This window comes from Erinaceus europaeus, chromosome 18, assembly GCF_950295315.1.
Source record: "Erinaceus europaeus chromosome 18, mEriEur2.1, whole genome shotgun sequence".
In the NCBI taxonomy this organism is placed as follows: Eukaryota; Metazoa; Chordata; class Mammalia; order Eulipotyphla; family Erinaceidae; genus Erinaceus; species Erinaceus europaeus.
The window spans coordinates 46,636,620-46,708,708 of NC_080179.1; the positions used below are offsets into that span (position 1 = coordinate 46,636,620).

Below are 72,089 nucleotides of genomic sequence, written 5' to 3' on the forward strand. Positions count from 1 at the left end.
CCAGAAATCATTCTTAAAATTGGCTGATTTTTTTTAATGCATTATTTGTGTCAAGGGGCAATAAATTAGTACTTGAGACTTGAGCAGCATTTTTTATAGTAGCTGAGACTGGGTAAAGATGATGTATCACAGGTTGTCACAGACTGAACCAGCAGTTTTGAAAGTTAATGATTCATAGGAGAATAAAGGTAACCTAATGACAGCAGTCCCAGGTCAGAAGCCAATTTGGGTACTCAAGTTGTAAAGCTTTAAGCTGGGAGAATTGCATGTTCTTACGCAGGACTTGTTCTTGCAAGAACCTGAATTTGGAAGCAGAGAAACAATCACTTAGAAAAGGGAATACCCCTCACAGAATGGGAGAAGATCTTCACATGCCATACATCAGACAAGAAACTAATTACCAAAATATATAAAGAGCTCAGCAAACTTAGCACCAAAAAAGCAAATGACCCCATCCAAAAATGGGCAGAGGATGTGAACAAAACATTCACCACAGAGGAGATCCAAAAGGCTAACAAACATATGAAAAACTGCTCTAGGTCACTGATTGTCAGAGAAATGCAAATTAAGACAACGCTGAGATACCACCTCACTCCTGTAAGAATGGCATACATCAAAAAGGACAGCAGCAACAAATGCTGGAGAGGTTGTGGGGACAGAGGAACCCTTTTACATTGCTGGTGGGAATGAAAATTGGTACAGCCTCTGTGGAGAGCAGTCTGGAAAACTCTCAGAAGGCTAGACATGGACCTTCCATATGATCCAGTAATTCCTCTCCTGGGGTTATACCCCAAGAAGTCCATAACACCCAACCAAAAAGAGGTGTGTACTCCTATGTTCATAGCAGCACAATTCATAATAGCTAAAACCTGGAAGCAACCCAGGAGCCCAACAACAGATGAGTGGCTGAGAAAGCTGTGGTATATATACACAATGGAATACTATGCAGCTATCAAGAACAATGAACCCACCTTCTCGGACCCATCTTGGACAGAGCTAGAAGGAATTATGTTAAGTGAACTAAGTCAGAAAGATAAAGATGAGTATGGGATGATCCCACTCATCAACAGAAGTTGACTAAGAAGATCTGAAAGGGAAACTAAAAGCAGGACATGACCAAATTGTAAGTAGGGCACCAAAGTAAAAACCCTGTGGTGAGGGGTAGACATGCAGCTTCCTGGGCCAGTGGGGGGTGGGAGTGGGTGGGAGGAATGGGTCACAGTCCTTTGGTGGTGGGAATGGTGTTTATGTACACTCCTAGTAAAATGTAGTCATATAAATCACCAGTTAATTAATTTGAGAGGGGGAAATTAATTGTATGTCTCGAAGTTTTTCAAAACACAAACTGAATCTTTTTAATATATAGGCTGTGTAATTGATATGCAGACTCTCTCAAAAGCCTAGACCAAATAGATCAGAAGGAACCAATAGCACAGCTATATACTAGATACTGGGTACTATACAGCAAACCCTAACAAAAGGACTTTTCAAAGTTAACCCAATTACCAAATAATGTGATGATAACATTAACTATCGATTGTCTTACTGAACCCTAAGACAGCAGGAACTTCACATCTCCACTATAGAGCCTCTACTTACCCCAGTCCTGGAAACATTGGATAGGGCCCACTTTCCCGTATGCCTCTCCCAATCCATATCAAATAATATTGCATCTGCTGATCACAACCTAACCAACACAACGATTGCCACCTCAACATGCTTCACTTCAGACTGTGTCCAGAAACTTCACGTGTGGAATGACAACCCTTCAGCTTCATTACTCGGGTGAGACCTTTCCTTTCATAGTATACTCTAATTTCATCTCAGGTGGTTCACTTTCCCAAAACCTAGATATACACCAGTTTCTGTGAGAGAGAGCATATGTTCACACGTATCCATAAACTACTGCAAAATATATACCTGAAAGCAGAAGTACACTAGAGTTTGCAGTGAGTACCCCCCTAACACTTCCTCTCCACTACTCCAAGCTTTGGGTCCATGATTGCTCAACAATTTGTTTGGCTTTGTATGTTAACTCTCTTTTCAGTCACCAGGTTCCAGATGTCATCAGAATGCCGGCCAGGCTTCCCTGGACTGAAGACCCCACCAATGTGTCCTAGAGCTCCGCTTCCCCAGAGACCCATCCTAGTAGGGAAAGAGAGAGGCAGACTGGGAGTATGGACCGACCAGTCAATGCCCATGTTCAGCGGGGTAGCAATTACAGAAGCCAGACCTTCCACCTTCTGCAACCCACAATGACCCTGGGTCCATGCTCCCAGAGGGATAGAGAATGGGAAAGCTATGAGGGGAGGGGGTGGGATATGGAGATTGGGTGGTAGGAATTGTGTGGAATTGTATCCCTCCTACCCTATGGTTTTGTTAATTAATCCTTTCTTAAATAAAAAAGAAAAAGAAAAAAGAAAAAAAGAAAAGGGAATGAGGTATTTGGTCGGTAGCACAGTGGATTAAGTACACATGGTGCCAAGTGCAAGGACTGGCTAAGGATTCTGGTTCGAGCCCCCAGCTCCCCACCTGCAGAAGAGTCACTTCACAGGCAGTGAAGCAGGTCTGCAGGCATTTATCTTTCTCCCCCCCCCCCTTTGTCTTCCCCTCCTCTCTCCATTTCTCTCTCTCCTATCCAACAACAACAACACTAATAACTACAATAACAAACAACAAGGGCAACAAAAGGAAGAAAAGAAAAGAAAGAAAGATAGAAAGGAAGAAAAAAAGAGAAGGGAATGAATCCATAATCCAGCAATCTGTAAAGGTACAGATGGATTCTTATCCTCCCCAGCATTTGTGCCCACCCATAAGCTCAGCATGTGACCTTGCTTTCAAATAAGGCCTTTGCAAATGTCATTAGCTGTGCTCAGACTCGATTAGGATGGGCTCTGTACCCAGTGACTGGGGATCTTAAGAGAAGACTAAGTGAAGGCACAGGCACAGAGGCATTCACAGGGGAAAGACAAGCATGTGAAGACAGAGGTAGAAATTAGATTGATGGGTATTGGGGGTGGCAAACCTAATTGAGTGCACATGTTATGATGCACAAGGAGTCCCCAGTCTCCACCTGCAGGGAGACAGCTTTGCAAGTGATGAGGCTGGGCTGCAGGTGTCTTTCTGTCTCTCTCTCCCTCTCTGTCACCCACTTCCCTCTTGATTTCTGGCTGTCTCTATCCAATAAATAAATAAATAAAGATAGTAATAATTAGAAAGGAAGAAAGAAAGAGAAATCAGAATGATGGAGCTACAAATCAAGGGATGCCAAAGACATCTAGCAACCACCATAGGTTGGTTTTTAACAATTTTCCACCACAGGCTGGAAAGAGACAAAGAATTCATTATGCAAAGCAGTAACTTCCTTTGAGCTGTCTGTTCATAATTGAGTGCAATATGGTTGAATAGCTCATATCACAAAATGATTTGATGTTATAAAATGCTGTGACACTGGAAGCATCTAGCAATGCAGTAAAGTAAGTTACCAAAAGAACTATACAAAAACTCTTTTTCCCCTAAGCAATAGAGATTTTCCAATCATTACTTAATACAGGGCTGGTTTTATTCTTACATCAAGTTAAGGATCTCTGGGGCTGGGTGGTGGCGCACCTGGTTGAGTGTACATGTTACAAGTTAAGGGTCTCTATAGTTTCTTTTCTGGCCCATCTTGCACAGAGGAAAACTTTGACAATAGCACAATTTTGTCACAATTTCTTCTGTACATGATTGAGTGAAGTTATCAGAACCAGAAATTTAAAGCATGACTGACAGCTGTATTACTTTTTAATTTTTTAAATTATCTTTATTTGTATTTATTGAACAGAGACAGCCAGAAATCAAAAGGTAAGGGGGTAATAGAGAGGGAGAGAGACAGAAAGACACCACAATACTGCTTCACCACTTGTACAGATTTCCCCCTGCAGGTGGGGGCTAGGGGCTTGAACATAGATCCTTGCATGCTTTAACATGTGCATCCAACTCAGTGCACCACCACCCATCCCCTCTGACTATGCTGGATTCTCAACACTGATATTAAAGAATTGCATCTAGGGATCAGGGAGTGGGGTGGGAATGTAGAAATATCAATTTCTGGAGATCATCTGGGATCTCAACAAGACAGAACTAGAAAGACTTCAAGAACCCACCAAGCCACTAGTGAGTGAAAATAAATGTGGCTCGCAGAGAGGAGCCTAGGGAGAGATTAAGTGGCTGGTAACAGTCCGGCAGTTTATCAGTTGAGACACCACCTCCAGTCTGTTCCACCAACAAGGGGACGGCTGAAAGGAGGAGAGGACTCCCCTGAGACTCACCAAGTACAACTCTGAGTCTCCATTGCTACTGCCCTCAGAATCTGGAGCTGCAGCATGGAGGCTCAACATGAGACTTGTAGCAGCCTATTCAAAATATCAAGTTTTTCTTTCCTTCTACTTTAGCTTTGGCTGTTTTGGCTGTTTGTTTTGTTTTGTTTAATGGCTGAGTCCATTTGCCTTGAGAGCCATTCTTGGCTTCTACAGAGAAATTACCTCAGATTTTGAGGATCTTTCTTAACAATTTTTTAAATCTTTATTTACTAGATAAAGACAGCCAGAAATTGAGAGGGAAGGGGGAGATGGAAAGGGAGAGGGAAAAAAAAAAGACACCTGCAGTCCTACTTCACCACTCACAAGGCTTTCCCCCTGCAGGTGGGGACTGAGGGCTTGAACTCAGATCCTTGTGCATTATAACATGTGCACTCAACCAGGTGCACCACCATCAGGCCTAAAGACTTTGATGCCTGAGACAGAGGTCCCAGGTACTTTTTTATTATTATTATTGGATAGAGACAGAAAGAAATTGAGAGGGAAGGATGAAATACAGATGGAGAGAGAGACAGAGAGACACCTGCACCCCTGCTTCACCACTTGCAAAGTTTTCCCCTTGCAGGTGGGGACCAAGAGCTTTGAACCTGGGTCCTTGTGCACTGTAGTGTGAGTGCTAAACCAGGCGTGCCACAACTTGGCCCCAAAGTATTTTTCCTTTAACATAAAGATTATTAAGAAAGATGCTTGTAGAAAGGGGGTGGGCATTGGGGGCATGTTAGATGCCATTCTCAGTTCTCCAGCAGAGTTGTTGTGGCCTCCCAGATGAAAGTTGAAAAACCATGTCCTAGAACAAAGAAGGAGGAAAGAACCTTGACCTTCTGCCCACACTCTCACTTTCGGTGATGGTCTACACCACTCAACATCTGGAGCCACCTTGTGCTCGTGCACATAACACAAGGTGAGGAAACCAAGCTGTTGTTCCAGCAACTTCACCTGCTAGCTTCATGCTAAGCATGGGAGACATGGAGATGAGTCAGAAGCAGTCTTTGTCCCTGAAGAGCTCACATATAGAGAGGTGTAATGATTACCCCCTTGAATTTTAATAGTGCTTGCAAACCAATACAAAATAATCAATACATTACAATCAATACAAAATAAAATATTTTTTTCTACACTGCTATAGACAAAGGGGAGAAACAAAGAGAAAATGGAGACATCAGAAAAAGAGAGATGTTACTGAGTGGTGCAGAGGTAGGAGTCAGGATTTTTGCTGGGGGACATTCAGATCAGATGTATCTAAACCAGTACCTGAAAGACTGTTTCCAGTAAGCTCTCTGAATATCCTTCAAACATAGCTGGGTTAACAGAACACAGCCTGAGAGTGGCCAAAGCTACTGGGCATTTAATATCTTAACCTTTGATATGGAAGGAGGGTCCTCAGTAGCTACTGATAAGCACAAATCATTGGTACACTGAGTTAGCACACCCCATGTTTGAAGTATCTTTAATCACTTGCGCCATTGTGTATTAGTTCCCACCTAAACCTACCACTTTTGTAAAGCTAGTTTGTAAAAGGATCCCGTGCCTGAAGGGAGTGCCATTTGGCTGGCCCAGTTCTCTCTACAATGGTGCAGACCAGTGAAAGGACATCTCCAGACTCTCAGCAAAGACTGAGAACTCTCGAGTCTGTCTGAGTAATGTTTTGGGTATCCTGCATCTCTGACTCAAGCAAAGCAACTGATTTTGAACTTACTCTTATCATTGCTACTACTATAATTAATAGTCATGAATTCAGTGCTAGGAGCTCTGCTGGAAACAACATTCAGAAAGGACTCAAACAGAGCCATGCTTCAAGATGGTCAGAATCTAATAATTCACATTCCATTTATTAATTTTTTCTACTTTATTTATTTTTGATAGAGACAGAGAGAAATTGAAAGGGGAGGAGATAGAGAGGGAGACAGAGAGACACCTGCAACCCTGCTTTACAACTCCTGAAGCTTCCACCCTGTAGGTAGGGACCCCAGGCTTGAACCTGGGTCCTTATGCACTATAATGTGTGTACTCAACTGGATGCCCTACCACCTGGCCTCTAATAATTCACATTCCTATAGTGTTTCTTTCTTTCTTTATGTATTTATTTATTCATCTTCCCTTTTGTTGCCCTTATTTTTTATTGTTGTTATAATTATTGTTGTTACTGATGTCGTCATTGTTAGAAAGAACAGAGAGAAATGGAGAGAGGAGGGGAAGCCAGAGAAGGGGAGAGAAAGACAGACACCAGCAGACCTGCTTCACTTCTTGTGAAGTGACTCCCCTGCTGGTGGGGAGCTGGGGACTCAAACCAGGATTCTTAGCCGGTCCTTGCACTTCACGCCACCTGCTTAACCTGCTGCACTACCGCCCACCTCCCCCCTATAGTGTTTCTAATGTGCCACACCCTCCCCCTTACTCTTGCAACAACATAAGAAACAGGCGCAATAATTATTATTTTGTAGATGGGGAGGTTCAAAGGGGTTGCGTGAGGTACAAGGCCGCACAGCTGATAGGCAATGACTTCAGAGTACCCACTTTTCACCACAACCCTACATAAGGCAGAGACAGCCATCAGGTGCTGGCCAAGTTGTCAACCAAGGCTTCTTAGGGGAGAAGGTCCTTGTGTCAAGTTCTGGCTTGAAGTTGGGAAAGAAGCAATACAGCAAAGGGAGTGTTTGAACAAAGCCACTGAGAACGGAAACAGAGAGAACAAAGACAGAGAGTGAGAGCAGAGGTTCTGTTCTTCATTGTACAAGAGACAGAAAGAGAAATGGGAGAGAAAAGATAAATGTTAGAGGGGAAGACAGAGCCAAGTCCTGAAGGCACCATACTGAGGAAACTAGTTATTCTCAGAGGAAGTAAAGGCTGGTATTAGGCTCCTCTGACTGCAGTATGAGTCTGGAAACTGGGAGACAGAATGTGGCAGATAATTAATGTCAAAGAGATGGTTTTAGGGCCACCACAGCAGTCTGCCAATATGCTATGCCAGTGGGGATCAGAAATGTGAACATTTGCAAGGTACAGCGACTAACACAGAGCAGAGGAAAAGGCATCAAGACTGCAGGTTCTCAGTGTGATAGAGGGGGAGTTTCAGGGTGTTACACAGTGGGACCGGAAGGATGTACGGGGAAGAACTACTGTGTAAGGAAATACATACAAAACAGAGCCTGGGAAGAGGTAGCTGGATGGGAAGGATGAAACAAGGTAGCTGCTATCAACCCAAGAATCCAAGGAAAGATGAAATGTGAAAATTTTAGGTCAGCTGGGTGGTGGTACACCTGGTTGAGCATACATGTTACAATGCACAAGAGCCCAGGTTCAATCCCCGAGTCCCTACCTGCAAGGGGAAAGTTTTACAAGTGGTGAAGCAGGGTTGCAAGTGTCTCTTTGTCTTTCTCCCTCTCAATTTACCCCTCCCCTCTCAATTTCTGGTTGTCTATCCACTAAATAGAGATATAAAAATTAAAAGAAAAAAATTAGGTTAGACACCAAGAATTTACTTGCAATGCTAGTCTTAGTATTGATAGCCAGGCTTAGATTTCTTTTTAATTTTTTATTTATAAAAAGGAAGCATTAACAAAACCATAGGATAAGAGGGGTACAACTCCACACAGTTCCCACCACCAGATTTCCATTAGGCTTAGATTTTTTTTTTTTAAAGAAGGGGGAAAGTGTTTTTCCTTGTGATCCAAGATGCTGTTTTCAGTATTATTTTTCTGCTAGTATTCATTTTCCAAGATTTTGTATTTCCTTGCCCCACTTACTTCGTTCTGTTTAATTAATCTCTCAATATTCTCGTCTACTCATTACTGCTCTCTGCACACACAGACAGAACAGGATGAAGGAGGCGGTTCTGCTGCTTGGTATTTGCAATGTGCTGAGTCTGATGGATGAGCCCATAAACACGTCACCACCATCGCCAATAACAACACCGGCTGTATCAGCTCCTATTTATTGAGCATCTATGGAGTAACAGGTGTTCTGCTATGCATTTTACAAACATGGCCAATAAACAGAGTGTGAGTAACTCTTGTTTTCCAGAGGAGAAAGGGAGATGTGGAGCATAAGTGGATATCTGAAGATCAGACAGTGAATAATAAATTGTAATGGGAAATGTATGTGTATACTACCCATCAAAGGTAGTGCCTTAAATCAGTCATTTAGTCATTTAAAATGTGTTTCTGCTGAGGGCTGTGAAATGGTCTACCAGGGAGAGTGCACGCTTTATCATGCGCAAGTACTGTGGTTCAATTCCTGACCACCATACCATGCAATGGGGACAACTCATGTCCAGCAAGGCAGTGCTGTGATGTGTCTTCTGTGTGCCTGTCTTGCCCTCTCTGTTTCTTACACTCTATTAAAAACAAACAAAAAAAAAGCCCACTAGGAGTGGTGGAATCATGCAGGTGCAGAGATCTACTGACATCTCTGGTTGAAACAAACAAACAAACAAAGGCCAAAACGCATCTATACATAAATAACTTCCTAGGGCGAGTGGTGATACACCTGATTGAGTGCACATGTTACAATGAGTAAGGACCCAGGTTAGGGCCCCCTGTCCCCACCTACAGGGGGAAAGCCTTTGTGAGTGATAAAGCAGGGCTGCAGGTGTCTTTTTTCTCTCCTTTTCCATCTCCCCCTTCCCTCTTGCTTTCTGGATGTCTCTATCTAATAAATAGATAAAGATAATAGAAAAGGGAAGGGAAGGGAAGGGAAGAGGAAGGGAAGGGAGGGGCAGGGAGGGGAGGGGAGAAGAGAAGAGGAGAGGAGAGGAGAGGAGAGGAGAGGAGAGGAGAGGAGAGGAGAGGAGAGGAGAGAAGAAGAGAAGAAAAGGAGGGGTTGGGTGGTGGCGCACCTGGTTGAGCGCACATGTTGCAATGCACAAGGACCCAGGTTCGAGACCCCAGCCCCCACCTGCAGAGGGAAAGCTCTGCGAGTGGTGAAGCAGGGTTGCAGGTGTCTTCTGTCTCTTTCCCTGTCTCCCCCTTCCTCTAAATTTCTGACTGTCTCTATCCAATAAATAAAGATAATTTAAAAAAAAGAAAGGAGAGGAGAGGAGAGGAGAGGAGAGGAGAGGAGAGGAGAGGAGAGGAGAGGAGAGGAGAGGAGAGGAGAGGAGAGGAGAGGAGAGGAGAGGAGAGGGGAAGAAAGATAAACAACTTCCTTCCATTTTTGCTAAGATCTGCAGTGTGGGGAGAAGCTAAGTGTTGATAATAGAGAATGGGGAGTAGGCAGAGCAAGAGAAACTAGAGGTACTGGTTCTGGTTCTGGGAATTGGCCCCTAAGCCCAATATGCTAAGCTGTAGCCATTCAAACACCCAGTCCCACACACTTCTCTTTCAGAAATAAGAAAGGTCCTAAATGGCTACTCACACTCACTACGCCATAGAGATTTATCCAGAGACATAGTAAAAGTCCTGGACCCACTTTCCTTTAGGAACACAGCTTACAGCTAACTTAGTGCTTCATTAAACACCTCTTGACCAAACACTGACCACGTACCAGGCGCTGTCTGTCCTTCGCCCTTGAGACATTATAGTAAACACAAACACCAGCCCTGAGAGAAAACAGAGAAGGCCCTTCCAAAATGGCCTCTGTGCAGGGGATGCATTGAAAAGGAGTGTGGTAGTAGGGGAAGGAGGGCCAACAAGAGGGACTTTGGGGCCGTGGGGTCTCCAGCAAGGACCTTTTACTCTCATGCTGTGTCTCACCACTCCGTGTGGCCTGTGACTTGCAAATGAAGAATCATCCCCCACAAGACTCGGAAAGATGTGATGGGCCCGATCTTGACCGGGACATGGAGCTTCCCACAGTGTTTCTTCTGCACCCTCTGCACATGTCTGTGGGAGCAGGTGTTAGCAGACAGTGCAGCCTGGATCTCCTCTAGTCTGAGCTCCCTGCAGGACAAGGTGTCATTCAGTCCTGAGTCCCCAGCGCCGGCATAGTTTATGTCCTGGATAAAGGCAGTCACAAGGGCCTAGACTGCTGAGGACCTGGAGGCAGTCCTGACCAATACTAACCTCTGTGCACTTCACTTCTGAGTTTTTATTGTTGTTTGTTCATTTTTTTAGAAACAGAAAGAAGGGAGTCGGGCGGTAGCACAGTGGGTTAAGCGCACATGGCGCAAAGCCCAAGGACCGACGACATAAGAGTCCCAGTTCGAGCCCCCAGCTCCCTACATACAGGGGAGTTGCTTCACAAGAAGCAGGTCTGCAGGTGTCTTTCTCTCCCCCTCTATATCTTCTCCTCCTCTCTCCATTTCTCTCTGTTCTATCCATCAACAACAATAATAACTACAACAATAAAACAACAAGGGCAACAAAAGGGAATAAATAAATAAATACTAAAAATTTAAAAAGGAACAGAAAGAAATTGAGAGATGGGAGAGAGATAAGGAGAGAGAAAAAGTGGGGGAAGAGAAAGAGAGGAAGAGACACCTGCAGCACTGCTTTGCTCCTTGTGAAGATTCCCCCAGCAGGTAGGGGCCGGGGGCTTGAACTCAGGTTCTTGAATGTGGGAACTTCTGTGCTTGACCTGGTGCACCACTGTCCAGCCTGTAGATTCCTTTTTAAATAATAAGGCTGCAAGTAATAGAAAGATTGAAGCCCTGAGCTCTGCCAGAATAATCCAAACAACCAAAGTGTCCTAAAGTCTCACCTCTTCAGAGCCCTAACCCATAGAGAAAGACAGAAACAGGCTGGAAATACGGATCCACCTGCCAGTGTCCCTGTCCGACAGAGAAGCAGTTATAGAAGCCAGAACTCCCACTCTCTGCACCCCAAAAAGAAGTTGAGTCCATCCTCCCAGAGGGATAAAGAATAGGGAAGCTTCCAATGGAGGGGATGGGACATAGAACGCTGGTGGTGGGAACTGTGTGGGATTGTACCCTGGTTGTCCTACAATCTTGTTAATCCTTATTAAATCACTAATAAAATTTTAAAACAAACGGGGAATAAAGAAAATTTAACACTATGTCTTCGTCTCTTACCAAATAAGAAAGTTAGATCAGTCCAGAGCAGTGGAGATGATGTATAACTTATCAGAATACTAAAATAGGTGGCTTGTGTCAGAGCAAGCTCAAGATGCCTCCATCCTCTTGATACATTCAAGATAGAGAAAAAGATCTAGAAGGGAGTAACAAGTACATTTGATCTTGAACTAACTCCAGGTTAATATTCTGTGATACAGTATTGTCCTTGCCTGAGATTTATTTAAAATGTAACTAGAACCAGAACACACTGCGACTGCCTCGTATAGAATATAATGGAAGTTTCAAACAGCATAGTTAACATTCATGGAGAGTTTTTGTTTGCAATCAGGTGAAGTGATCGAATGACTCAAACACGAATATGATATTAAAAAGATGCACACTGAAAACTCTTCCCCGGCCCATCCCTCTGCCTCCCTCCTCTTCACACCCTGCTCTCAATTCCTCAAGCCATCAGGTTCAATAGTCTTGTATCAGCCCTTCCGTGGCTGCTTTATGCAAACACAGGCACGGATGGCAGGCAGTCAAGGGCGTCGTCAGACTCTGCAGAGAAACACATGATTTTTTTCTCCTAAGATTTATCTTGATGAGCTGTCTCTGCTGTGCATGGTCACAAAGTGTACATCAACACTCACGTATGAGATTCATTCTTTCTTTCCTTCCTTCTTCCTTTTCTTCCTTTCTTCTTTTCTTTCTCTCTCTTCCTCCCTCCCTTTCTTTCTTTCTTCCTTCCTTTTTTTTTCTCTCTCTCTCTTTCTCTCCTACAGACTTTTGTTATCAAATATTATCCTTGATGGATAAAAACAAATGTGTAGTACTAGGGAAGTGGCTGAGCTGTAGAGCACATGCCTTCAATGCATGAGGCCTGGATTTGAATCCCTACAACACACCAAGGACAACTCCACCTGCAAGGACAGGTAGGCCATCTTGAATATGTGACAGTGCTCCTCTGTCACAACTTCTCTCTCTCTCTCTCTCTCTCTCAAAAAACTTGGGCTCAACAGTATTGTGCATATAAACAGTCTGGGTTTAACCCCTGCCCCCACATTACAAAAGTCAATATGAATAACTGATTTTTAAAAGATTTTGGAACTTGGTGCTCTCTGTTTTAACTCTGGAACAGTTTAAATAATGTTGGTTAAATACTTCAAATTTTGGTTCAGTGTTCTCTCAGGTGCTATTTGAGAAATCAGTCTAACTTAATGTCATGCAGAGGACCTAGTGGGGGGTTATATTGTTATATGGAAAACTGAGAAATGTTATGCATGTACAAACTATTGTACTTACTGTCTAGTGTAAAACATTAATACCCCAATAAATAAATTAATAAATAATAAATAGCTTAATGCCATGATGTTGATTTCCCTAGCTTATACAGTCCTAGAACCATGTCTATGTCTCAGCCTTGAAAATTTAGATAAAGTTATGCAAAATTCTTGAAAATGTTTCTTTGTTGGTTGCATTGTTTTCTTTTCATCATTTATTAACATTTATGTTTGGTCTTCCTTAATTACTGAGAATGTTTTCCTGTTCTTGCCCCCCAATGACCTAGTTATTCACTTTTGTTGTTTCCTAAGTATCATTTCTTCTCCTTTTATTTTATTCCTTCTGCTTTTCTCTTTTTTACTTAGCTGTAGAGTAAATTCAATGTTAATATGAGCAGAGCCCAGAACATAACAAAAAGCTACACTTTGGCAAGGGATAAGTACTCCTAGGTGGGGTAAAATGCATTTTTAACTATTATCTTCTGTACACTCTAGTTCCCTTGTATATGACACTTTCTTTGCTTATGGATGGGGAAAAAGCACTTTCCCAGGACAGCAAAGAACTAAATATAGCCATTGGGGGAAAATTGCTGATCAGCCCTCTGATGAGAGAATAATTATTAGAGAAAAAAAAACAGCACATAAAGGAGCATATTTCTTGAATTTCTCTCCATATCATTCTCAGTGCCTTTCTCTCTGTTGCCAAAAGTGATCTAATGTCTCCCTACATTCTTGGCTTCAGACAGAAGTTTTCCTTTCTTTCTTTTTCCCTTCCTTTCTTTCTTCCCCTCTCCATTCTGCACTTATTCTAGTAATTATGAAAAGAGAAAGAAGTTTATGACATTGACGGGGAGAAGGGCCACATGAGTCAAATTTACAAAGAAAGAACATAATGGTTTTGGCAAGATAAGGGAATTTCACTCTGAAATTGTAAAGACATTTTATCCCAGTGGAATTACTTGGCTTGCCAAAAAAAATCAAAGTTGTTTAGCTGGCTAGGGCAGGACACTAAGCCATGTGATTAGAGGTGGCACTCATCTACGACTCCACACAAAGAGGCTTTCAAAACCCAAGAGCCCAAGTTTGATGCTACTGGGTCTAGTGGTATTTTACTTGGATTCATTCATGGTGAATCACCAAGGTAAGATCAACAAGAACCTCTGGAAACCTGTCCTCTAGCTGCACAGAATCTCTGTCAGGCATGAGCACAGAAATGACAGTTTTTCTCTCAAATCATAACATCAGGAAAAAAATTATATTCAATAGTAATCTCATAAGCTGTCTACTTTGGGGTCCCACAGTACAAAATGAGTTAAATGTGTTCTTATTGTCTTTTTTAAAAAATATTTTATTTATTAATGAGAGAGACAGGAGGAGAGAAAGAGAATCAGACATGACTCTGTTACATATGCTGCTGGGGATTGAACTCAAGACCTCATGCTTGAGAGTCTAGCACTTTGTGTGGCCACCTCCTGGACCATAGTTCCTATTATCTTGACTTCACCTGGTAGCCAGGAGATAGCTCACTTGGTAGAGAGCACACTTTACCATGCATGAGAACTCAGGTTCAGGTCCCAGGCCACCACAGGGGAACATGAGGCAAAGGGAAATCTTCACACGCACTGGAGCAGTGCTGCGGTGTCTCGTCTTCTCTGTCTCTTACTCTCTATCTAGACAAAAGAAAAAAGGGGTGGCAGGGAGAAGAGTCTTCTGGGAGCAGCAGAATCACATAGACACAAAGATTTGCCCAAAATTAAATAAATAGCAAAGCCTTTAAAATTAACTGCAGATAAATAAACAAATAAAGACAAGAGCAATTATAAATTGGGGGTAGATTTCCTGGGAGACTCTTCCTTTACCCAGGTTTCCTAGTTTTAGTTTTAGTTTCAAAGAGGAGACTAAAATGTTTAGGTTGGCTCAAAATCAAGGGAATTGTAACAGTGGTGTTTCTAGTCCCATTGACTTAAATGTCATTTGCAAAAGAAGTTCCTATTTAAAAGAAAGTGTGCCCAACCACGTAGGTTATCAGTATGACTTAGAATAAGGGGGCCAATTAAACTGGTCACTATCTCACTTGGTCCAAATTTAAGTCATAACTGAAAATATGTAGGGTGGGGGGCCGGGCAGTGGTGCATCTGATTAAGCACACGTAGTACTGAGTGCAAGGATCCACACAAGGATCTGGGTTCAAGCCCCTGCTCCCTACCTGCAGGGGGAATGCTTCATTGCCTGTGAATCAGGTCTGCAGGTGTCTCTCTCTCTCTCTATCTCTCTCTCTCTATCTCTCTCTCTAGGTCCCCTCCCCTCTCCATTTTCTCTGTCCTATCAAACAAAATTAAGAAGGAAAAGAAAGAAAGAAAGAAAGAAAGAAAGAAAGAAAGAAAGAAAGAAAGAAAGAAAGGGAAATGGCTGCCAGCACTGAGCTCCAGCAACTAGAAGCAAAATAAAGAAATGAATATGTCTTGTAAGAGTAGGGTAAGGGAAGGTATTCTCTGAGAACTAGAGAATCTCAGAACCTCAAGCTGTGGAAGTCTCTAAGATCATTTCATTGTAGCCAGGCTACAGATAAGCTGGACCGTCTGTTTTGTGAGCAGGTTTCTGCTCCCCTTGCTAGAATTAAGTTACCAGTGAGACATCTACAGTTTGCATACACATTACCTGACTGGATATCCAGCCTCCATCAGTAAAATCAGTCATAATCATAATTACATAGAACAGAGAGCTACTCCATTCAAATCCCTTTTTCAATGATTTATTGGAAGTAAAGTGTAGGTTTTACTGGAAGTACAAAAACATCCAAGTTTTCCTCTCTCCCCTCTGTTCCCCTTTCTCCTATCCATGTCTTCTGCAATCAGCACCTTCTTTTGCTTTTGTAGCTTCTATTTTGTTGTAATTTTCTTTATTCTGATAGAGAATGCTTCATTGTTCTTTATTTGTCCTTGTTTTTTGTTATCACATCCTACTTACTCTGTAGACAACCAGGCCTGGAATCAGTCTGCTAGTGGACACCAAGCCTGACCAGAGCTCATCAGATATGATGAGGCTTTTGTTGTGGCTGATGGCCAACACCATCCTGCCTCCGGAGCCCAAGACAAACACCAACACCACCAAGGGAGCAAAGAAGATCAGGAGGAGCTAAATGCTGATGCAACCTGACTCCTGGCTTTACATGAACTCAGCCCTTTCCAGTTTCATGAGCCACCAGCTTTCTTCCTTAAGCAATAGTGAATCAGATATTTTCTCATGTATAACTTCAAATCCCAGCTGTAATAGTCCTCAGCCCTAGATGCCACTGAGTCAGCCTCATTCCTCCCCCATGACTTCCTTGTTGACCTGGTTAGGAAGGGCAAGCTCAAGGAATGGAGTTTAGAACTAGCAAGATGGCTCACCTAGGAGAATGTCTGCTTTGCTATGAATCTGCAGCCCAGGTTTGAGTCCCCAGATCCCAAGGCCACGTGAGATATTTCAGTACTGTGCCTTTTCTTTTCTTTTTTTAATTGCCTTTATTGTATAGAAAAAGTCAGAAATCAAGAGGAAAGTGGGTGATAGAGAGGGAGAGAGGGAGAGAGACACCTGCAACATTGTTTTACCACTCACAAAGCTTTCCCCCTGCAGGTGGGGACTGGGGGCTTGAACCCAGGTCCTTGCACATTGTAACATCTGTGCTTAACCAAGTACGCCACCACTGGGCTGCCTGCTGTGGTTGTTCTCTCTGAGAGTCTGTCTCTCTCTTCCTGTCTGAGAAAGTAAACCCAGAGCCGAAGCCCTGGCAATGACAGAGAGGAATAACATAGAATGCTATGCATAGGACTAAGCCTCTCAGAGCTCAAAAGGCAGAAGACAGAATCAGCCTCTTAAATGTATACTCATTGACGTTCTTGAGTTGGTGTTTAGTCATTTTTGTTCTGCTGGGGAAGGGACATATCCCAAGAAGGTCATGAATGCCAAATCTAAAGGAGAGAGCCTATAAAATAACTTACTTAGATGACCACGCCCACATCTCAAGGCAGAGGGGGTCTGGGAGTAGAGCTTGGTCTCTGTCTCCACGTGTTTCTTTGCATGATTCATCAGGTTACATAGGATCTCTGGAAGCTTTCCTTTATTCACATATAAAGGACTGACCTTATCACTTTATAGATATTTGCCCCAGAACTTTCAAAGGATAACAATGTTCATTTTCTACCAGTTGTCAGCATTACCATAAATCTAGTATCAAGATAAAATTGAATCAGGGCTGGATGGTGGCGCACCTGATTGAGCACACATGTCACAATGCGCAAGGACCCAGGTTCCAGCCCCCAGTCCCCACCTGCAGGGGGAAAGATTTGCAAAGCAGGGCTGCAGGTGTCTGTCTCCCTCCCATCTCTACTACTGCCTTCCCTCTCAATTTCTGGCTGTCTCTATCAAATTAATAAATATATTTTTTAAAATAATTTTAAAAATTTTAAAGATAAAATTAAATCTCCATTTCTCCTGAGTTGAAATCTTAATGTCCTGCAGGTTTCTGTCCTCCTCTCTATCTCCCCATTCCCCCCACAATTTATCTCTATTTCTATTCAATAACAAATGCATAAAATATTTTTAAAAAATAAAAGAAAAACTTAGAAGAAAACCCAACATATCTCTATATAGATATTTCTATCATCTGGAGAAATTTATTTTGATTTTAAATTAATTTATAACCCTATCAGAAAAACCTCAACTCTCTAAAATCAATCTCCCCAGCTATAAGCACTGAGGTAACATTGTCACTGATTGAAAAGTGACAGACTCAGAATCAGCTGGAAATCTCAAACTGTTCCTCCAATTCTGAAGATGAATTTAGTGCCGCCATTGTAATCTAGGGAAAGTGTGTTGCAGGGATCGAGAGTACTGTATTCATTAGGTTTCAGATTTGTGAACCCAAACCCAAGCTGCTTAAGTTACCAGAAACCTTAATGATGGTTATACTTCTATTTCTCAGCAATGGCAAGGCAAACCTTTTAATTAGCCATTAAGGTATTTATTTGGAAACCAACTTGCATTTCTTGGCCTTCTCACATGCGCATGATGCCAGCTCTTATGCAGTTCCACAGTACTCACCCCTTCTGCCTTGTTTTTTTAAAATCCTTCCCCACACACACACACTCCATTATCTCGGAAGTGATGAATATTTCGTAAATCATGATCTTGTTAAAGGGAAGTCTACATACTCGTCAATAAGTGATTGGAGGCATCATCCAAGAGGTGTCTTCACACAGAAGGAGAAGAAAATGGCACATCAACTCAGTGCAGACGGACACAGCAATAGAAAAGAACGTCGCCTATGAAGAGCCCAGGTTCTAACAGATGGCATTAAGATGGCAATGCTGCACGCTGCCCAGTGCTTCAGGAGCTCGCTCCATTGCCAATACAGAAACAATTAAAATGCTTATTGATTTTATCTTTTTATTTTTATTATCTTTATTTTGTTTGATAGAAACAGCCAGAAATCAAGAGGGAAGAGGGTGATAGAGAGGGAAAGAGGCAGAGAGACACCTGCAACACTACTTCACCACTTGCAAAGCTTTCCCCCGCAGGTGGGGACCAGGGACTTGAACCCAGGCCCTTGCGCACTGTAATACGTTCACTCAACCAGGTGCGCCACCACCTGGCCCCAAATGCTTATTGATCTTAAAGAGATCTGTAACTAAGTATGACATTCTAACGAGGCAGATTGAGCAAGCAGAACATTCATAATATAAAGGGTTCTAAAGTGGGATACTACCTTGACATAAATTTCATCCTTCACACAGCAAAACCTCAAGAACATGAGGTGTGTTTGTGAGAGTCTGTATTTACTTCTGCTGAGTGTATACACACATGCACAACTAGATCTAAAGTTTTAAGTGGTGTGTGCCCGTTTGAATTTTTCTTAAGCTTAGAGAAGCAAAGGTTGTAAGCTTTATATTCAGTTGCCTTGGGCAAGGAAGAAAAATATCTGTCAAGACCCAGGTCTCACTATTAAGGCTAGGGTTGAGAAATGCCCTCCAAATGCCTTCAAGTCAACATTAGCTATGACAGAAGCAAGACTATTATTTAACAGTAGTAGCGAATGTCAAAAACAAACTGTGCCTGGCATTTTGACAAGACACTGTTGAAAGAGAAACACTTTTTCAGCACTTGTGTAACCGTGGGAGAAAACTCGACAATTAATATCCCGAGGTCTGGTTATATAGGACTTCCAGGCTGCTTGGTGGTTTCCTTCTGAGACACATCAAAGTAGGCAAGAGGCAGACATGGGCAAAAATAATTCAAAATGATGAGAGGGCTGGAGAAAAGCACAGATGTGTGAGAAATCAGGGATCTTGTGGCTAATTAAAATGTAACTCCTCCTTCTAGAAACTGCATTCACAGTGGTGACACTGTAAAGTATGAGGACAGAGCCGTCATCCCTAGGCAAAAATAAGCTGACAAAACCTATTCCCATTCTCACCTCCTTCCATCTCTCTGGTGTCTCCCTGCCAGATTGTGGCTCTGCTCCTGAGTTTTCATCCTTCAATGTCACTTCCAGCCCAGTCTGGCCAGACCTCCAGCCCTGCTGTCCAACAGTCAGTTAATCAAGACAGTAACGACTCACCAGTTTTCTGCTAATGCATCACATTTCCTTTCATTTAGACAGAAACATTAGGAAAGTTTTCTAATGCCATGGAAATGCTAATGTACAGTCTCAGCACCCTAATCTGAAGTCCATAAACACTAGGGCAGGGGGTAGGCGATGGCGCACCAGGTTTAGAGCTCATAGTGTGAAGTGCTAGGACCCAATCAAGGATCGCAGTTCATGCTCCCAGCTCACCTGTAGGGGGACGCTTGACAGCTGGTGAAGCAGGCCTGCAGGTGTCTCTCTTTCTCTCTTGCTCTCTATCTTCCCCTGCCCTCTCAATTTCTCTCTGTCCTATCTAATAAAAAATGTCCTCCTGGAGCAGTGGATTCATAGTGCTGGCATCGAACCCAGCGATAATCCTGGAGGAAAGAAAAATAGGGAAAAGGAACAGAACATTCAACTGGATAGCCATGTACCTATTATTGCACTTACTGCTAAGAGCTCTCAAAGGCAATTGGTCATGATCTGCATTTTTCCCTTTGGTTTAACATTTTATTTATTTATTTGTTTTGGATAGAGACATAGAGAAATTGAAAGGCAAGGGGGATATAGGGAGACAGAGAGAGACACCTGCAGCCCTGCTCCACCACTCATGAAGCTTCCACACTGCTGGTGGGGACCAGAGGCTTGAACCTGGGTCCCTTCACTGTAATATGCTTTCTTTTTTTAAAAGGTTTTTTGTTTTATTTTTTTAATTCATTTTCCCTTTTGTTGCCCTTGTTTTTCATTGTTGTTGTAGTTATTGTTGTTGTTGATGTTGTCATTGTTAGATAGGACAAAGAGAAACGGAGAGCGGAGGGGAAGACAGAGGGGGAAAGAAAGACACCTGCAGACCTGCTTCACCATTTGTGAAGCAACTCCCCTGCAGGGGGGAGCTGGGGGCTTGAATTGGGATCCTCTCACCCTGGTCCTGGGGCTTCGTGCCACATGCGCTTAACCTGCCGTGCTACCGCCCGACTCCCTTGTAATATGCTTTCTACAAGGTATGCCACCACCTGGTCTCTAGTGGTCTCCATTTTGACGATGAGAAATCTGAAGTTAAGGAAATTGAGATTTGCTGAGATTCTCAGTCTATAAATCGCTCATCTGGTCTTCAAGCCTGAATTTGTTTTATTCCCAAGGCTGAGTCTCTTCTTACTCTGTTAATCCCTAGACTCATACCTTGATCAGATTCAGAATATTCTTTTTCAATAAAAGTCTGATAATGACCCTGAGTGATAAATACTTCCCGTGCATGTTATGAATGGGGGTGGATGGGGCAATATTAAATTGCAGGTCTACTGAAACTGTCTCTGGAGGTGGTGGTGGACCCAGTCTGAGAAGAAAGAAGTATGGCGTATGTTATAAACTTTTACAGGAACCATTCAAGTTCCCAAAGAGAAGTCATTCCCAAAGTTTTAAACTCTGAGTCCCACTTTTTCTGCCTGCAATTTTCACCACCTCTAGAATGGAAGTTTGGGCTCTTCACGTGGTTTCCTTGGCCATCCCCAGCAAAAAGAAATGTCTTTTGTGTGTTCAGTCAATCCTTTAGACACCACCACCACCACCACCACCCCTGCCCCGCACATACTCTCATCTCTCAGAGACCTGTTCCGACCGCCATATTAAAGTTCAGTTTTTAAATCTTTTAGAACTTGCCTTCCATGCAACCCATGTGTACTGACCCTGCGAGACTAGTGCTTACATTTTGTGCATCAAAAAGTACACTACCCTGTACAGTTCACATAAACTTCTCAGACTGAATTTCTTTTGAGTTCCCAGGTTCAGTCCTCAGTACCACCATAAGCCAGAGCTGAGCAGTGCTCTGGGATCTCCCCGCCCTTGCTCCCCCCCTTTTCTCATTAAAATATTTTTTAAAACTTTTTTTTTTCTATTCTGTCCAATTTCCGTATGAGACTTTGCTTGCAGATGACTGGAGGTAGAACATCTCCTATCAAGAGAGGTTGAGGTTGGGGGTAGATAGCATAATGGTTATGCAGAGACTCTCACGCCTAAGGCTCCAAAGTCCCAGGTTCAATCCAAAGCACCACCATAAACCAGAGCTGAGCAGAGCTCTGGTTTTAAAAAAAAAAAAAAAGGCTGAAAACCCAAATCTAAGCATTCACCTTAATTTTTCTAAAGCTATTTATATGAACTCCCCAACAAACCCAGATTCAGGACTGAAGTATAAAGAGGATATGCCTAGAGTATCAAAACTGCATTTGTGTGCCCACCCACAGTGACAAGTCACTCACTCCATGTGATGGCCTGAGAAATCTGTTGGCATGCATACGTGAAGAAACTTGCAGAGTCCAGTGTGGCCACCAGGAGATTGTGCTCCAGATGACAGGTGGGCCATATGGTAAGAAAAAAAAAAATGGGTGTTTACAACTACATCAGTATCTGTAGCAATGATGGGCTTGTCCACTGACAGGAATCACTAAGGTAATGACTGCTTGGTTCACTGCTGCACCTTCTCTTCTTTTAGATGACAGGACAAGCCAAAATGAGCCCCCTCCTTCTTTATCACTATTCTGGAGTAATCTTTATATTTCATGAATTTTAAAGACTATAATTGTATTTTTACCACCCTATGTATTCATATACATACACACACATACATATATAAATGTGATATTCTTAGGGTCATGTTCACTCTGAATCACTTAGGAAGGAAAATATGCAAATGGGAGAAGAATGTTTTATACGGGGCTAGGCAGTGGAGCACCTGGTTGAGCGCACACACTACAGTGCCCAAGGACCCAGGTTCAAGCCCCTGGTCCCCACCTGCAGGGGGAAGTGGTGAAGCAGGGCTGTGGATGTCTCTCTGTCTCTCTCTCTTTCTACCTCCCCTCTCTCAATTTCTGTCTACCCAATACGGATTAAATTTTTAAAAATTAAATGCTTTATACCAATAAGGTGGACATTATAAGTGATCATACAAACTTGGTGATCCCATTCCTGTCTCACTTAGTGAGGACCATAAAAGCAGAACTCATCCTGTCAAACATTTACACAAGTAAAACCTAATTATGATGTGAATGTTGCCTTTGTTGAGGAAATATCATATCCAATACATATGAGCTGATTTGCACAGGCATAATATTGACACACACTAGGTCTGCGGCCCAGATGATTCTACATGGATTTTTCTTTACAAACATCTTTAAGCTTCACGTTCAATTTGTTGGTCTGCAGGCTTCCCAAGCCAATTGTGGAGAGACTATGACAGCAGCTGCTTCCAGCTGATGCCATAATGATGGGGTAATGCTTTGTCTTTCTATAATGTCCTGCTGGAAAATCTCAAGCTTTTTTGTTTAAAGGCAGAAAGAACTGTTTCAAAACAGAACTGTCACTGTCATCCACAGGTTGAGCAGACATTCCCAGAAGATCGAGAAGTGACATGTGATGACTAGAAAGGGAATAGAAATGAGTTTCATTCACTAGCAGAATTTCCTGGGGAATGCATTTTAGAAACTTTTCTTCTAAAAACAAACAGATTTAGCACTTGAGTTCTCTTTCTCTTTTGTCTACTCAATTGCTCTGCACAATGAACGCCTCGGTGATCACATTCAGTTCAAGTTTCAAGGAGTGTTTCAAAAAGGGATACAAATGTTGCAAATGGAATACTCATTAAAAAAAAAAAAAAGCAGCTCAAGGATCCCAGTTCGAGCCCCTGGCTCCCCACATGCAGGGGGTCGCTTCACAAGTGGTGAAACAGATCTGCAGGTGTCCATCTTTCTCTCTCCCTCTGTCTTCCCCTCCTCTCTCCATTTCTCTCTGTTCTATCCAGCAACAACATCAATAACAACTATAATAATAATAACCACAACAATGATAAAATGACAAGGGGCAACAAAAGGGTAAAAAATAGCCTCCAGGACCAGTGGATTTGTGGTGCAGGCACTGAGTCCCAGCAATAACCCTGGAGGCAAAAAAAAAAATTTCTTTAATTTAAAAAAAAACAATGGAATACTACGCAGCTATTAAGAACAATGAACCTACCTTCTCTGACCCATCTTGGACAGAACTAGAAGGAATTATGTTAAGTGAGATAAGTCAGAAAGATAAAGATGAGTATGGGATGATCCCACTCATCAACAGAAGTTGAGAAAGAAGAACAGAAAGGGAAACTAAAAGCAGGATTTGACTAAATCTGGAGTAGGGCACCAAAGTAAAAACTCTAGGGTGAGAGTAAGGGTGGACATTCGGCTTCCCTGGGTGGCAAGGGGGTAGGGGTGGGGGGGTGGGATAGGACAGTCTTTTGGTGGTGGGAATGGTGTTTATGTACACTCCTATTAATTTGTAGTAATATAAATCACTATTTAATTAATATGAGAGGGGAAATTGATTGTATGTCTCAAACTTTTTAAAGCACAGAGTCTTTTAAATACATAGGCTGAGTCTTTGATATGTTGACTCTCTCAAAAGCCTAGACCAGGGAGAACAGAAGCAACCGGTGGCACAGCTATATGCAAATAATGTCAAAGGACATAAATTATGGTGATGTTGGGTATTATACAGCAAATCCTAACAAAGGGACTTTTCAAAGTTAACCCAATTACCAAATAATGTGATTATAACAATAACTATCTATTGTCTTCTTGTACCCTAAGACAGCTGGAACCTCACATTTCCACTATAGAGCCTATATTTCCCCCAGTCCTGGAACCTTAGGGTGGGGCACACTTTCCTGCATGCTTCTCTCAGTTCATACCAAATAATATTGCATTCGCTGATCCCAATTTAATCAACGCAATGAGTGCCACCCCAGCATGCTTCACTTCAGACTGTGTCCAGAGACTTCAGGTGTGGAATGACAACCCTTCAGCTTCATCACTGGTGTGAGACCTTTCCTGTCATAGTATTCTCTAATTTCATTCCAGGCAGTTCACTTCCTAACAAAGTCCCAAAACCTAGATATAGACCAGGTCCCCTGAGATAGACCATATGTTCACACGTATCCATAAACTAGGGCAAAATAAATACCTGAAAGCAAAAGTACACAATAGTCTGCAGTGAGTACACCCCAACACTTCATCTGCACTATTTCAGCCTTTAGGTCCATGATTGCTCAACAATTTGTTTGGCTTTGTGTGTTAACTCTCTTTTCAGCCACCAGGTTCCAGATGCTAGCACGATGCCAAGCAGACTTCCCTGGACTGACGACCCCACCAATGTGTCCTGGAGCTTCACTTCCCCAGAGTCCCAACCTACTAGGGAAAGAGAGAGACAGGCTGGGAATATGGATCGACCAGTCAATGCCCATGTTCAGCAGGTAAGCAATTCCAGAAGCCAGACCTTCCACCTTCTGCATCCCACAATGACCTTGGATCCATACTCCTAGAGGGATAAAGAATAGGGAAGCTATCAGGGGAGGGGATGGGATACGGAGATCTGATAGTGGGAATTGTGTGGAGTTGTACCCCTCTTATTCTACAACTTTGTTAATGTCTCCTTTTTTAAATAAATAAAAATAAAATAAAATAGCAGTACAGGAGCAAACAGGATGGTTTTCCAAACAGTAATGAAAATAATGATTATTTTTTAATGGCAAAGCAATTCTTAAATGCTTGCTTAATTTTTTACTTTGTTTTTATATAATTTTTTATTATCTTTAAGTTATCAGATAAAGACAGTCAGAAATCAAGTGGGAAGGAAGTGATAGGGAGAAAGGCAGAGAGATACCTGCAACACTGCTTCACCACTCGAAAAGCTCTCTCCCTGCAGGTAGGAACAGGGGACTCGAACCCAGGTCCTTAAACACACTGTAGCATGTGCTCTCAACCAGGTGCACCACCACCCGGCCCCCTGTGCTTGTTATTTTTAAAGTTCTCTTTCATGAGAAGCCGTAGAATGATGAGCAGTTAGCAGTCCTTCCATGAGGAAACAGGGTGGATGGACACAGTTAATCTGGAATCAAAACAGCCACTTGCTCATGAAAATCCTCCTGGAGACAGGGACCAGGGAAACAATGAAAGGAAAGAATTGCCTCTAGGTGGTGGCAATCAGTTGTGACATGAGTCTCATCAATAGCCAGTCTTCCCCCAGGTACAGCATTATCCATCTGGTCTGCCAGATCCAGTACTTAACAACATTGTCTTCAGAACACTTGACATACCCTGGAAAAGTCTGTCTTGTAAATCACAAAGAAGGATGGCAGGCTTCACAGATATTTATCAGTGATAAAAAAAAAAAAAGGAGGGAGGAAGGCCTAGAGAAACATAGACTAGCTGGCACAATGAACTCAATGCATTTCACGGGGAAGAAGAAAGTCCATTCATTGGGACCAAGCCTGGAAGCACCAACTTAGCCTGTTTATTAATCTTCACTCCTAACTGAGTTTTTGAAAAGCAAGGATGAAATGATCATGCAGATGTCAAGACGTTATGCTTTTCTAAAAATGCGGGGGGGGGGGGGTGGCAAAATAGCTCACTTGAGTAGAGCGTCGCTTCACTGTGTGTGTGACCCATGTTAAAGCCTGACCCCCACCACACTGAAGGAATTTGCAGTGTTGTTCTCTCTCTCTCTCTCTCTCTCTCTCTCTCTCTCTCTCTCTCTCTCTCTTAAAAAGGGGGGGAGACCAGGTGGATCAAGTTCACTCACTTGGACAGTGTGCCTACTTTATTACACCCACAAAAATGAATTCTAGCAAGTTCCTACTGCACTGGAGGAAGCCTTGTTGTGGTGCTATCTTTCTCTCTCTCCCTGTCTCTATCTCTCTTGCTATCTGAAGAAAATAAAAGTTGACTCCGAATGGTGAAGCCCCAGAGACAATAATAGAAGAGCTTAGGGAGAGTGAATTAAGACATCTTAAGTCAGGTTGTAACTTCCCACTTCTGTCACTAATTCAATACATGTACTTTGGGAGAATCGCAAAGTGCAAGTTGGACTGAGTTTGGTGTACTGCGCCCAAGGAAATGATGGGGATGGGGGACAGGGGGTGTGTTTCAAGTCCTGGGGCATGATGATGGAGGAGGACCTAGGCTGAGGTTGAGAGTGTTTTGTGGAAAATTGAGAAATTTTACATATGAATCAAGATCTGTATTTACTGTAAACTATTAAGTCCCCCCTAATAAAAATATAAACTAAAAAAAAGAAAAGCATAAGGGAATCCACAACTATACTGCCAAGTAAGAAGTACCCTTCATGAGCCAGACACTGCAAGAAATGTCTGAACTTAAGAAAACAATTGAGAGTAGATGAATGGAGAGAAACCAGAGCTCAAAATGCTCAGGAACTTGGGGAAAATGAAACCAGGCTGGGACATTAAGGATGTACATAGAAGCGTTATTTTCCAATGACGCTCTTCCAAAGTTTGTATTCCATAATGCATGCTACTTCAACATCAAATAAATTTACACACCCAAGCTCCCATATATCTTTTGAAAAAGAAAATCTGAGGGGCCTGGTGGTGGCTCACCTAGTTGAGCACACATGTTACAATGTGAAAGGACCTAGGTTCAAATCTCCCCCGGTTCCCACCTGCAGGGGTAAAGCTTTGCAAGTGGTGAGGCAGGGCTGCAGGTGTCTCTCTGCCTCTCTCCCTCTCTATCACTCCCCCTTCCCTCTCAACTTCTGGCTATCTCTTCCCAATAAATAAATAAAGATAATAAAAAAATTTAAAAAGAAAGGAAAAACCAATATTGGCTGTAAAAAAATAAATATACAACCAGAACAGTCAGACCTCATAGAGACAACTAATGTCCAGAGACCCAGAGGGTAACTAACTGGGTTTTTGCAGGCTGCCGTGAAAGTGAGCACCTGCCCCCCCCCCCATACTTCTACTCACCCATTCTGGACCCGACACAGAAACACAACATCTGTACCAGATCCAAGTGTGAAGAGTGAGCATCCAATTCAGAGACATGGCAGTGCACCCACAGCACATGAGTGGCCACATTTAGACACATTTAGCTTAACTCCCCTTTTCCTCAATGAGTCTTCAGTAGAGTCCAGAACTTTAAAAGGATTAAATAGTATTCTCAGAAAACGACAGTCACACAGTGATTGTGGAAACTCAAGTGGAGACCACCAAAAAGACACTACGATGATGTCAACTGGACTTCCTTGGGCAGACAACCCCACCAATATGTCCTGGAGCCCCACTTCCCCAGAACCCCGCCCCACTAGGGAAAGAAAGAGGCAGACTGGGAGTATGGATTGACCTGTCAACACCCATGTTCAGCGGGGAAGCAATTACAGAAGCTAGACCTTCTGCATCCCATAATGACCTGTGTCCATACTCCCAGAGGGATAAAGAATAGGAAAGCCATCAAGGGAGAGGATGGGATACAGAGTTCTGGTGGTGAGAATTGTATAGAATTATAAATACCCTGTTATCTTATGGTCTTGTCAGTGTTTTTTATAAATAAAGATTTTTTTTTTTTAAGTTAACTAATGTACTGAATGCTGAATGGATGCAGCTGAAGAGCAACTCACTATGCCAGAAGCTACACTGAAGCAATGCTTTTAGGAGGGGACTGGTGGCAGTGAATCTGGTTAAGCGCACACATTTATAGTGCACAGGGACCCAGGTTCAAGCACCCTGTCCCTACCTGCAGAGACCTGTCTATCTCTCCCTCCTCTCTCAATTTTTCTTTCTCTATCCAATAAGAAACAAGGAAGGAAGGAAGGAAGGAAGGAAGGAAGGAAGGAAGGAAGGAAGGACTGATTAAAAAAAAAAAAAAGTAATGCTTTTAGAATGTAACACAATGGAGAAAAGCTAAGTGGCCTAAACTCCTGGGCTGCTGAGCCCACACAGACTTGGTATGACCATGTTAACTGGTTCTTCTGCAAGTCTTACCTGGTTACTTGGTGGCCAGGTATCTGGGAAATGTTTATTCACCCCTAGTCAGTGCCTGTGTCCATTCTTCATAGATGTTCAAGTAGCCATCATTTTTTCCTCAAAGCCCTTTAGTGTGTTCCTTTCACTTGCAATAACTGACTTAGAACATAATACCCTTTGAATGCACTTTGCAAGCTACTAATATACAGTGATATATATTAAATGTTAAGATTAGACAGGGGCTGAGTGGCGGCCCACCCAGGTTCAAGCCCCCAGTTCCTTCTATAGGAAGGAAGCTTCATTAAGTGGTTGAAGCAGTGCTGCAGGTCTCTTCTTTCTCTCTCTCTCTCTTCCCCCCTCCCCCTCTCAATTTCTCTTGATCCTATCAAATAAAAAATCGAAGAAAAAAAGATTAAAAAAGGAATCACACAGAACATCTTTCATCATCTTTCATCTTTATCTCTAAAGACAATGATTCCTTCCAACTAGACCTTGTACTACCAGAGACACTGTCTAAAATTCCCTCTTGCGTTGCCTCTGCCCACTTCACTCCTGTTTGGTCTCCTACTTCTGAACACACTCCCTTCGCCAAGCTCTCTGCCAACATGTCACTATGTCTCAACTTTTTCCTCTTCTTGCCAAAACGTGTTGCCCAAGTGACCTCACTCACTCCCCTGGCAGGGCAGCATCCATGACTCACATATTCTGGTAAGCCCCTCACTTGTATCCAATAAGCCAGACTCAAGTAGCCGACTGCTTACCACTCATCTTCACCAGAAACTTCGCCCCTGAAGACTTCACCCTCGACTTATCAGACTTAACCCAGTCACCAACTCGTTTGTATTCCCTTTTTGTTTGTTGGTTGGTAGGTTGGTTTGTTCATAAAACTACCATTCCCCTAATTTCCCCCCAAAAAAATAATAATAAGCCGCCTTTGACATTTCCTCATCCTTAACCTTCACAATTAAGTCACCAAAGTTCAGGTGGTTTGATCCAGAATAAATCGCAGTGTATCCCTTACTCTTAATTTCCAGGGTCACCTCCCACCCCCCACCTTGCATCCTACCTTACATACATCTAGCCTGCATCGTTGAGTGGCAACTAGAAGACAAATCAGAATCACCTAGAAGCCATAGAAATCCTCATGCTCAGGGCACATGCCAGAGCAATTACATTAGGGCTCTCGGGGGCTGGGGGGTTCAGGCATTATCATATTTTTACAGCTCTCTGCCTCCATGTGATTCCAGGAGGCAGTCAGATGCACCTCTTTTCTAGAACTCACATAAGCCCACAGATTGAGAATGCATAGGAGTATCAAAAAATAAAAAGCAGATTCAAAACTAAATTAACTGAAAGGAAGCTGAATAACAATGAGAGTAAAGAGAAAATCAACTGAAAGTTCCTTAAAAAGATAGACTTGGGGCTAAGAAACAGAAAGAAAATGATACGAGTAGCAGACTTATCTGCAATACTAGATGAGAGGCAACAGTAAGTCAGCATCTTCAAAGCAGCAGGCGACTCACCTGGCAGAGCACATGTGAAAGCTTGGAACCTGAGTTTGAGTCCCAGGCAACCACAACAGAGCACCTGCAGGGGGAAGGTTCACAAGCAGTGAAGCAGTGCTGCAACATCTCTCATTTCTCTGCCTACTGTCTGCCTCTGCCTGCCTCTGCCTGCCTCTGCCTGCCTGCACTATCCACCATCCCCACCAAGAGAAGATGGGAAAAAAAAAAAAAAAAAAGACTCCAGGAGCAATGGGGCCAGGCAGGTATTGTGTCCCAGAGATATAGTAAAAAGTAAAAATGAGAGACTTCCTCAGATACAGAAAGTTAAGACTGTACTACTAACAGATTTTCAATTGGAAGAATTACCTTACACAGTATACACTTCATTGTGCAGGTAAGTGAGCCAGAAGGAGTAGGACAGTATTGGATGATATTGACTTGCCTGGACTTCACCTGGGAAATACAGGTTGTATGAAATATGTATGTATGTATGCACCACCGAGAAGTTCCAATGACCTTTGCGAAGGTAAAAAGAGCTCAGTGCAAACAAATTAATTTTACAACAAAAATCTTAGTAGGGTTCTGGCTAGTTAGCTTTAATTGTTTTCCTGTGCTTTTATAGGATTTAGTCAGCTCTCAACTTCAATGTAAGTAAGTTTAAAAATACAAACAAGGAAGTACTACCAGGATAGCAATGTTAACAGTGTTTACCACTTTGCTTCATTGCACACACAGAGCTATATATACTTATGAAACAATCACAACAGTTTATTTCTTGCCAAGAATATATTTTCTTGCTCTTAAGGTAACCTGAAAATAATCTAAGAACCCCCGGATGAGCCCTGGAACCTCTGGGGTGGGGTTCACTTTCCTGCATGCTTCTCCTAATGCATACCAACTGATACTGCATCTGCTGATCCCAACCTATTCAGTGCAACCAGTACCACCATGTTTCACTTCAGATTGTGTCCAGAGACGTCAGGTGTGGAATATCAACCCTCCATTCAGCTTCATTACTTTGGTGAGAATTTTCCTAGCTCACAGGACTCCTTAAGTCCATCTCAGGTGGTGCACTTCCTAACAAAGCCTCAAAACCTAAATATAGAGCAGAGCCCATGAGATAGGGTATATGAACATGAATCCACAAGTTAGGGGAAAATATATACCTGAAAGCAATGGCACAAATTGTTTGCAGTGAATCAATACATGCAGAAAACAAGTAGAAAGACCTAAGAAAACACCATAAAGTACCTAGTGAAGTAGTTTCTACTTAGACCTAGATACCCTCCTCACCTACCTCCTATTTCACTTCCCTCAATCACTCCAAGGCTAAACTTGTCAGACAAAGTAAGGATTATAAAGGCCGGATAAGGGCAAGAGACTGGCCTACTTTAAAGATGACTCTTCCGTCACTACCAGGCCACCCCATCATCTGGGGCCCTAGACAGGGAGTCCTGGGATTCCCACATAGACAGGATGGGCCTAGACCTCTAACAGATCCCTCTCCACTGTCACTGGTCATCTCCATCAGGAACAACATAATGGACCATGGACCCCTTTGTAGGCCTCTACATGACCTGGCCCTCAATATGAATCAACAATGGTAGGGAATGTTCCATACTCCAAAGGGAGGTTGGACAACATACTCTAGCACTCAAGGAAGATAGGTTCTGAAATTAGTGCAGCCTGGAATGTTCCCCAGCTGTGACCACAGACTGTGAGCTCAGACCTAGAGGGATGCAGAGGCTACATAGGCCCCTGTGCTGAACATGGGCCCCAGATCAAACCGATGAGGTTTACAGTTTACAATATTTATATACTTTTCCCATATTTAGGAGCTACTCTCTTCCCTGATCCAGCTGTCTAGTCCTTTTTCCAACTATGACACCATCTCCCCAGACAATACCTTGAGTCCACCTGCATGTTAGCTGTCAGACTTAAGAAAAAACGAGTAAAGCCATGGACTCCTTGGAATATACCTAAAATAGACCTACTAGCTTTTTCCAAAATGGAGACCCCCCCCAAATCTTCATCTGCACTATTCCAGCCTTTAGGTTCATGATTAGTCAACAATTTGTTCTGCATTATATCTTAACTCTTTTTCAGCTACCAGGTTCCAGATGATACCATGATGCCAACCAGACTTCCTTGGGCAGATGACCCCACCATGTGTCTTGGAGCCCCGCATCCCCAGATCCCTGCTCCACTAGGGAAAAAGAGAGACAGGCTGGGAGTATGGACGGACCTGCCAATGCCCATGTTCAGCGGGGAAGCAATTACAGAAGCCAGACCTTCCACCTTCTGTACCCCACAATGATCCTGGGCCCATACTCCCAGAGGGATAAACAATAGAAGAGCTTTCAAGAGGGGGCAGATGGGATAGGGAGTTCTGGCGGTGGGAATTGTGTGGAATTATCCTATGCTCCTGTCAATATCTCCATTTTTAAAAAATATTTTTTATTTATTTTATTTTAATGAGAAAAAGTAGATACAAAGGGGCACAGGGTAGAGAGCATAATGGTTATGCAAACATACTCTCAAGCCTGAGATTCCAAAGCCCCAGGTTCAATCCCCTGCACCACCATAAACCAGAGCTGGACAGTGCTCTGGTTAAAATAAATAAATAAATAAATAAATAAACAAACAAACAAATAAATAAAGTAGATACAAAGAGAAAGATACTGACAGAGAGAGAGAGAGAGCAGAACACTGCTCAGTTCTGGCTTATGGTGGTGCTGGGGACTGAACTGGGACCTTAGCGCCTCAGGCTTGAAAGGCTTTTGCATAACCATTATGCTGTCTCCCCAGTTCTTCAATATCTCCACTTTATAAATTAAAAAAATTTTAAAAAGAACCACCAGGTGACCTTTATTCAATTTCCGTAATACCAAACTTAGTTTCCCACCATCATTTTGTTAAATTCAACCACATATTAATGTCATTAAGTTAATCCTTAGCACTATATATATGAAGATTTACCACAAAAGAAAAAGACTCTTGATCAAGATGATAATTGCATATTTAATACATCTTGCTTTTAACAGCAATTTTCAAAGTAAACACATCATAGACCTTATAACTTATTAAAGATTTATAGTGCTTACAAAGTTTATTCTAAAAATATACTTTATTTGTCCTAAATGAAATACATTATCTGGAAGATAGAACAATAAATTATAGCAGTATGTTTACTACCACTATAGTTAAGATTGTGTACATATATTCAATATGTAATCCTCTTAGGATTTTCACACTTTGTTTTAAAATGTAAAAGCATATTAAAGTTTGGCATACAAGATCTCAGTCTGACAGCAATGGTTTTAAAACCAGAAATTTAGAAAATATCTAACTGACATTTTAAGAGAGCAAGAAAACATGCACATATATACATATACACTCTCATTCATTGAATCACACACACGCACGTGCACACACATACACACACTCTGTAGTATGCAGAAAATTTCACCTTTGTGTATCACACAATTGCTGTCGACTTCAAAAATAAAAACCAGGGAAAAAATTAGCTAAGAATATGTCTAGACCATACTTAAATGGTTCTATTTGCTGGAACAGTAGCACAAAATTGTTATCAAGACCTTTTTTAACATGCATAATATGCCATTTCAATCCATTCTTCAGCAGGCTTGAACTACTCGCTAATGGGCATCTGAGTACATCAGAAAAGTATGTGCCCATCAATTCCCCAGATGGCATTCCAGACAGTCAGTTCTATGACCCAATCCAACTAAAATGGTTTGTGGTAAAGAGTCAACAAATTCAGAAACTTCATATTGATCTGCCTGGGGTTTCTCACATAATGCCATAGATGCAAAGGCAGTAGGATACAGTATTGCAAATGACAGTTAATACTACAAGACTTTTGCCACAGCGGAAGGTAATTTTGGATTGCTAATATATATAGTTTTTCTAGTTAAATTCCCCAATGGTCCTTACTTTTAATTATATACAGTCTTCTAGGCTTATATTCAAGATAATTAAATGCTGATAACTTATCCTGTTCATCACTTTTCCTTCCTGTAAAATCTGTTAAAGTAAAAAAAAAAAAAAAATTACTTTTTAAATTCTCTCCAATCATGCAGGTTTGAAGACAGTTGATGGAATTACATTTCATCTCCTAGTAAAACACCCAAAGCTCTCTGAAACAACATTAAAATAGAAAATAACCACACACCAGGGGACCCACCAGTCATAGTACTGTGATTAAAAGAATTCAAAAGGCACAACAGTAAATGAAACAGAATAAACCAGCCTTTCATCAGATTTTTTTTTTTTGGATCTTTTCATCTTCACTTCACTACATTTATAAACTGGTCGAAGCATTCTTGTATTCCATGTGACAATAACAGAATATTTTGGCACGTCCACTTTGTGATACAATATATGGCATGTTTAAAAATTAGTTTTAAATGTTCCTCTATTAGTCAACATGTCTTAATGGAGTGAATATACGTCTACATTTATTTAAATCAGATGCAGAAAGGTTTGCAACTGATTTACAGACGAAGCAATCACAGATTGCAGTAACGTGTGTATGTGTTTGCATATGCCAAATAAGGAAAAGAAAATGCGTTCTGGCAATGTTCTAGTTCCAAGTTTTGTTGGTCTATCAATCATTTGTATGCCCTTTTCACCTTGTTTTTCTGCACAATAGGTCTATTTTTGCCTTCTTCATTCCTGATGGGATTTCTCTGCGATGACTTTGCATTCATACTGTTAAATTTAAAAGGTCACATGGTTAACATATATTAAGATTTATTTCAAATAGTCATTTTCACATAAACTGGAATGCTCTAAAAATTGGTACTTTATTACTATAAGCTGGCTTGATCTCTCAAAGAATCTGAGCCTCACAACTTCAAATTATTATTATACCCTGACCTTTGCCATTTCTGAGTAGGATAACCAACAATGTCCTCTTCCTTTTAAATTAAAATGATCAAACATCTTGATTAGTCAAAAATAGACCTAATTTACATATCGTCACAAAGTGGTTATTAGTAGTGCCACTTCACTTTTAAAAAACTGTTCTCCACCTGCATATCAGATGTCAGGCTCAGGGAAAAAAAAAAAAAAACTAGTATAGTCATGGGCTCTTTGGAATATAACTAAAACAGGCCTAATAACTATCTACAAAATGGAACCCCCAAATCTACATCTGCACTATTCCAGCTTTTAGGTTCATGACTAGTCAATAATTTGTTTGGCTTTATATGTTAAACAATCAGCCACCAGGTTCCAGCTGCTAATATGATGCCAATGCTAAGATGACCCCACTATGATATGTCCTGGAGCTCCACTTCCCCAGAGCCCTGCCCCACTAGGGAAAGAGAGAGAGAGAGGCTGGGAGTATGGATCGACCTGACAACGCCTATGTTTAGCGGGGAAGCAATTACAGAAGCCAGACCTTCCACCTTCTGCACCCTATAATGATCCTGGGTCCAGGCTTCCAGAGGGTTAAAGAATAGGAAAGCTATCAGGGGAGAGGATGGGATATGGAGTTCTGGTGGTGGAAATCATGGAGTTGTACCCTTCTTATCCTTTGGTTTTTTTCTGTTTCCTTTTTATAAATAAAAATCATTAAAAAAAAAAAAAAAAAGATGTTCCTTTCTGACAAACACCCAGAAGATCTCATTTACAAGTAGGACAAGCAGAAACAAAGCAATGGAACAAAGTCAAAGGGAAACAAGTCCTTAGACTCTGACGGTAGGATTGAGGCCACCAGAGGTAAAGGGGGTACAGAGGGCAGAGCCTGAAGTATGGAGAAGATCCAACAGATTTTGACGGATTGTTTTGGTACCTTGGTGATGGTGGTGGGCTAACACACCCCTAACACATACAAGCTTGTAGCTCAGCATTGACCTAATACAAAGCCAAATGTTGATGGGGGTAGCATATAAGACTGTTCCCTTCAGATGGACTAGAAAACCTATAGATTTCCTTCAACTCTTACTATACTTGCCATCAAAGTTGTCCCAAGTAATTATTTCAGTGAATAGCAAAAGAGAAATTAAAGAGCTTTATCTTTTATTAAAAAGAGGATTGACATCTAGAGAAAGCCTGTCTTCCACCTCAGTCTCAGAGAGTGATTAAACAAGCATCAACTTACCATGGCCAGTTGCCGACCAATGTTTCCCATTGTTATGCCTCCAGCGAAAAATATACATGGTAACCAAGAACGGACATAGAGAAAATCTGGAGATGTATATCTAGAATAATAGAAAAAGAAGTTTCAACAACTCATAGGGGAAGTACAGTGACACCACTTAATATAGCTATGGAAACAAGTGATTCTGTAGGCTAAAGGAGCTGAAATAATTTAAGCCAATTAAAAAATCTCTCAACTCTGAATTCAGTTAACACCTAGCCAAAAAAAAAAAAAAAAAAAAAAACAGTACCAAAAAGAAATACTTACTGATAAACACCATTATAGACTAGTAGCTGAGTGATCAGGGTAGCCAAGAAAGCAATTCCTACTCCCAGGCCAAAACCACTGCAAGATCTATCGAAAGTCCACCACAGTCCAATGGAAAGTGCAGCCAGGGTGAGAGATAACTGTATGTTGTTATCAAAATCCACTTTCTGAGGTCAGTGTTAAAGAATCATCTTAAAATCTGTAACTGAATAATATAACCTATTCATTTTTCTAAAACAAAAGATCTTAATGTTCAGAAAGGAGTTGCTAGCTTATTTTAGAGTGCATGTGGTCTTTTAATACAACGTGAGACACGAGAGGGATCTGAGCTACATCTGACATTACTATGTACAGCACATCTGACATTTCACTAATAGATCTGCCTAATCTATAGTTAAAATAGCAGCAGTTTTTCCTATATAGAGACAGATATACAGATTTCCAATTCTTTGATCATACACATTATTTAAGGAACGCTTTCACAGCTAAAAAATTAAACCAGAAGTTTCAAAACATAAGTGTTGCTAAAGAAATACACTTTTGCTAAAAAGGAAAGGAATGGCACTTCTCAAACAGATTTAGAATTGCTTGAAAATAGAAGAGTTGACAGCTATTTAACAGGATAGCAATTCTCTATATGATTTACTGACAGACACATTTTATAATAATGCAGTTCAGAAACAAGAGTACCAAGGACACAGTATCCCTTTCTATTATGTCAACTGTTCTAGTTTTAATTTGTTGAGGATAAAGCCTTGAAGTGAACATTATCTTGCAACCTGCCAAGCTATTTTGGTGCCTGAGACTTTCTGGTATAGGACAGTTTGCTCAAATGATATTTTATTTCCATCACCTATTCACAAGTATACAGTCCTTTTCTACTCCAAAAATCTCTGGGCAAAATGAACCTCTATAAATTCTTTTTTTTTTTTTTTCCCATTTCTTTGCTAGAGGATTACACAAAAGGAATTAATTTCAAGTATCATTAAAAGGGTACTATCTATGTCCCAAAGGCCACATACTGGCTCAGTATCCAGACTCCCAGAGGGCAGTACGTATCTCCCCAAACTAACCGGCCATGGTGCAAGTACAGAGAGGGAGCACAAGTTCAAAAATGCACACAAAACCATTTCCCACTTCCTCTAACATTGTTTATCTACATTTTCCCTCCTGTAACAGACCAGCTGCGATACTGAACACCCAGCTTGCTGACTTCTCAGCATCCGAGAGGTTTTGTGGGTAACTCCCTCAAAATCATTCTTTGTTTTGGCATAATTTTATTAAGAAGCCTACAGTTTGTGGGTATCCTTGCTGGAAAAGTTTTTCTTATTGCTTTGCTGGCATTGCAGCTAAATTGCCGAATAAAAAGTGATTAGCTTTGATTTCTCTGTGTGGTCAACATTCCTGTAAAGAGTGGGATCTGACATGGATACAGTTTTATTTTTTCATAACTGAGTTAACTTCATTAAGAATTGAAGGAAGGGTCGGGCGGTGGTGCAGTGGGTTAAGCACATGTGGCGCAAAGCCCAGGGACCAGTATAAGGATCCTGGTTCAAGCCCCCGGCTCCCCACCTGCAGGGGAGTCGCTTCACAGACGGTGAAACAGGTCTGCAGGTGTCTGTCTTTCTCTCCCCCTCTGTCTTCCCCTCCTCTCTCCATTTCTCTCTGTCCTATCCAACAACAAACAACATCAACAATGGCAATAATAATAACCACAACGAGGCTACAACAACAAGGGCAACAAAAAGGGGGGAAAATGGAGCGGTGGATTCATTGCTAGGCACCAAGCCTAGCAATAACCCTGGAGGAGAAAAAAAAAAAAAAAAGAATGAAGGAAAATAAAGAGGCATCTAGGGTCAACAGATTAATATACATCTAACTTAAAAATATAACACCATGGGAATCAAGCAGTAGCCCAGAGGGTTAAGCGCACGTGGCACAAAGCATAAGGACCAGAGAAAGGATCCCTGTTCAAGCCCCTGGGTCCCCACCTGCAGGGAAGTTGCTTCATAGGGGGTGAAACAGGTCTATAGGTGTCTATCTTTCTTTCCCCTTCTTTGTCTTCCCCTCCTCCATTTCTCTCTGTCCTATCTAACAACAACATCAATAACAACAACAATAATAACTACAATAAAACAACAAGGGCAACAAATAGGAAAATAAATATTTTTTTAAAAAATACCACACCACATGGACCAGGAGGACTGACTCCAAGGATAATGTGCAAGCCTCACTCTGCTTGAGTCCGAGTTCAGTCCCTAGTAGCACATGGAAGCACCAGGAATGACTCCGTTGGTAGTTGGGTGGTACTGTGGTCTCTCTCCTTCCCTCACTATCTCTCAAAAATATAAAATGAAAATGAGGTCTGGGAGGTGGATCATCAGTCTTGTGCATGTATATGGTCCTGGGCTCATTCTCTTGCACCATGAAATGATACTGATAATGATAATGGCAGCACAGTGGCTGGTCTAAAAGAAGCTGCATTATCTCATTTAGTAGCCACAAGTTACTTGTGATTACTGATCACTGGAAATGTTGCTAGTCCTAAGTGAGCAGTATCGTTAAGCATAAAATACCCACCTATTTTGTACAGAAAAAAAAAAAGAATGCAAAATCGACATAAATAGTTTATACTAATTACATGTTGAGAATGTAAAACATTAGATATATCAGGTTAAATGTCACTGAAAATTTTCAAATAGCAATGAGATTTTTCAAAAGAAAAAAGAAAGTAACCTAATATTAAATCCATAATTTACGAAAGAAGTCAAACAGCCTAATTTAAAAAAAGTACATGTTTTTAAGTGTGAAAAGTTTCTAAGTGATAGAAAGGCCATACCCCATAATATAATTGTAGTTTTCACTGAGATGTTTCAAGAGTAAAGCATACATTTTTTTAAGTGGGTATATCACAATTTGACAATAGCGAAGTTGCAAAGAGCTGTTTAACCTTTGGTTTGTTGGAAGCTGCTGGGCTATTTTGCATTTCATTACAGCAGAAAGGATACGGCGCTGGCATGATTTATACCAACAAAGACGGCTACACACCGCATTACACTGGACCACTCTCTTTTAAATTTATGTGGCTCTCCTAGATGCCTGTCAATGCAGGGGTATAATAACCCAATCACAGCTGCAGGGGGAAAAAGAGAGAGAAATTAAGCCATCTTCAATGCTATATTGGCAAAGTTAAGCTTAAAGAGTTACTATAACAACAATAAGCATTTAGAAGACTCTTCAAAAAAAGTTTCTTACTCAACATCAATTGATTGTTTTTCAATTCATCTTGCAGCAAGTATAAAGTTACAATAACACCAGTGAAATTCAGTGAACACACTGAAGAAAGCACTGTGAATGACTGCAACATTATTCTAAATTATAATAGGCAAAAACACCAAGTGTGTGATTCACAATTTAGCAGACTGGACTAGACAATTCATGTTACTTTTCATCTACTATATCTGAGACTTGAAAAGCATCATATTGGCTAGCAGTTAAGGAATGTGCTCTCTAAGTTATATAATCACAAAGCATGCTGTTAAACACCGTAAGTCTAAGAAGTACCAAGACGTGCTAACATGTGCAACAGATATATCATCTACATTACACAGATGCCCTGTTACATAGCTTAGCTTTGTTCCTCCAGCTTCTTGTCTCCTGCATCTAATTCCTTTGTCCTGATACTCCTATCCTGGGTCTAGTTAGATTCTGTGCTATGTACTCAAAGCAAGGAAACTCACAGTAGAAGTCTGCAAACAGAAGAAAAATGGGGAAAAAAACACAATATATAAAATTGATAAATTTGGGGGCAGTGTGGCATACCTGGTTGAATGCACGTTACCATGTGTAAGGACCCCAGGGTTCAAGTCCTCCATCCCCACCTGCAGGGAGTAAGTTTCACAAGCAGAGAAACAGTACTGCAGGTATCTCTCTTTCTCCCTCTCTACCTTCCCCCTTGCATCTTAATTTCTCGATTAAATAGAAAGTGAGCATATAAAAATAAAAAAAATATATAAATCTCAGATTAGATCTTAAATTCAATGTTCAAAAGACAAACATAAATCATTTTAGTATATTCATTGGTTCTGGAAAAAAAACACCCTGGGAGATGACTGTAATTGATTATAAATAACTCTGCAAAATATCTAATCAAGACTCAAATATTCCCACCCAATTTTTAACTTAAATGTGGATCTGTTAACTCACTTAGTGGGAAATGGTTTTCAGTGTGATTAGTTCTATAAAAGACTAGCAAACAAAAAATTATTTTAAAAATTATGAGAAAAAAATACACTTCTGGGCAGGCAAGATAGTCTACATGGACGGACAGTGTGGTGACTTTGTCACACACCCAAGCCAGGTTTAGACCAGCCCCAGCACATGAGAAGCTTTGGTGATACTGTGCCTTTCCCTCTTTATCTGGCTGAGAAGGTAGACCTGAGTCAGTGAAGTCCCAGTGATGCCAAAAATACATATACACTTCTACAGATTAAACTGAATAGGAGAGAGCTATGAAAGTTTAGCTTCTTTCTTTCTTTCTTTCTTTCTTTCTTTCTTTCTTTCTTTCTTTATCTTTTAAAGATTTTTTTTTTATTTATTAAAAAGATAGGAGGAGAGAAAGAACCAGACATCACTATGGTACTTGTGCTGCCGGGAGTTGAACTCAGGACTTCATACTTGACAGTCCAGTGCTTTATCCACGGTGCCACCTCCCGGACCACTGAAAGTTTAGTTTCTTAAAATTCTTCCTAAAAGAAGAGTGACTATACTGCTATTCAGTAATAAGCACACAACTGCCACATCAGTTGGATATTATACTTTTTTTTATCTTTTTTTTTTTTAAAAAAAACTTTACCTTTATTAATTGGCTAGAAACAGAAATCAAGAGGGAAGTGGGAGATAGAGAGGAAGAAAGACAGAGACACCAGCAGCACTGCTTCACCGCTTGCCAAGTTTCCTTCCTGCAGGTGGGTTCTTGTGCATTGTAATGTGCACTTAACCAGGTACGCCACCATCCGGCCCTAGAATATTATGTTTAAAATGTCCAATACTATATGCCATGTCATGAGAGTACCATACCAAAACCTAGGTGCCTCCCAGACCTGGTATTATCTAGCTATATAACCATAAACAATGCAATCAAGGAAAAATAGAAATAAATTAATATCAAAAAACGTAGCTCAGCAGACCAATGGAACAGCATTAAGAAGGGGCTGCATGACCACTCTTCCTTCTGGAGGGGAGATGCTGCAATATCACGTACCTTTTCTAGTCTATAAAGTGAAACATGCATGTCTTGGTTAGGCTTTCGCTAAGTGCTGACGATTCACAGACCATCAGAGGATTAACGGCAATTGTCGGCAATGCAGAGCTCTGAGAACTATTGGTTAATTTTAAAGTTTCATATAATGTTCCTATTTTAAAAGGCTCTGTTCTAAAATCCTGTAACAGTAACTGACAGCATTTCCAAATTCCTAAAAAAATTAAAATGGCAACAAGCATGCCTCACAGTTGAAATATATCTAAATGAATACTATCTTTTTTTTTTTTTTTTACTTTTTTACTTTTCTCAAGGGGTCATGAAACTAACAATTCATCTGCCATTCCTTACTTTCCTCTAGTCTCTTCCCTTTTCCTGTGTTTGAACAAAATCAACTGAGATCAGGCACTCCAAGTCAATTTTCCTCAGCAGCTGATGCCATAGGTAAAGAATTATCACGTAGAGAATACTGACATGTGTGTGCAACGATATAAATAAGTAAAATTGACTCATTCTTTATGCATGTGATGTCAGACTCACAAGTGAGAGACAATTGAGGGGAGGAAGCAAAAATACAAAAAGGAATTTAAACTGCCACGCTGCCAACCTTGGGATTTGCCAATAAAAATCAAATCTATTGAGTATGCATGGTTCTCGGCTGCTCACTGAGAGGGAGAATTCCGAGGAAGCTTGTCACTTCCCATTAAATGTCTTCTTTCTTCCCTTTAAATAAAGGCCTGGCAGAGCCTGATAGCAAACGCCCCAGCACAGTGAGACTTCCCTGTTTAAGAGCTCAACAGAAGTCTTCCTCTACTCTTACAAGAGAGACTGTGAAAGCCATACTTGTGTAAAAGCAGATGCAAACATAGTCTTGCTTAATCAAATGGTTCTGTGATGCACAATCACATTTCTTGGGATAAATTTAAGTTATTTCCCAGTAACTAGCACAGTCTGACAACACCAAAAACAAAACAAGTCTGTAAAACATCAGTATTAAGTCATCACGTTTCCATGATCGCATTTTCGGTATAGTGGTTTGCTAGAAGAAATAGTAAAATCTAACTCATTTTTATTTTTTCAAGGGAAGGGAGCTAAAAGAACAAAATCACTGTGTGAGATATATTTTTGCAGAAACTATAGGATAGGTGATGTTTTCACTTAATGAATGCTTAAGCTCCCACAGGGTGTCTGGTTTTAGTATTTACTGAGGACTTAAAAACAAAGACAAGAAAAGAGTAGGATATGAACCCAGTCCCAGAATGTCCAGCCAGAAGAAAGAATGAAGTGTTAGGGGTGGTACACAGAGAATGTGGAAGGGAAGCATTCTTCTCCTTGCAGGTGCTAGGCAGTCAGAAAGGTTTCACAGAAGAGGTGGGCCCTGAGGCACAAACAATCAGCAAGTGAAATAGAAAGGACTGTCAAGTACAGGAAAGAATTTGAAGAGAAGCATGGACAAAGGGAAAATATCTCCTCTAACTTAGAAACTGTATGCTTTAGGGAGAAAGAGAGCTTCCCGGTCCAGAAGACTGAAGAGAAAAAAGTAGGTAGGGGTCACAACACAGGGACTTGACTCCACAAACACTGGAGAATCAAATAATGCCGTTCCACTCGCACCAGAGGGATAAACAAGTGCTCTCAGAGCAGTGAGTGTGCAACGTGTGACCGGAGAGGAAAGATAGGGGGGAGGGGGTTCATGCCTACAAAATTAGGACCAGGTAGCACAAAGCACAAGGACCTGTGTAAGGATCCCAGTTCAAGCCCCCGGCTCCCCACCTGCAGGGGAGTCGCTTCACAAGTCTGCAGGTGCCTGTCTTTCTCTCCCCCTCTGTCTTCCCCTTCTCTAGCCATTTCTCTCTGTCCTATCCAACAACAACAATAATAACTACAACAACAAGGGCAATAAAAGGGAATAAATAAATAAAATAAAAATATTTTTAAAAAAAAAGTTAGGACCAGAAAATGTCTGAAAATTCCAAGCAGAGCAATTGAGGGCCTAGGCCAAGAAACAAAAAAAAGATGTAAAAATTTGGAACTGCAAGTGGGAGATGAAACAGGGAGAAGTTTTGCAGGGATCTCTAGGAAGTGAGTAATTGACCGTAAGATTTATTTATTTATCCATTTATTTCTATTGGGGTGGGTTAATGGTTTACAGTAAATATAACTGTTGGCACATGTGTCAAATGTCTCAGTTTTCTGCAAAACCTTCTCACTCCCACAGCCTAGGTCCTCCACCACCATCATACACCAAGACCTGAAAGTGGCCCCAACCCTACCAGAGTCCTTTACTTTGGTGGCCAGGATGGCTCTGGAGAAAGGGAGTATCTCAGTCTATAAATACCAATTGGTAGGAAATTCAAAGGAAAACTTTGAATTTTCCTCTTTCAGATGGTGAGAACATAGTAAGCCTTAAAATAGGCATCAGCACACATACATAAAAACAAAACAAACACCACAAGCATGCCCAAACTCATACATACTATTTCTTACATCCTTTATTCCCTTTTTTCCTGAATTTTTTTTTCTTTCTTTCTTCTTCCACCTTTGGGTACTTTCCCAAATCTGCTCTATTCATGGTCATCGACTAAATGCCATGGCTAATCCAACAATGAGTGGCAGAGTTAGCTTGCACCTAGAGTTCCTAATACCTCTCTCATTCATCCATGTACCTCGTGCCTTTAGAGGAAACAACTGAACAAGAAATGTCAATACAAATGACCCAATGAAAAGGTATGAGGTTATATTTTTAAATGTAGCAAAAACAGGGGTTGAAAAGTTTAGCAAAGTAGGGATAAAGTGGCACGAAGGTAATATTTTATTCACCCTGAATATGAGCTGTAGCCAAAGTCCCTAAACACCACAGAAAGAGACACAAGTTCTACCCCTCTTCATGATGGAGGTACAATCAAACTTCAGTCAAGTGTTTCTGCTCCAGCTCAGCGCATCACACAGGAAGACTGATTTTTATTTGTTTCTTTATTTTTCCTTCTAAATCAGATATTGCATTCACAGGTATGGGCACAGTGTAGTTACTTGAGATTTTTTTGTCAGACTGGTTTTTATTTGTTTATTTATTTTTCCCTTCTAAATTAGATATTGCAATCACAGGTATGGGCACAATGTAGTTACTTGAGATTTTTTGTCAGAACTAGTATCTGGGGGACCAGGAGATCATTCACCCAACAGAGTCCACACTTCACATAAGCAAGGACCCAGCCATTGAGACAGGAGCACGACAGAGAGGGGGAACTTGATGAGAGTGGAACAGTGCTGTGGTATCTCGCTCACTCCTCCTGCTCTTTAAAGAAAATATAAGAGGAAAGGTGGGGGAGAGGGGGAGAGGGGGAGAGTGAAAAGAGTCAGGAACAAAGCCCCAGAGAAAAAACTCTGATGGCAAAATAACAATAAAAACCTAATGTCTGGAATCTATGCCAGTGTATTCCATGAAGCTTGGTTCTTAGTAAAGGCTTCAAAAGAGGTGCTCTAAGAAGACAGTGTGAATAGCTACCTCTTTTCTCTTTCTCAGAATGTGCCATTTGACCCTGGTTACTGACTCACAAACTTGGGGCTCAATGGTTTCCTTTCTTTATTTCACTATCCTTATTCACTCCCCACCCCCCAAAGGCACAATGCCAATGATTACACTTTAGATCTTTGGGATTAAAGCATATACTTAGCACATTAGTGGATACTCAGTAAGGAAGAGTTTCTCTGCCCTTATCTTCCTTACATCTGTTATTCCAAGTCCTCACCCCTCCCACACACAAAAAAGTTTCTAGATCAAATCTATGGGGTTTACAGTCAATATTTATACACTTTTCCCATATTTGGGCGCTACTCTCTTCTCTGATCCAGCTTCCTAGCCGTTTTACCAGCCATGACATCATCTCCCCAGACAATAACTTGGGTCCACCTGCATATCAGAGACCAGGCTCAGGAAAAACTAGCATAGTCATGGGCCCTTTGGAATATACCTGAAAGAGGCCTACTAGCTAATTCCAAAACAGAGACCCCCAAATCTTCATCTGTAATATTCTTGGCTTTAGGTCAACAATTTGTTTGGCTTTATATGTTAAAACTGTTTTCAGCCACCAGGTTCTAGATGCTAACATGATGCCAACCAGACTTCCCTGGGCAGATGACCCCATCAACGTGTCCTGGAGCACTGCTTCCCCAGAACCTTGCCCCAGGGAAAGAGAGAGAGAGAGGCTTCCAGTATGGATCAACCTGCCAACGCCCACGTTCAGCAGAGAAGCAATTACAGAAGTTAGACCTTCCACCTTCTGCACCCCATAATGACCCTGGGTCCATATTCCCAGAGGGTTAAAGAATAGGAAAGCTATCAGAAAGAGAGGATGGGATACAGAGTTCTGGAGGTGGTAACTGTGTGGAGTTGTACCCCTCTTATCCTATGGTCTTGTCAGTATTTCCATTTTATAAATCAAAATTTTAAAAAATTTCTATTGAAAACCAGACAGAAAATAAACCAAAGGTAAATATTCTTCCTTTACATACTAGAGAGAGACCCTAGCAACTTTCTGCAGAGTGCAGCCCTGGCATATGTGGTACCAGGAACTGAGCCAAGAGCTCACATATGTGGGTCCTGTGCTCTACCCCTTAAGTCACCTGCCGAGCTGTTGGTATTTACTAGCTTTTAAGTATATTTAAAAAACATCATAACAAGAAGAAAAAAAAAACAGCTAAATGAAAATCTGAAAAATAGTGTTAAGCCTTAAATTTGAATAAGACTAGCCCATCTTTCAAGTTTTATTTACTTCAAAAACAAGCCCACAAGACATCTGTCAGCCCCTTATAACTAATCATGGGTTATGGTCATGAAAATAATTTAAAATAAGGCTTACACGGAACAGGATGAAGAAAGCACAACGTGAAGGAGTTAAAAGCTTCATCCCGAAAAAAAGTCAAGATTGTTTTTAGGAGTACATGTTTTAAAGTTGCTGAATAAGGTAGAAACCAGAGATAGGGGAGTCGGGCGATAGCGCAGCGGGTTAAGTGCACATGGCACAAAGCGCAAGGACCTGCATAAGGATCCTGGTTTGAGCCCTGGGCTCCCCACCTGCAGGGGAGTTGCTTCACAGGCAGTGAAGCAGATCTGCAGGCATCTATCTTTCTCTCCCCCTCTGTCTTTCCCCTCCTCTCTCCATTTCTCTCTGTCCTATCCAACTACAATGACATCAATAACAATAATAACTACAACAATAAAACAAGGGCAACAAAAGGATAAATAAATAAATATTTTTTAAAAATTAAAAAAAAAAAACCAGACATAGAAGAGGGCATGCTCTGTGATTTCACTTACAAAATTAGATTCTAGAACCAGCAAAAAAATAAATAAATTATATATATATATATCACTACTCAGCTCTGGCTTATTGTGGTGCAGGGGATTGAGCCTGGGACTTCGGAGCCTCAGGCATGAGGGTCTCTTTGCATAACCATTATGCTACCTACCCCTGCCCACAAAAAAAATATAGTGACAAAAAGATCAATGGAGTCTTGGGAGTGAGGAATGAACTGCAGGACACCAGAGAGAATCTGCAGGTGAGAGAAATGTTACAGAGCTGGAGAGTGGTGGCCACTGTGACTGCAGGGATCTATGCAATGTGTCACTCAAGATGAGCCAGTTGTGCTGTGTTTTGAGTCTACTTCGAGAAAGCTCAGTTTCTCAAGGTATAGCCAGGCAATAGCCACACTCATTTACACCATGTCCCTGCTAAGCATCACAAAACAACCTGCACATACCTGACGCTGTACCACAGCAAGGTGGTACCCACCATGCAGAAGAAAAGATGCTTGCAATCACATCAGGTGGGAAGAGGGTCACATTTCTCTGAATCTGAAGTAAATTTAACACTAGCGCAAGAAATACTCCGATAAAAAATAGCACTACTCCTCGAATCACTAAATTTACACTTCGGCTAGTGATGGATGAGATGTAAGGGCCACGTTTCTTGGGCCCTGGTGACTCTGTCTCTCCTTCTGCCATGGTTTCATAAGTCCAATAGACTGACAAGGAAAAAAAAAAAAAAAGCTTCCCAGCCAACTGTATGCAGAATCAAAGCCGGTTGGCGTTTCAACAGTACCACATCCCGTCCTAAAATGGGAACCTTCCAGAAATCCTGCAAGAGATTAGAAAAAGAAAGTCAACAAGTGTCTGATAAATGATCATACAATTTTCCTAACTGCAATACCAGTTAATTTTAAAAAGACAAAGTAATGGCGCAAGGACTGGTGTGAGGATCCCAGTTCGAGCCCCTGGCTTCCCACCTGCAGGGGAGTCATCTCACAGGCAGTGAAGCAGGTCTGCAGGTATCTATGTTTCTCTCCCTCTGTCTTCTCCTCCTCTCTCCATTTCTCTCTGTCCTATCCAACAATGATGACATCAATAACAAGAACAATAATAATTACAGCAACAATAAAAACAACAAGGACAACAAAAAGGAAATAAATAAATAAATATTTTTAAAATCTTTTTTTAAAAAGTAATGAAAAAATCTTAACTTTACTTCATTATTTATCAAATAGAGAATTTTAAAAAGGATTTTATAGGCATGGTGTAACAAAATATAAACTATATATATTACTAGAACAGAAAAAGTGAGCTGAGGAGGGAGGTGATGGTACACCAGCTTGAGTGTACATGGCACAATGCTCAAGGACCAGGGTTCAAGCCCCCAACTCCCCACCTGCAAGGGGAAAGCTTCATAAGTGGTAAAGCAGTGCTATAGGTGTCTCTCTGTCACTCTCACTCCCTATCACCCCTTTCTTCTCAATTTCTGACTGACTCTATCTAATAAAGATTTTTTTTAAAAGACTTAAAAGACCTACAGAGAATAATAATAAAAACAGCTGATCCCACTCTGAATGAAAAGTGTAGGATGGGTGAGACATTTCCACCAGAACTCTAGAAGATAAAAATCCAGGCTCTGTTTCTTGTGCCTCCATCTTCAAGCCCATCAGTTACAACTGAGCATTTCCTGTTTAAAGATATATTTATTTATTTCATCTATAAGAGAGGAAGAGAAGCCAGAGCACCAGCTCCTTTATATGCAGTGCTGAGGCTCAAACCAGGGCTGTCAATTATGCAAGTCCTGCACTCTGTCTGCAGAGCCACCTCCCCAGAGTATTTTATATTTAATACAGAAATCAACTTTTCTCATCGGAAGTGGTGTTCTCAAAATCAAATTAAAAAACTTGCTCATGAGGATGACTCAGTAGTGAGACAAAGTGACCTAATGTAAATGTTTGATGCTTATGCATCCTACACAGGCATCCTACAAACACACACACACACACACACACACACACACACACACAAAACCCAAACATCCACACAGATGCCAAGCACAGCCATCAGACCAGGCCACACTCCTGCACGGCCAGAGCCTGACACCTGCCTTGATCCAGTCCACCTTTTATAAGCAGTTAAGGAAGCTACGGTATGAAAGCTGGAATAGGAAGTAAAGGAAATAAGTAGAAAATGAAGAATAACAACACTCTAAAGACCTTCCACTTCCCCAGTATTCATGCACTCCTCCAATCAATGCAATACTTCCTTTGTGTTTAAGACAAGTCACATTTGAGGCTTTCTATGAACTGTTCTAAGTACCTGATATGGTAACTCATGTAACTACCGCAGTAACCCTAGATTGTCGGTAAGTTCCATGATTATGTCTGTTTAACAGATAAGGTGAGACAGAGAGAGAGAGAAGGCTAAGTAGCTTTCACTTAAATAAATTCACATTGTTGCTAAGAGAATGAGCTGGAATTCACATCCACAACATCAGCTCCAAAGCCCAAACTGGTAGTAGATTTTCTTGATTTGTTTCTTTATGAAAGTTAATATTTTTCAATGGAGAATACTATACAGATTACATTCTCAACCTCCTTTTATTTCACATAACAATAATACATCTTAAGCATAGTCACAAGTAAGTACTTAAATGTCATTTCCTTTGCCACTTAGTTTATTTAAAACCTGAGCATAGCTCTTCTTATGGCTACCTAGCTGTACCCATAAGTAGTGGCTTGATGCATTATGAGCTTTTTCTACAGATTTCACTCACTATCAGGTCTCTACTGGACATACATGTATAGGACAGTACTTGCCTAGACCATGGTGAGTGCTTCACATAGTCTAATCTGTTTTATGACATTGGGTTAACTCTTCCTGAATAAGATAATACCAGGTTAAGCAAGCCTTTTGGAAGGCAAGCCTGGTATGTCATCATCATTGAAAACAAACTCTTGAGTTTTCAAGTTTCAAAGTGCTGAATTTTAGAACAAAATCCATATGTAAACAGGGGTGGGGAGTACTGACTTTCAAGACAATGAGACAATCATGAAAATGAGAGTATTTGTAAGTACTAATTTTCCTGGCTGATTAGACAACAGAGTTGACTGTGTTTTTTTGCATTTCTGCTATTGTCAGATTCTAAGCCCAATATTAAAGGAAGGAATTCTGGCCCACACAGCTACTTCTCCTATAGCAAAACTATATTTTATATAGCTTATCTATAGTAGTCCTGTAACTTATAAGACTAGAGAAAATAGTACATATTACAGCTAATTCAAGAGTAAGCATTCTAAACACTAATTGAAAATACAAAAAAAAAAAAAAAACCCAAAAACCTTCTCCCAACCTGGCTCTGTAGACTGTCTCGTGCTGTGGTGTCTGCATCGTGTCGTGTTCTGTTCACTTTACCTAGGTATTCAACAACTATCGAAATTCTTCATCAGCATCATCATGACTACTAGTGTAGCCTCCTTTTAAGAAACGGTTACTTGGGGACAGACCGTGGCACTCCACATTGAATGTACATGTTACCACGTGCAGGGACTTGGGTTCAAGGCTCTGGGCCCTACCTGCAGAAGGATTTTTTTTTTTTTTTTTGCCTCCAGAGTTATTGCCGGACCTCAGTGCCTGCACCATGAATCCACTGCTCCTGGAGGCCATATTTTCCCTTTTGTTACCCTGGTTGTTTTATCATTGTTGTGGTCATTATTATTGTTGTTATTGATGCCGACATTGTTGGATAGGACAGAGAGAAATGGAGAGAGGAGAGGAAGACAGAGAGGGAGAGAGAAAGATAGATACCTACAGACCTGCCTCACCACCTGTGAAGCAACTCCCCTGCAGGTGGGGAGTCAGGGACTCCAACCGGGATCCTTTTGCTGGTCCTTGCACCTTGCGCCACGTGAGCTTAACCCGCTGAGAAGGAAGCTTCTTAACGCAGGTCTTCAGGTGCCTCTCTTCCCTTTCTATCTCCCCCTCCTTTTTCAGTTTCTCTCTGTCCTATAGAATAAAAGGACAAAGAGAAGGAAGGGGGGAATGGCCACTGGGAGCAATGGGTTCAGCATGTCTTGCAGGCACGGAGCTCCAGCAATAAGATGAAATTCAGGAGTAGGGCAGTAGTGCAGCAGGGTAAGCACATGTGGCGCGAAGCACAAGGACAGCATAACGATCCTGGTTCAAGCCAGGTGTCTTTCTCTCCCCCTCTCTGTCTTCCCCTCCTCTGTCCATTTCTCTCTGTCCTATCTAACAACGATGACCTCAATAACAACAACAGTAAGAACTACAACAAAAATAAAAAACAAGGGCAACAAAAGGGAAAATAAATAAATATTTAAAAAAATGAAATTCAGCAACCTGCTTATGGTCACACGACGTGCAGTAATTAGAACTGGAATCTTACCTTAGGTCTGACAGACTCTAATGGACTCTTGAAACCTTGAGTTCGTTTCAGTCCAAATGCTCAGACTTCTTTTGACATATGAATCTAGAGAGAAGGGGATTGCATTACTGAAAAGATGGGAAGACATGAAAAACTATCTCAGTTGTAACACTCTCAAGGTACTTATGCCAATAGTTAGGAGAGTAGCACTAAGACCATGAGAATAAATATATACAAATACTTTATTTAAAAGTACTAAGAAAGGTATTTTAAGGGGGAAAAAACACACTGTCAATTTCCAGGCTTTATGAGACCAATCAATGGTTTTCTATTTTCCAGAAATTCAGTAGTCACAAAACCTCCTCCCACTTTCTGCTGTCCAAACAGCTACCACAAGACAGAGAATACATGTGCATTTTAAATAGCACAAACCGCTGTTAAGTCACTAACATTTGTAATTTTTTAAAGATTTTTATTGATTGATCTTTTTATTTTATTTTTTATTTTTCCCTTTGGTTGCCCTTGTTGTTTAACATTGTTGTTGTTATTGATGTCATCGTTGTTAGATAGGACAGAGAGAAATGGAGAGAGGAGGGGAAGACAGGGGGGAGAGAAAGATAGACACCTGCAGACCTGCTTCACTGCCTGTGAAGCGACTCCCCTGCAGGCGGGGAGCCGGGGGCTCAAACCAGGATCCTTATGCTGGTCCTTTGGCTTTGTGCCACGCTTAGCCCGCTGCGACACCGCCCAACTCCCGATTGATTAATTCATGAGTCACAGGCAAAGAGAGAGAGAGAATCAGATATCACTCTGGTACGTGTGCTGCTGGAGACTGAACTCAGGACCTCATACTTGAGAGTCCAGTGCTTTATCCACTACCACCACCTCCTGGACCACAAAGTTGTAATTTTTAAAAGGGGGGGGGGGGCAGGAGTGAATAATTTACAAAAAAATAATGGCAGAAGAATTTTTATGTTGCATAATGGTTTTAAGACAGCAAAGTAACTTCAGTTTGAAAAAGCTACTTCACAATCACTCACCAGTGTTTGTCAAAGGGCACTCACATTTTGGGCAAAGAAAATGTTTGTTCTGTGAAACAGCCCTGAGAAGAGCCCTAAAAATTGCAAAATACTTAACATCCTCATTCTGTGCCAACTAAATGCCAGTGCTACCCACCTCCCCCATTTGAGACAACCCAAAATATCCCAATATTTTTCAAATATCCAAAGACATTTTTCTACTGAGAGTCACTGAGAACTAGGCTCTTTACTCATTCTGTTTCCAGGCTGCTGGAGACCTTCTAAACTGCTAATTTATGTCATTCTGCCTTAACTGTTTATTCATTCTGCCTTAACTGTTGTTCATTCAGCCTTTCTAGACAATACTAGAAGGTTCACATAAAATTGAAACATCTGTTTGATGTTGATTTGAAATAATTTTGAAAGTCCAAACAGCTAGCTTTGTGACTCTGTGATAATATAATAATACATAATTACTGGAGGGCAAAAAACAAAAAGTTAAAATTAATTAGAAATACCATATTCTAATTTTTTTTTTTTTTTTTTTTTTTTGGCTACCAGGGTTGTTGCTAGGGCTCAGTGTCTGCATTACGAATTTACCTCTCTTGGTGGCTTTTCTTGTTTATTTGACAGGACAGAAATAAATTGAGAGGAGAGGAGTGAGAGAGAGACAGAGATAATCTGCTGTACTTGCTTCACTACTCCTGAAACTCCCCCCTGCCCCATAGGTCCCCCCTGCAGGTGGGGAGTGGGGGTTCGAACTCAGTCTTTCATTTAACCAAGTGTGCCACCACCCAGTCCCCACCATATCCTAAAACTTAAAAAGGAAACTAGGAGAGTATCTCTTCAAAGGGCCTGAAGCAAAACAAAAGCAAATAAATTGTATATGTGTGCACTTTTCTGGGGAAAGAGTTCCACAATTTGGGCTGGGAAGACAACATAATGGCATAAGCCAAAGACTTTCATGCCTGAGGCTCTAAAGTCTCAGGTTCAGTCCCCAGCCCCACTGTAAACCAGAGCTGAGTACTGTTCTGGATTTTCTCTCTGTATCTGGATTTTCTCTCTGTATCCTCAGAGTCTCAGACATCAGAGGTTTTTGTTTGTTTTTTAACAGAGCACTGATAAACTCTGGCTTATGATGATACAGGGGATTGAACCTGGGACTCTGGAGCCTCAGGCATAAAAGTCTCTTTGCATAACCAGTATGCTATCTATCCCTGCTCTTTGTATCTTACTCTCTTATTAAAATAAAATAAAGATCAACTTTTAAAAAAAGTAAATATATATTAAAATTTAAAAAGAGTTCCTCAATTTATATCAAGCATTTGAAAACATTCATGATCTATAATTTAAAAAAAAAAAAGGCAATATTCTCAAGAAAAATCCTAGTGGCAAACCAATACTTTAATCCCCATTTTACAACACTGAGATTAAGTCACTGAGATAACGCCACTACCAAGTAACAGCAGGACGAGCCTCAGGCACTGTGTCCATGTCCAGAGTCCCTCCCACTTCACCACATTCCCACCATCCACAACACCATCCAAAAACAATTAAGGACCAGAGAGAGAGTTCACTGCATAGGATGCCTGCTTTGTTATAAGTGGGGGCCCAGTTCGAATCCCAGTACCAGTGGAAGGTGCTGTGAGCACCTGAGGAAGCTCTGGTGCTGAAGGCTTCTGCCTCTCTCTGTTCCCCTAACTGAATGAAAAACTAGCCCACAGTAAGTGAAACTGCTATAGTTCAAATAGCATAACTCACAATTAATTGTGAAAACTGAAAAAAGCATTCTTCCAAGTATATTATTGCTTGTTAATGAATAGAGAAATAAAAGATTAACAGAAGGCTATAGGTGATTCCAGACTTTGTGCATGAAAATGTGTATGTTTACCACTAGCAATAGGCATCAGGAAAACAAACACAGAAATAAAACCTGTGGCCTTAAAAACCAGTTGCTTTTTTAAAAAATATGTAACACTGTCTGGCACTACAAGATCATCTTCCAATAACTTGCAGTATGTTTCATCCCTGAGATACTCCTGTCTCTTAAAAAGTGCTTAGTTGAGATAGGCTACTAGGCAGTAAACTGAATTACTACCTCATATCATGTTCATTATATGCTCTCTGATAGTGTAATTTTCAAAAACAGCATATGCATTAAGAAACCATTTAAATAAATGAGAAAAAAGTGTGTCTCCTTGAATAAAAACACACAAATGGACATCATAGGCTATAAACACTAAAAACTTCTAAGAAGAAAAATGTTTGCCTTGTAGACACTGAAACCTATCTTTCTTCTCAATATTAAAACCCAAATGTAGACATAATTAAACAAATAACATCCGCATTCCAATACTCTATTCAATGTCAAAAAAATTTTCCCTAGAAAAGTTTACTCTGTTATTTAGGAATAACTTTTTAGCAACAATAGAAACAAATTATCCTTAAACTACTGAATTGTGTTTTATCCTTTCCCTTTCAGCATAATATACGTGAAGGCAACTGTTGACAGTTTAAAAAGAGCAATCTTCCCTAAATGAATTCACTGTTTTGGTTCACACTACGTAAGATAAGCACTAAAAACTACGGCAAAGGACACTACTCAATATAATGTTCAGAGAAAGGATCTAAACAGTGGAGTGGAATAAGAGTTTGTAACTAATTTTCGGGGGCCAGGTGGTGGTGCACCTGGTTAAGCACTCATAGTACACAAGGACCCAGGTTCAAGCCCCTGGTCCCCACCTACAGAGAGCTTCAGGAGTGGTGAAGCAGGGCTGCAGGCTCTCTCTTTCTCCCTATATCCCCCTCCCCTCTCAATTTCCCCCTTGTCTCTATCCAATAAGAAATACATAAATAAAAATATTTTTTAAAAAAGAGTTTATAACTAATTTTCCTGAGGGATCCTGTCACTCATTTGCACTAAGTGGTTTGCTATCAGGATTCAATGCCCAAAGTTCTGAAGCACAATCTAGTCGCTGCTGGGCTGCCTTTATTGTCCTGGAACCGGCGACTCCCCTGCAGTCCTCAGCAACATGGCCATACTGACTTAGGTCAGTTTCAGCAGCTCAACTGTCAAGTCTATCATTTCCTTTTATAAGTATTTCCTTGTGGACTCGACAAAACATTGAAGTTGTCCTGAAACATTTTCCTAGGCTTCCTAGTTAACACGCTTTATTCACCTGTTGTCCAACACTAACTGGACACAGATCATTTTCATAAAAATTTTAGCAGCCCAGCCCTTTAAATCCCCCTTTATCCAGTTTCCCTCTCCCAGACGGCTAATCCCCACTGACCATCTCAAAAATTAAAGTGATTGTTTACCAGCGAACTCCCAGTTTCTGGTAATATTTTGTTTGTTTGTTTGTCTATTTGTGTTGGGGTCTTGTTCTGGCTTTACAAAACCTGCAAAGGTTTTCCAGTTCAATCTAAAAACATACAAAACCCCACTCTCCAACCCAATATCAACATGACCTTTCCTTTCGGCTGATTCTAACCTCAGTAATAAATAATTCCTACCTTTGGGGGATCCATTCCCCTCCCAAGTCCGAGTCCTGCCCCCCTGACACCTTGACAGCTCCTGCCCTCCACCCCCATCTCCCTCCGCTCGGGGGTCGCTGGCTTTCAGTCTCCACAGTCTCTCACAGCCCCGGGAGCCTCGACCTCCCGAAACACCTGTCGCGGACCCACCTGCCCCCTTCCAGACTCCGCCGCCCCTTCCCCAGGTAAGCGAAACCCCCAGGCCCCATCCGTGGTGCTGGCTCCCCACACTGGCCAACAGGATTCCCGGGTTGCAAAAAAACAAACAAACAAACAAACAAAAAACACCTCGTTCTTCTTCCCGAAGGTCTCTCTGCTTCTTCAGGACGCTCCCCCTCCGCACCAAAGTCACGCGCGCTTCGCCAGGGGACCCCAACTCACCCCCGCCTCCGCCATCTTCTGGGACCGGCCCCCAAGCCCCCCTCCCTTCACCTCTTCCTCCTCCCCTCCCACAGCTCCGCCCTCCCACCCCACCCCCGACTTATTGCGCATGCGCAGTTTAATGCAGACGCTCTGCCGGGGTAGGGGCAAGATAGCTTCCGGTTCTCGCTGCCATGAGTTGGGAGGCACAGAGTCCGGGGCAAAAGGACTTCCTGTCTGGATGATCTTAAGGGCAGGTTGGAGGCGTGAACTGTTTATGCATTGGGAGGATGCTTGATCAGCTGTTGTGTGCTGACCCGGCAGCCGTATGAGAGTGCAGACCCTGTGGGCGGTGTTAAGGAATCGAGCCCCGACTCACACACACATTCGGGGAGGCAGCCCTCCAAGCTTGCAGCCCAGACTCTAGTACTCAAGCTTTTCCTCCAAAAAGAGCAGACTCAGTATCTCTGTCCTTTTTTCCTGGCTTATTCTTCACCTTTTTTGCTCCCCTTTCTACTAAATCATAACTTCTCTGGCAAGAACATTCCATGGCGTTTTTTATGGCTTTTACCTTTCTTTTTCTAATTTTTTCCTCCAAAATCATTCCCCAGTTCAAACAGGTAAAGCAGTTTCGGGACAGTTATTTTCCATAGGAAAAATATTTAAGGTTTACAGCCAAATAGAGAAAACCCAGAACCTCATACAAACTTATTCGTCCATAGTGTAGGGGTCAGGTGACAATGGTCTTGAGGAAAGGGTGAGATGTAATTTGACTCTCTAATTAATAGGAACTTAAAAGCTTAGCTAAAGGAGTGTCTACTGGTGAGAGATTCTTTTGTTTTCTGATTGTTTTACTTTGAACTGGTAAATGATAAGATGGATATTTCATATAGCTGATTTTTTTTTTAATCAGTACATTGTTGAAAACTGAAAGCAAAATTGGATTTGCAACAAAATAGGCCTTGACAGGTTTTGGGATGATTCTTGCTTTTGCTAATGTTTCCTGTAAGTCTTAAATTTCTCTCTAGTAGCTTCTTACAGTACCAGTACAAAAAGATCTGGGCCTTCACTACTGAGTGGATGAGAAATGTTCTAAAGAGACAGAGAGGGGAAAAAAAAAAAAAAAAAAAAAAAAAACTACCCAGAAAAGAACAATAGGAACTTTGAAAAAAAAAAAAAAAAGTTCTGAAACCAAAACTCTGTAAAAAGATGAGTCCTATTCATCTAGCTCAAACTTTCCCAGGCTCAGGCTCAGTTTTTGTTTGTTTGTTTGTTTGTTTTTGTCAGCAGGATTATCCCTGTTGCCTGCAACACAAAGCCACTGACTGCTCCTAGTGGCCATTTTTTTCTTTCTTTTTATTTTATTTTTCCTATTTTATTTGATAGAATAGAGAGAAATTGAGATGGGAGCTGGAGATAGAGGAGAGAGATAGACACCTGCAGACCTGCTTCACTGCGCCCTCCTTAGGCTGGAACCCAGGCCCTTGTGTCTGGTAATGTATGCTTTCAAATCTGGTGCACCACAGCCCCCACTCCCATCCCACCCAGCTTTTTAAAACACTTAACAAGTTGCGTTGGGGCTAAAGAGACAGCATTATGGCTATGCAAAAGATGCTCATGCCTGAGACTTTGAGGTTCTAAATTAAATCCCCAGCACCACCAAAAGCCAGAGCTGAGCAGTGGTGTGTGTGTGTGTGTGTGTGTGTGTGTGTCTCATTCTTTATATATATATTTTTTTCGTAAATATTTTAAAAGAAATGTCTTACAAAGACCTTTAACCCAAAGAGACATTTTAGCCTAAATTTTGAATGCAAAGAGAGATGAAATCTTAAAAGAAAGAACAGTGTGGCACCAGTTCATATGGTTCTTCCATGTAACACAGTAATTCCTAATGCCCTACCAGGTACAGAAGAAAATCCTAAGAAAAGCAAAGTATCATTGTTTTGGTCAGATTAGGTTTGAGGACAGTTTCATGGAAACTGAAGTCTCCCATAGACTGTGATGATTAGACAGGTCTGGTGAGACCTCATTCTAGTGGACCCTCAAAGTTGGAAAACTCGGGGAGGTGGGGCTATGGAGCAGCAGCAGCTGTGTTCCTCTCCTCTCCTCGGTCAACTAGGAATACTGAAGGAGACCACCTGGAACCCCAACAAGACAGGACTAGAATGACTTCAGGAACCCACCAAATTACCCGTGAGTGTAAACACGTGTGGCTCGTAGATAGAGAGGAGCCTAGGGAGAGATTAGATGGAGGCATAAAAACCTTCTCAGACAAGCAACAGTTGAAAAAATCAACTATTACCAAGCCTGCCCTGAAAGAAGTTCTGAAAGGTCTCCTATAGACAGTCAAAACAATATAGAAAAACCTAAGGAATCCAGCAAGAAACTTCTGGAAATCATCAGGCAATACAGTAAGGTGTCAGGCTACAAAATTCACATTCAAAAGTCAGTAGCATTCCTCTATGCAAACACTAAGGTAGAACAAGTTGAAATTCAGAAATCAATTCCTTTTACTATAGCAACAAAAAAAATAAAATATCTAGGAATAAGCCTAACCAAAGAAGTGAAAGATTTGTATACTGAAAATTATGAGTCACTACTCAGGGAAATTGAAAAAGACACAAAGAAGTGGAAAGATATTCAATGTTCATGGGTTGGTAGAATTAACATCATCAAAATGAATATACTACCCAGATCCATATACAAATTTCATGCTATCCCCATCAAGATCCCAACCACATTTTTTAGGAGAATAGAACAAATGCTACAAATGTTTATCTGGAACCAGAAAAGACCTAGAATTGTCGAAACAATCTTGAGAAGAAAGAACAGAACCAGAGGCATCCCACTCCCAGATAGGGCTGTTGTCATCAAAACTGCTTAGTACTGGAACATGAATAGACATACTGACCAGTGGAATAGAATTGAGAGCCCAGAAGTAAGCCCCCAAACCAATGGACATCTAATCTTTGACAAAGGTGCCCAGACTATTAAATGGGGAAAGCAGAGTCTCTTCAACAAATGGTGTTGGAAAAAATGGGTTGAAACATGCAGAAGAATGAAACTGAACCACTATATTTTACCAAATATAAAAGTAAATTCCAAGTGGATCAAGAACTTGGATGTTAGACCACAAACTATCAAATACTTAAAGGAAAATATTGGCAGGACTCTTTTCCTCATAAATTTTAAAGGCATCTTCAATGAAACAAATCCAATTACAAAGAAGACTAAGGCAAGCATAAACCTATGGGACTACATCAAATTAAAAAGCTTCTTCACAGCAAAAGAAACTACTACCCAAACTAAGAGACCCCTCACAGAAGATCTTTACATGCGAGACATCAGACAAGAGGCTAATAACCAGAATATATAAAGAGCTTGCCAAACTCAACAACAAGAAAACAAATGACCCCATCCAAAAATGGGGGGAGGACATGGACAGAATATTCACCACAGAAGAGATCCAAAAGGCTGACAAACATGAAAAATGCTCCAACTCTTTGATTATCAGAGAAATGCAAATAAAGACAACAATGAGATACCACTTCACTCCTGTGAGAATGTCATACATCAGAAAAGGTAACAGCAGCAAATGCTGGAGAGATTGTGGGGTCTAAGGAACCCTCCTGCACTGCTGGTGGGAATGTAAATTGGTCCAACCTCTTGGAGAACAGTCTGGAGAACTCTTAGAAGGCTAGAAATGGACCTACCCTATGATAATGCAATTCCTTTCTTGGGGATATATCCTAAGGAACCCAACACACCCATCCAAAAAGAACTGTGTACACATAGGTTCTTAGCAGCACACTTTGTAATAGCCAAAACCTGGAAGCAACCCAGGTGTCCAACAACAGCTGAATGGCTGAGCAAGTTGTGGTCTATATACACAATGGAATACTACTCAGCTATTAAAAATGGTGACTTCACACCATTTTCAGCTGATTTTGGATGGACCTTGAAAAATTCATGTTAAGTGAAATAAGTCAGAAACAGAAAAATGAAAATGAATATGGGATGATCTCACTCTCAGGTAGAAGTTGAAAAACAAGATCAGAAGAGAAAACACAAGTAGAATCTGAACTGGAATTGATGTACTGCACCAAAGTAAAAGACTCTGGGATGGGGGTGAGGGGGAATACAGGTCCAAGAAGGATGACAGAGGACCTAGTGGGGGTTGTATTGTTATATGGAAAACTGGGAAATGTTATGCATGTACAAGCTATTGTATTTACTGTTGAATGTAAAACATTAATTCCCCAATAAATAATTTTTAAAAAGAAAGAGAGAAAGGAGGAAAAGAAAGTTTATAGCATAACTGTTAATAATAGCAGGAAACTGGAAAGCACCCAGATATTCATCAAAAATAAAATGGGGTGAGAGAGATGATGTAATGGTTATGCAGAGATTTTCTTGCCTGAGACTTCAAAGTCCTGGGTCCAATCCCCTACACCACCATAGTTACAGCTGAGTCTTGCTCTGGTAAAAATTTAAAAAATAAATAAACTAAAATGAATAATGAGTTATGATATACTAAAGATAATCTGTAAGAGCAGAAATTAAATAAGTTACACAAATCAACCTGGATGAACTCAGTGACATAATTTTAAATGAAAGAAGCAAATCACAATGATCTGGGAGGTGGCACAGTGGATTAAGGCTTTGGACTCTCAAGCATGAGGTCCTGAGTTCTAACCCCAGCGGCACTTATGCCACATTGATATCGGGTTCTTTCTCTTCTCTTCCTATCTTTCTCATTAATAAATAAACAAAATCTTAGAAAAAAAAAAGTTGGAAAACTCATGAAACACACTGTAGAGCATATCATGGAAGAATGAATGGTGACACCTGAGGTCCAAACGTCAAACTCATGAATTTGTAATAAGTTTTTGTTGTCATGGTCAGGTTTAAATTTCAAATGAAATTATGCCAGAATATGAATTGAGAGCATTGAGAAATCACAGTCACTTTGGGTTACTTTGAAGTTAGTAGTAAAGTGATCACTAGAGTACTAGTGAATAATTCTTGAAATCTGGTGCTATCACAGAAAGTGCATAATGACAATCCAGTAGTTTAATTTTATAATCTTTAATTTTCTCACTTGCAAAATGGACACTTGGTCTAGATTATTTTTTAAGGTTCTTCCATAGGCGAGAAAGAGTAGTAATGTGATAATTCATTGGCCTCAGAGAAATGTTGTTTTCCACTATGCTTATTTGTTGTTGCATCTCCCATCTGAAGAAGTCAGAATGTAAACTAGAAAAAAATATACTATTTACCTAAGTATTACAAACACCCACAGAAGTTTATTCACCTTGCTGAAGTGAGATATTGTTAGGTGAACTAATTATTGCCCAGAGGTTGATGACTAAGCCTTCAGTAAGCCTCTAAGAACCCTGCACTTTGAAGCCTTACCTACATTATAAGCATTTATAAGATTGCAGTTCTCTTTACTAGCTGTAACTCAAAACAATCCTACTTGCTTTGGTTTTGATTTTGCTTTTTGTTGTACATATTTGATAGAGAGATACATACCTACAGTGGAGGGGCACAAAATGTCAAAGAGTATTCCCTTTTTGAGAATATAGGATGGATCAAATACATCCATTCCCCCTTAGACAGCTATCACCAAGATCATCTACCACCTCCCAGTTCTTGGCACTCAGCACCAGAAGGAAAGAAAAATAAGATGATCCCTGCTCCTGAGAATTTCAGTGGGAAGAACACACAGTAAATACTTTAGTACATGAGTAATTTGAGATGGAGATGAGTACTGTAAAGGTGATGTAATGGATAGTCAAAGGGAACACCTGGAGACCGTGTATGGCTTCCAAGAGTTTCTGTTTGAAGCAGATTAGAGTGATATGCTAAAAGCAGACTCACGAGCAAATGTGACAACACTAAAACTAGAACATCTTGGTACATTCTAATAACTGAAAGAAAGGCATAGAAATATTCAAGACTCCTTTAAAATAGGTGGGCTATGATGGGGTCAAGATGGTTTAACAGAGAGGGCCTGTGTTTCACTGCTTGCAGTATCAACAGCAAAACCTTAGCAATACATAGAAAAACCCATATAGTGTATGGATCAACCTGCCAATGCCCATGTCCAGCAAAGAAGCAATTACAGAAGCCAGAACTCCCACCTGCTGTACCCCAAAAATAATTTTGATCTATATTCCTAGTGGGGGAGAAATGATAGGGGGGAGATGACTAGAGGGCTCTGAACTCCAACTCCATCAGGAACCAGAGAGACAGAGGAAAAAGGGAGGGACATTTGGATGTAGTAATAGGTATAGAAGGAGAGAGAAGATGGGACCTATATTGAAAAAAAAAAAGGCCAAATATATACAGACAGATATTTGTAGAAATAATAGTTAACCCATATCAGCAACCTTGGGAGAACTGCTGTAGCATGCAATGGAGGCACTGGGGACCCAGAATTTTGGTGGTGGGAATGGTGCAGAGTTGTACCCCTGTTATCCTGTAATTTTGTAAATCAGTATTAAATCCCTAATAACATAAAATAAAAACCCATATAGAAACATATTTTCCAGAGCAAAGGCACAAACACCCTTTCCCAAGAAGAAAGCCCCTTGCACACAACAGTCAATGTAGCAGTAACAGACTTTGGAGACAGATTCCAGGAAGAGTATTCTTGGTGACTCACAGGCTGCCAGACCTAGAGTGTACACAGCACTGTCCCTGCCTAGCCCCTGGCCACATATCAGAACTCATGACAGCCTCCTGCCTGTTGAGCACTTACTGCCTCAAGCTTCTCTCTGATATCCAGATTCAAACACAGAAACCTCCCTCCCCAGACCAGAAAGCACGAAGAGTAGTCATAACATAAACCAGAGAGGTAAAGAATACATTAGTGAAGCTTTTTAAAATGCTGTAGAAGAGTTCATAAGCAGAAAGAAATTAAAGGTCAAAGTGGTGAGCTGCAGGATGGAGTAGAAAAAACCATTTGAGAAAAAAAAAAAAGGGGGCAATAGTAGAAGACAAAAATGATGTTAAATAAGAGTAATGGAGTGGGGGTCAGGCGGTAGCACAGTGGGTTAAATTCACATGGCTCGAAGAACAAGGATCAGCGTGGGGATCCTGGTTCGAGCCTCCAGCTTCCCACATGCAGGGGAGTCACTTCACAAGCAGTGAAGCAGGTCTTCAGGTGTCTATCTTTCTCTCCCCCTCTCTGTCGATTTCTCTCTGTCCTATTTTACGACAGCAACAACAACAACAACAATAATAACAACACAACAATGATGATAAACAACAAGGGCAACAAAGGGGGAAAAAATAGCCTCCAGGATTTGTAGTGCAGGCACTGAGCCCCAGCAATAACCCTGGAGGCATTAAAAATAAATAAATAAATAAATAAATAGAATCATTTGATGCAAAAAAAAAGAACATTTGCATCATAGGGGTGCCAGAAAAGAAGGAGATAGCATTTCCCCCTCCCTATTCATTAGTGACTTAGTTAATTTTTACAAAATTATAAGACTTGAGAGGTATAATCTCATACCCATACACAGTACATGTAAGTTATTGTTGTAAATAACGTCCAATTGCAAGCAACTCTCTGCCCTAATCCTGCTTCCTAGTTCTACTCTCAACTCTGACACCATCTTTCTGGACAGTATTTCTGGTCCACCCCCATATTAGCTCTCAAGCTCAAGTAAAATTATTGAGAAACAGGATTCTAGGAACATTCCTAAAATAGACTTCCTAGCTTCCTTCTACCCTAAGTTCCCTACTTTAATCTATTCTGTTCCTGCTTTATGGTTCCTGTGTATTAAACATCTTGTCTTATTTTTCATCTTACAGCCTTTCAACCACCAAGTTGCAGATGCTACTAGAATTTCGTTCTGACTTCCCTGGTCAGACAACCTCACCAATGTGTCCCAGAACCTCATCTCTCCAGAGCCCTATCCCACCTGGGGGTATGGATCATTGCCAATACCCATGTCCAGATGAGAAGCAATTACAAAAGTCAGATCTTCCACCTTCTGCACCACAAAAAAATAATTTTGGTCCATACTCCCAGAGGAATAAACAATAGGGAAGTTGCCAGTGGAGAGATTGGGACACAGAACTCTGGTGGTGAGAACTGTATGGAATTATACCCCTATTATAATCATACCCCTTATAATCTTCTCAATAAATATCAAGTCACAAAATAAAAAAAGATTAAAAAAGTAAATAATGTCCAAATAAAATTGCCAAGGCAAAAGATAAGGAGATGAAGCAAGGCATTTCTTCTTTTGCAAAAGGGCATGCAGACCAGAGAATGGTGGTCAGGAAGCAGCACCTTCCTCTTTTATACCAGACACAGCACTGTCCCCTCTGCCCTCAGATAGGGCTTCGGGGCTCAGTCTTCTCATTGTCTAAATAAGGAAAAGGAGAAAATCTAAGTGTCTTTATTGAAGGGCAAGCAAACACAGCAAGGAAGTACTATCAGAATGCAGAATTAGTGGGAACAGGCAGCTAGACATACCAGTTTATAATAATTTTTGTACTAAACAATTGTTCTATTCATGTTCTTTTGAGGAAAAGAACTAATGTGTATATATGTGTGTGTGTATATAAATATATATGTATTTTCTTTTTTTACTAAAGCATTGCTCTGCTCTGGTTTATGATGGTATAGGGAACTGAACCGTAGACTTTGGAGCCTCAGGCATGAGGGTCTCTTTGCATATGCTATCTACCCCTGCCCCTAACTGTCTCATATAGTTAATATACTCTCCAGCAAAGTTCTGTGCTCCCCACAGCCACTATAATTATCACAGAGGATTTGGTTATTTTTTTTAAGTTCACTTGTTTTTGTCATCTGTATTTTAATATGAGCATAACCATCCAGTAGCTAGAGACAGAATTCTCTCTCTTTTTTTTTTTTTTTTGCCTCCAGGTTTACTGCTGGGACTCAGTGCCTGCAGTACTAATCCATTCCTCCAGGAGGACATTTTTTCCCATTTTGTTGCCCTTGTTGTTACCCTTGTTGTCATAATTATTGTTGTCATTGCTGTTGTTGTTGTTGTTGGATAGAACAGAGAGAAATGGAGAGAGGAGACGAAAACAGAGAGGGGGAGGGAAAGATATCTGCAGACCTGCTTCACTGCTTGTGAAGGAACTCCCCTGCAGGTGCAGAGCTTGGGGCTCAAACCAGGATCCTTGTGCCATTATTGCACTTTGCGCCACTTAACCCGCTGTGCTACCACCTGACCCCCTAGGGACAGAATTCTTTTTTTTTCTTTTTTATTTAAGAAAGGATTAATTAACAAAACCATAGGGTAGGAGGGGCACAATTCCACACAATTCCCACCACCCAATCTCCATATCCCACCCCCTCTCCTGATAGCTTTCCCATTCTCTATCCCTCTGGGAATATGGACCCAGGGTCATTGTGGGTTGCAGAAGGTAGAAGGTCTGGCTTCTGTAATTGCTTCCACGCTGAACATGGGCGTTGACTGGTCGGTCCATACTCCCAGTCTACCTCTCTCTTTCCCCAGTAGGGTGGGTCTCTGGGGAAGGTGAGCTCCAGGACACATTGGTGGGGTCTTCAGTTCAGGGAAGCCTGGCCAGCATCCTGATGACATCTGGAACCTGGTGACTGAAAAGAGAGTTAACATACAAAGCCAAACAAATTGTTGAGCAATCATGGACCCAAAGCTTGGAATAGTGGAGAGGAAGTGTTAGGGGGGTACTCACTGCAAACTCTAGTGTACTTCTGCTTTCAGGTATATATTTTGCAGTAGTTTACAGATATGTGTGAACATATGCTTTCTCTCACAGAAATTGGTGTATATCTAGGTTTTGGGAAAGTGAACCACCTGAGATGGAATTAGAGGATACTATGAAAGGAAAGGTCTCACCCGAGTAATGAAGCTGAAGGGTTGTCATTCCACATGTGAAGTCTCTGGACACAGTCTGAAGTGAAGCATGTTGAGGTGGCAATCGTTGTGTTGGTTAGGTTGTGATAGGCAGATGCAATATTATTTGATATGGATTGGGAGAGGCATACGGGAAAGTGGGCCCTATCCAATGTTTCCAGGACTGGGGTAAGTAGAGGCTCTATAGTGGAGATATGAGGTTCCTGCTGTCTTAGGGTTCAATAAGACAATAAGATAGTTAATGTTATCATCACATTATTTGGTAATTGGGTTAACTTTGAAAAGTCCTTTTGTTAGGGTTTGCTGTACAGTACCCAGTATCTTGTATATAGCTGTGCTATTGGTTGCTTCTGATCTACTTGGTCTAGGTTTTTGAGAGAGCCTGCATATCAATTACACAGCCTATATATTGAAAAGATTCAGTCTGTGTTCTGAAAAACTTCGAGACATACAATTAATTTTCCCCCTCTCGTATTAATTAACTATTGATTTATATGTCTACATTTTGCTAGGAGTGTACATAAACACCATTCCCACCACCAAAAGACTGTGACCCATCCCTCCCACACACTCCCACCCCCCACTGGCCCAGGAAGCTGCATGTCTACCCCTCACCACAGGGTTTTTACTTTGGTGCCCTACTTACAATTTGATCAGGTCCTGCTTTTAGTTTCCCTTTCAGATCTTCTTAGTCAACTTCTGTTGATGAGTGGGATCATCCCATACTCATATTTATCTTTCTGACTTAGTTCACTTAACATAATTCCTTCTAGCTCTGTCCAAGATGGGTCCGAGAAGGTGGGTTCATTGTTCTTGATAGCTGCATAGTATTCCATTGTGTATATATACCACAGCTTTCTCAGCCACTCATCTGTTGTTGGGCACCTGGGTTGCTTCCAGGTTTTAGCTATTATGAATTGTGCTGCTATGAACATAGGAGTACACACCTCTTTTTGGTTGGGTGTTATGGACTTCTTGGGGTATAACCCCAGGAGAGGAATTACTGGATCATATGGAAGGTCCATGTCTAGCCTTCTGAGAGTTTTCCAGACTGCTCTCCACAGAGGCTGTACCAATTTACATTCCCACCAGCAATGTAAAAGGGTTCCTCTGTCCCCACAACCTCTCCAACATTTGTTGCTGCTGTCCTTTTTGATGTATGCCATTCTTACAGGAGTGAGGTGGTATCTCAGCGTTGTCTTAATTTGCATTTCTCTGACAATCAGTGACCTCGAGCAGTTTTTCATATGTTTGATAGCCTTTTGGATCTCCTCTGTGGTGAATGTTTTGTTCATATCCTCTGCCCATTTTTGGATGGGGTCATTTGCTTTTTTGGTGCTAAGTTTGCTGAGCTCTTTATATATTTTGGTAATTAGTTTCTTGTCTGATGTATGGCATGTGTAGATCTTCTCCCATTCTGTTAGGGGTCTCTTTGTTTGTTTAATAGTTTCTTTGGATGTGCAGAAGCTTTTCAATTTGATGTAGTCCCATTGGTTTGTTTCTGCTTTAGTCTTCCTTGCAATTGGGTTTGATTCATCAAAGATGTCCTTGAGATGTAGGTGGGAAAGTGTTTTACCAATGTTTTCCTCTAAGTATTTGATTGTTTCTGGTCTGACATCTAGGATTTTGATCCATTTGGAGTTGATTTTTGTTTCTGGTGAGATAAAGTGGTTCAATTTCATTCTTCTGCATGTTACAACCCAGTTTTCCCAGCACCATTTATTGAAGAGAGCCTCCTTTTTCCATTTAATTCCTTGGGCCCCCTTATCAAAGATTAGATGTCCATAGGTGTGGGGTTCATTGATCTTTTGTATGGTTCTTTTATTTTGATGTTGTTTATTTCTGCTCTAACTTCAGTGATTTCTGTCCTTCTGGTTGCTTTAGGGTTCCTTTGTTACTCTTCCTCTGAGTCCTGGAGGTGTGCAGTAAGGTCATTCATTTGAGCTTCTTCTTGGTGTTTAATATGTGATTGTATGGCTATAAGTTTCCCTCTCAGTACTGCTTTAGCTGTGTCCCAAATATTTTGATAGGTTGTGTCTTCATTTTCATTTGTTTCCAGGAACATTTGAATTTCCTGCTTGAGTGAATCTCTGACCCAGTGGTTCTTAAGGAGTATGTTGTTTGGTTTCCAAATTCTGTGACTTTTAATAATTTTCTGTTTGTTGTTAAATGTTAGTTTTACTCCACTGTGGTCTGAGAAGTTACTTGGTATGATTTCAAAGTTCTTGAATTTATTTATTTTTTATTTTTTATTATTTTTTATTAAATAATTTATTTCTTTATTGGGGAATTAATGTTTTACATTCAACAGTAAATACAATAGTTTGTACATGCATAACATTCCCCAGATTCCCATTTAACAATACAACCCCCACTATGTCATTCATCATCTTTCATGGACCTGTATTCTCCCCACCCACCCACCCACCCCAGAGTCTTTTACTTTGGTGTAATACTCCAATTCCATTTCAGGTTCGACTTGTGTTTTCTTTTCTAATCTTGTTTTTCAACTTCGGCCTGAGAGTGAGATCATCCCATATTCATCCTTCTGTTTCTGACTTATTTCACTCAACATGATTTTTTCAAGGTCCATCCAAGATCGGCTGAAAATAGTGAAGTCACCATTTTTTACAGCTGAGTAGTATTCCAATGTGTATATATACCACAACTTGCTCAGCCACTTATCTGTTGTTGAACACCTGGGTTGCTTCCAGGTTTTGGCTATTACAAATTGTGCTGCCAAGAACATATGTGTACACCGATCTTTTTCGATGGATGTGCTGGGTTCCTTAGGATATATCCCCAGGAGGGGAATTGCAGGGTCATAGGGTAGGTCCATTTCTAGCCTTCTAAGAGTTCTCCAGACTGTTCTCCACAGAGGTTGGACCAATTGACATTCCCACCAGCAGTGCAGGAAGGTTCCTTTGACCCCACACCCTTTCCAGTATTTGCTGCTGTTACTTTTTCTGATGTATGACATTTTCACAGAAGTGAAGTGATATCTCATTGTTGTCTTGATTTGCATTTCTCTGACAATCAGAGACTTGGAGCATTTCTTCATGTGTTTCTCGGCCTTTTGGATGTCTTCTGTGGTGAATATTCTGTCCAAGTCCTCCCCCCATTTTTGAATGGGGTTATTTGTTGTCTTGTTGTTGAGTCTGGCAAGCTCTTTATATATGTTGGTTATTAAACTCTTATCTGATGTAAGGCATGTAAAGATCTTCTCCCATTCTGTGAGGGGTCTCTTGGTTTGGGTAGTGGTTTCTTTTGCTGTGAAGAAGCTTTTTAATTTGATGTAGTCCCATAGGTTTATACTTGCCTTAGTCTTCCTTGTAATTGGATTTGTTTCATTGAAAATGTCTTTAAAATTTATGCGGAAAAAAATTCTGCCAATATTTTCCTTTAAGTATCTGAGAGTTTCTGGTCTAACATCCAAGTCCTTGATCCACTTGGAATTTACTTTTGTATTTGGTGAAATACAGTGATTCAGTTTCATTCTTCTGCATATTTCAACCCATTGTTTCCAACACCATTTGTTGAAGAGACTCTGCTTTCCCCATGTAATAGTCTGGGCCCCTTTGTCAAAGATTAGATGTCCATAGGTGTGGGGCCTCATTTCTGGGCTCTCAATTCTAATCCAGTGGTCAGGTTGTCTGTTCATGTTCCAGTACCAAGCAGTTTTGATGACAATGGCCCTATAATACAGTTTGAGATCTAGGAGTGTGATGCCTCCGGTTCTGTTCTTTTTTCTCAAGATTGTTTTGGCAATTCTAGGTCTTTTCTGGTTCCAGATAAACATTTGTAGCATTTTTTCTATTCTCCTAAAAAATGTGCTTGGGATCTTGATGGGGATAGCATTAAATTTGTAGATGGCTCTGGGTAATATATTCATTTTGATGATGTTAAGTGGAATATCTTTCCACTTCTTTGTGTCTTTTTCAATTTCTTTGAGTATTGACTCATAATTTTCAGTATACAAGTCTTTCACTTCTTTGGTTAGGTTTACTCCTAGATATTTTATTGTTTTTGTTGCTATAGAAAAAGGAACTGATTTCTGGATTTCAATTTCTTCTAACTTAGTGTTTGCATAGAGGAATGCCACTGACTTTTGAATGTTAATTTTATAGCCTGACACATTACTGTATTGCCTGATGATTTACAAAAGCTTCCTGCAAGATTCCTTAGGTTTTTCCATGTATACTATCATGTCATCTGCAAGTAAGGAGAGTTTGACTTCTTCTCTTCCAATCTGTATGCCTTTAATTCCTTGCTCCTGCCTGATTGCTATGGCAAGAACTTCCAACACTATGTTGAATAATAATGGTGATAGTGGGCAGCCCTGTCTAGTACCTGATCTGAGGGGAAATGCTTCCAGTTTTTCACCATTGAGTATGATGTTGACTGTAGGTTTGCTATATATAGACTCCACTATCTTCATGAATTTTCCATCTATTCCCATTTTTTGTAGTGTTTTGATCATAAAGGGATGTTGTATTTTGTCAAAGGCTTTCTCTGCATCTATTGATATGACCATGTGGTTTTTGGTCTTGCTTTTGTTAATGTGTTGGATCACATTGATTGATTTACGTATATGAAACCAACCTTGCATGCCTGGGATAAACCCCACTTGGTCATGATTAACAATTTTTTTGATATACTGCTGTATCCGGTTGGCTAGAATTTTGTTCAATATTTTCGCATCTATGTTCATCAGAGATATTGGTCTGTAGTTTTCTTTTTTGGTTGTGTCCCTGTCTGCTTTTGGTATCAGGGTGATGTTGGCTTCATAGAAGCTGGCAGGGAGTATTCCAGTGTCTTCAATCTTCTGGAAGACTTTTAAAAGTAGAGGTATTAGTTCTTCTTTGAAAGTTTTGTAGAATTCATTTGTAAAACCATCTGGTCCAGGACTTTTATTTTTGGGAAGATTTTTGATAACTGTTTCAATTTCATTAGCTGTGATGGGCCTGTTCATGTTATCCACTTCCTCTTTACTTAGTTTTGGAAGTTCATAGGTATCTAGGAAATCATTCATTTCTTCCAGGTTCTCTAGCTTGGTAGCATATAGTTGTTCATAGAAGCCTCGCATGATATGTTGAATTTCTGCAGTGTCTATTGTGATATCTTCTCTTTCATTTACTATCCAATTTATTTGGGTCTTCTCCATTTTTTGTTTTGTGAGTGTGGCTAAAGGTTTGTCGATTTTGTTCACTCTTTCGAAGAACCAACATTTACTTTCATTGATCTTTTGTATGGCTTTCCTATTCTCAATGTTATTTATTTCTGCCCTAACTTTAGTGATTTCTGTCCTTCTGGTTGCTTTAGGATTCCTTTGTTGTTCTTCTTCTAGGTCTTTAAGATGTGCAATCAGTCTGTTTATCTGTGCCTTTTCTTGTTTCCTAATGTGTGCTTGTATAGCTATGAACTTCCCTCTTAGGACTGCTTTAGCTGTGTCCCAAATATTTTGATAGCTTGTGTCTCCATTTTCATTGAACTCTCGAAATATTTTGATTTCTTCCTTGATTTCCTCTTTGACCCAGAAGTTGTTAAGAAGTGTACTGTTGAGCTTCCACATTTTGGGACTGTTACTAATCTTTTGTTGATTGTTAAGTGTTAGTTTAATTCCACTGTGGCCTGAGAAGATGCTTGGGATGATTTCAGTGCTCTTGAATTTGCTGATGCTGTCTTTGTGGCCTAACATATGGTCTATCCTTGAGAATGATCCATGTGGATTTGAGTAAAATGTGTATTCCAGTTTCTTGGGATGAATGACTCTGAAAATGTCCAATAGTTCTAGTTTATCTATCTCTTCATTTAGCTCCCTTATGTCTTTACTGATTTTCTTCCTGGATGATCTGCCAAGTTGAGATAGTGGGGTGTTGAAGTCCCCTACTATGATTGTGTTACTATTAATATATTGCTGTAGCTCTTTCAGTAGATGTTTGATGTATTTAGATGGCTTCTCATTGGGTGCATAGATATTAATAATTGTTAAGTCCTCTTGATTGACTGATCCACTGAGCATTAAGTAGTGTCCATTCCTATCTTTTTTAATCTTATCTATTTTAAAGTCTATCATGTCAGATATGAGAATAGCTGTTCCTGCCCTTTGTTGTGGGCCATTGGCTTGTATGATAGTTTTCCATCCTTTCACTTTAAGTCTGTGTTTGTCTTGTTGAGTTAGGTGAGTTTCCTGTAGACAACATATTGTTGGGTTGTGTTTTCTGATCCATCTTCCTACTCTGTGTCTTTTACTAGGTGAATTCAGTCCATTGACATTTATTGATATCAAAGATTGAAGATATTTTAACGCCATTCTTGTAGAGTTTTAGAGTGTTTTGATATATGTCCTATTTGTGGTGGTCTGGTTGTTTATAGGAGACCTTTCAGAACTTCTTTCAGGGCAGGCTT

General features: G+C 40.9%; 1 protein-coding gene across 5 annotated transcripts; it reads right to left on the reverse strand.

Annotated features, from left to right (window-relative positions):
• Positions 1 to 32,485: 32,485 nt before the first annotated feature.
• INSIG2 (insulin induced gene 2) lies at positions 32,486 to 55,852 on the reverse strand. 5 transcript variants are annotated; one of them, XM_060178010.1, is made up of 8 exons: positions 55,717 to 55,839; positions 50,894 to 50,977; positions 46,941 to 47,317; positions 38,929 to 39,053; positions 35,921 to 36,087; positions 35,615 to 35,714; positions 34,140 to 34,218; positions 32,486 to 33,531 (listed from the first exon to the last, which is right to left on the reverse strand). In XM_060178010.1, the coding sequence occupies exons 3-7, from the start codon at positions 47,182 to 47,184 to the stop codon at positions 34,177 to 34,179; spliced, it is 678 nt and encodes a 225-aa protein (XP_060033993.1). In that variant the 5' UTR covers positions 47,185 to 47,317; positions 50,894 to 50,977; positions 55,717 to 55,839; the 3' UTR covers positions 32,486 to 33,531; positions 34,140 to 34,176. The 5 variants fall into 5 exon arrangements, with proteins under 5 accessions (XP_060033993.1, XP_060033992.1, XP_007524814.1 ...); XM_060178009.1 differs by having other exon boundaries at positions 32,486 to 34,218; positions 55,810 to 55,852; XM_007524752.3 differs by having other exon boundaries at positions 32,486 to 34,218.
• Positions 55,853 to 72,089: the final 16,237 nt, after the last annotated feature.

Coding starts and splice junctions, on each gene's coding strand:
- INSIG2 (XM_060178009.1), bottom strand. CDS start 47,184: ATGGCAGAAGGAGAGACAGAGTCACCAGGGCCCAAGAAACGTGGCCCT. Junction 39,054..46,940: donor TTGCTGTGGTACAGCGTCAG/GTATGTGCAGGT, acceptor TTCCCCCTGCAG/CTGTGATTGGGTTATTATAC. Junction 35,715..35,920: donor GTCTATAATGGTGTTTATCA/GTAAGTATTTCT, acceptor CTATTATTCTAG/ATATACATCTCCAGATTTTC.